This window comes from Glycine soja, chromosome 18 (genome assembly GCF_004193775.1).
Source record: "Glycine soja cultivar W05 chromosome 18, ASM419377v2, whole genome shotgun sequence".
NCBI classification, from domain to species: domain Eukaryota; kingdom Viridiplantae; phylum Streptophyta; class Magnoliopsida; order Fabales; family Fabaceae; genus Glycine; species Glycine soja.
In genome coordinates, this window is record NC_041019.1 from 24,755,946 (window position 1) to 24,828,034 (window position 72,089).

Below are 72,089 nucleotides of genomic sequence, written 5' to 3' on the forward strand. Positions count from 1 at the left end.
GCTCGAGCTGAGGAACTAGCATAAGGCCTTGACCAAGCAGCCTGATGGTCACATTGATGTGGCCCTGGTGAAGGAATTCTATGCAAATTTATATGATCCAGAAGATAAGTCCCCGAGATAGGTCAGAGTGCAAGGCAAGCTGATGAAATTTGATGTTGAGATGCTAAAGTCATTTTTAGAGACCCCGATGGTCTTGGAGCTTGGGGAGCACTACACCACTCACTCCAGATTTTGTCATTCACATCCAGATCCCTAGGAGCTGGCTTCCAGACTTTGCATTCCAGGGCGAGGATTTATGCTTAACGCCAAGGGCACGCCTTGGAAGCTTCTTAGGAAGGACATGACCACCCTAGCCCAGACCTAGAGTGTGTTATCATACTCCAACCTCGCCCCCACCTCTCACACGTCTGATCTTAATATGGACAGGGCGAGGTTTGTCTACGGGCTAGTCATGAAGATGGATATGGACTTGGGCTCGCTCATTTCAGACCTGATATCACAGATGGCCCAGAGAAGTAGTATCCGACTCCCTTACCTTCGAGTCCCTGAGCCCTGCCATTAAATTAGCATACATCAGGAAGAACTGCTGGAACCTAGATGATCCCACGATCACCTTTCTGGGGACCCACAAAGCTAGGGCTCGGTGACCATCAAATGCTTCCACTTCAGCTCCCTCTTCTTCCACTCCTCCAACACCACCAGCTCCCACTCCTGCCACTCCAGTACCCTCCGGCACCTTTGCTCAAAGCGCATAGATTTTAGTGTCAATGCTGTAGAGCCTCCACCATGGCTTATGCTTGGTGATGCACAGTATCCATGATCTGGCTCAACATCGGCCCATTATGAGCATGGAGGCATGTATGGCCCAGGTGGCTTGGCTAGGAGTCCAGCCTTCTCCTTTGGGGGGAGGTGAGGTGATGCAATCCTACCCCCCAAGGGCATTGGATAGAAGACTTCAAGAAGATTGGGCCAAAGATGCAAGAGAAGGCCCTAGGGTTCTCACGAGCCTTAGGGTAGATTTCGGACCCATGGGCTAAGTATGAGCCCACTTATCTTTGTACATATTAGATTAAGGTTTCATTAATTTTGGGCCTTGTATTTAGGGCTCCATAATGTAGGTAGGGTATCCTAGAAATGTAGGATTTTCCAGCCCTTGTATTTTAGGGCACCTAAACAAGTTTTTGTATTAGGGGTAGTTTTGTAATTTCACATGCATTAAGTGAATATTTGATGTGTGTGTTGAGAAATAAATTTAATTGAATTGGGAGAAGCCAAATCCAATTAAATTTTAGAGGGGGAAGTGAGCATTTGCTTGCTACACCCCATTGCCACATCATATAGTCACACTTTGTGGATGTCCTTTATGCCTCATGACACCTAAGCACACTTAGTGGAGAATCTTGGACTTGATCTTGGATTAGTGGGCTGAACCATATCTGAAATTCACTAATCATAATTAGTGAAATTTTGGCTCCAAAATTTGGCTCCACAAATTCAATTTCAAATTCAAGGGAAATTTGAATAGAAATTCAAATTTCCCTCCAATTTTGTGTGACACTTAGGCTATAAATAGAGGCTATGTGTGTGCATTTTTCCAACTTTGATCATTTGAAAATTAAACTTCAGATTTCAGAGCTCTTTTAGAGCATAAAATTTCGTGCTCTTCTCTTCCTCTCCCTTCATTCATCTCCTTCTTCCTCCAAGCTCTTATCCATGGCCTCCTATGCTGGTGAGCTTCTTCTAGACTCATCTTCTCCTTGAAGTGGCATCTCCTCTCTCTCTTCCTTCTCCATTCCGCTGCCATTCATCTTCCAAGAAGCAAAGGATTCCATTGATGAAGAAGATCCTAGGCCTACAAGCTCCAATGAAGCTTACATCATGAGGCTCCTACAGCCCAGGAGCCGCAGCCTGAGCCGGAGGTGATGCCCGTGGCCACTCCAGAGACTACCCCTGCTGCCACACCACTTGTGGAGGTTACAGAGGATGAGGACAGCGCTGCAAACGCAGATTATGCAGTTGGCATGGCAGCGACGCAGAGCACATGGGATCCCAAGCCACTCCAACACCAGAGACATCTCAGCCAGCCCAGGATGCTCCTTCCACACCTCATGATGAGCCTACACCAACACAGGATTGATGACAGGACTCTATTTATATTTAAGTTTTTTTAGATACATTTTTTTTAATTTTCAGTTTTAGTCATAGATTATTTACAACTTTAGAAAATTTTACAGCTCTTTGAACAATTTACATTTATATATGCAATGGGTTGGTTTGGTTTTAAATTTCTGGTGTTTGTGATTGATTTTGAAATTGATCGATTGCATGATTTAAGTGAATTGCGATGTTAGATCACGTGCTTTGAATAAATATGCGGTAATTAGAAGAGAAAGAACATGAATTAGGAGCATTAGTGAAATTGTTAGTTTGTTTGACAGGTAAATTGTGAAGGTAACCATTAGCCATAACCCAGTGAGTGTGTGAACCTTAATTGTGAGAGAGCGACTAGCATTGAGTACCGATTTTTGCATGAATCTCTGAATACTGAATGAATGCATGATTTTGGAAATGATGAAGGTCGTGATTGATTGAATTAGCCACTTAGCCAAATAGCTTACCTTGTTCATGAATGATGAATCCATTGCACCCATGTTGAGTTTATTTATGATTGATTGAATTGAACCTTGAGCCTATTGAATTATAATCTCCATCTACCTTTCCTTAGGTTGTAGGAGAGCATCATGGTTCAAAGCAAATTTGTCCCAAAATTGGGGGAAGGTGTTGGGTGATGATAATTGTGGTAAGACAAATGATAGCCACACAAAAATTGTGTCAAGAAGCAGTAAGTAAAAACTGTTAAAAAAAAAGAAGAGAAATTTCAAGAATAAAAGTATGTGTGTGTTGTTACATAAGCTAAGTGCCTTAAATGTATGTGTCATTTCAATAGAAGTCGGGAATGAAAGGAAAAGAGATGATCTAAGGATGAATGCTCTCCTAGAACCTAAGTTTTTGCATCCTAGAAAAACCATGAATTGTTTGCACCCCAGCCTCATTACAAGCCAAGAAAGTCCTTCAGATTCAATTTGTGTGTTTGTGATTGTATGGAAAGAGATGAAATGCAAAAGCTGAGACTTGTGTTGGTTGTTAAATTGAAGAATTGCCTTAAACACTTGTGCTTATGAGAGAAACAGTGACTGTGAGGAATTGACTTGATGAACCTTCCTTGATATTTGTCTTGCTTGCTAGCTTATTTCACTTGTGCTACTTAATAATCATGTTCATATTGAGTAAGGGAACAACATTACCTATGTCCATCTTGAGTAATCGTCCACTACTATTAGACCATACCTTTTTCCACTAGCAGAGGTTGTTCTGGTTGGGTCAAACAAATCAAGATGTAATAGTTTAAGAGGTCTTGAGGTGGAGACAATGTTCTTGCTAGAAAAATAGTTACTAACTTGTTTCCCTTTCTGACATACTTCAAAAAATAAATCATCTTTGTATGATAGCCTTGGTAATCCTTTTATGAGGTCATGCTTCTGTAGCTTTGAGATTAGTCTCAAGGTAGCATGTCCAAGCTTGTTGTGTCTTATCCAATGATTTTCTTTGATAGATAGTAGGCAAATTACAATTTGATTTGATAGCTCACTAAGATTGATCTTATAGAGATTGCCTTTCCTCTTAGTAGAAAAGAGCTTAGTCCCATTTTTATTTTGGACAATACACCCTTCTTTGTTAAAGGAAACATCATTTCCATTGCCACATAATTGGCTTATGCTAAGAAAATTATGTTTGAGCCCTTCAACAACAAAAAAAAAAAATCTATAAGAGGATGGGGATGAATACTTATCTTATGTACTCCTGTTATCTTCACTTTATGATTCTTGTCAAAAAAGACTATTCCACCATGCATAGGGGTTAGGCATTGGAAGATACACCTTTCTCCTATCTTGTGTCATGAGCATTCGTTGTCCAAATACCATGAATGATGTATCTTTCTTTTGGTTAAAGATATATGCAACAAGAATTATTTTCTTTTTAGAAACCCAAACCTCTTTGGGTCCTTTCTTGTTAGTTTTGAAAACTTTGGATGACCTAATTTTTGGCATATGTCTACATTTGGATTCCATGTGTCCAGTCTTTCCATAAAAATAGCTAACAACAGTTTTATCATTATGATTATAAATTTCTCCTTCATATCCATGTCTAGATCTACTAGATGGGCATTTGTTAAATCTTAACAACTTGTCTAGTTTTTCAATGCCTCCGACAAATTTGGATAGAGTGTCTCTTAAAGTTAATCTCTTAATGAAGTTTAACAACATCTTGAGGATGCCCTTTGAGAGCCTCATTCTGTTCAAGCTTATCATTCAAGAATTTCATAGTTTTCTTGTAATTCTCCCATTCAATCCATAGATCATGTTTACTTGCATCCATGTTTTCATAATCATGATAAGTTTGTAACACTCTCTCCATAGATCATATCTTTCTTCATGTACGTGATCATGAAGTTCTTTGAGTTGTTTCAACTCAACTTGTAAGTCTTCTAGTTGGTTTTCCGACTTCTGAAGATCTTCCAAAAAGTCAGACTTTTCTTTACAAATTTTCTTATTTTCAAGATGGAGCTTTGTAGTCTTTAGTTTAGGATCTTCAAAGACAACATGCTCCTAAGTGAAAAATTCTAAAAAACTATTTTTCCTTTGAAGTTGTTTATGATCTTTTGAGAGGATTTTGAAATATTTTCTTAAACTTTGATAAGCTTTGGACAACATGAATGAATTTGACAGCGGTTCATGATATGCTAATTGAAAAGTTTCAAGGTCATTTAGATTTATCTCTTCATCTTATTTTGATTTTGATGATGTTGTGTCTGCCATCAGACAGAGGTTGGCTTCTTCTTCTATTTCCTCATCAGACGATAATTCATCCAGATCTTCCCATGTACTTCTTAATACTTTCTTGCCCTATGGCCTGACGTGTTTTTTCTTGTCGTTGAACCTGTGTAGGTCTGAATATTCTAACTTGAAGCACCTTGGCTTCTTGCACTCACAACATACGTTGAAAATCTTTTCCTTGTCCTTCCATTCTCTGTATCACTTTTTAGTTGAGCCTCTCAAGTTTGATCCATTTTTCTTCTTCCACATATTTCTTATCTTTCTTAATATGAAAGGCAACTGATCATCCTCATTTGATCCTTCATCATTGGACGACAAATTTGTACTGATGGCTTTGGATGAGTTCTTAGATGTAGGTCTGGAGGTGGGTTCTTTGGATACTAAGGATGTTTTGTTCTTTTGTGTTGTTAGAGCCAAAGACTTCCCTTTTTTGATTCCTTTGTCTTGTTGAAGTTCTTGTTCATGAACTTTTAAAGTCCTAATTAGTTCTTCAATGGGCATAGAGTCTAGACCGTTCGTAAAGCAGTCATCTGTGGTCTCCTCTTTTTGGATACACTTTTCAATATTTTGTCAATATTGTCATTATTATCAAAAGTTTTATTGAGACAATGTAATTCATTTAATATAGTTTGTAAGCGTCCAAACATGGTTTGTATATCTTTCCCTTCTTTCATGGTGAAGAGTTCATACTTATGTGTTAACAAGCTGAGCTTGCTAGGTTTTACCTGTGATGATCCTTCATATTCAAGGCAAGCGTGTCCCACATCTACTTTACACTTTGGTAGTTGTGGATTTTGTATGTTCATACTCTGAGAGAACAATTAGCAGAGCATTTCGAGCTTTGGAGTTCAACAAGAACCTTTGTTTTTGAGCGTCTACCATGAGGTTCTAGGAACTTCATTTAGTTGTTTGTCTAGTGGAATATAGTTGTTGTTCTCTACAACATCCCTAAGGTCAATATTATTAGACTCAAAGTGAGCTATCATATATTCCTTCTAGTAGTCATACTTAGCACCTTTGAATAACAAAGGCTTATTGGGGGAGTATCCTTCTTCCATTTCTTTTGTTTATTAAGATCTTCCCCTATATTTGTTAATATACCCAACTTGAGAGGTTGAGCTCTAATACGAAATGAAATACAATAATTAACACTAGAAAAGGGGGGCTTGAATAGTGTTATGGATAAACTTAGTAATCTTTTTCAATGGAAGTGATTTATAAACAAACTAGTCCGCAAGGACTATCATCCATTGACAGGTAAATGTTTCGCATATAAAAAAGGACTATTGTCCAGTGATTTATAGACAACAATTTTAATGAAAAACTTGTGTGCAAAGATGTGTCAATAATATGCCTTAAAAATACTATGACAAGTTAAAAGAAATTAGAAGAATTACTCAATTTTATACCGGTTTACTCAACTTGAGCTATGTCTAGTTCTTCTTTACTAACCAATAAAGCGTTCAATAATCAAAATGATTACAACAAGTATTTTATCCTACCAATCCTAGCTTACAAGTATTCTCTAGGCCATTATTGATGCAACCCTTAGACTCCCCCTGAATCTAAGACACCCAAGAATTATTTTATATTAATCCACTCTTGGCTTTCTCAAACAATTCTTTGAAATAGAATCAAAGATTCCAACACTCCCGGAGTGTGTTTACAATGAAAATTGTAATCTTAGAGTTGAACTTTGCTAGGAAAAAAAGGAAACTGTCCAAGCTCAGTGTTTCTTTTGAATTGATATCCTTTTATCTCTATGTTCTTGACTTCATCACTTTTCACTTGTTTTTCATCATCTTTGAATGTTGAAAAGAGTTACCTTTTATAGTTGTTGGAGGAGCAGATCTTCTCTGGAATTAACGCATTTAATGATTGATCGTTGTCAGTCTTTATGGCATTTTGACAACAAAAGGTGCAAATCTTTTTATATAAGGTAAGCTCTTCACGATTCAAGTAGTGGATTAATCTTGAATAAATCCTTTCTAAATTTGTCTTAATCATGCTAGATTCAAAATGTTAGTTTAAATCAAGTAATAAAGAATAATCTAAAGTAGACAAATTATAGTATGAACAAATCCATTCGTTATTCAACTACGCTTATAAAGGATAGAAATATTTATGCAAGTGTTTAAGAGTCTTTTTGGACACGTGATAAAATCATATATTCATAGTTGGTGATTCACTAGTTTTCAATGTTTGTTCCATTAACAACGCATTGGACATTGGATAAAACATTAGTACTTAATTATAGAGTGAACGACAATCATAAACGAAGCTTGAAGTATAGAAAGTTATTACCATAAAGCTTACATATGATGTGTCCTATACTCTTACATGTAAACAATTAGTAATCATAAATTTATATTATTTGTATTCATCAAAACCAAAGGAAATGAATGGATCGGTCAATTCTAACAAAACTTTTAGCACCAAGAGCACGAACTAGCAAAATCACTTTATTGTAACCATTATAACAAATTTTAACCAAAATGCCAACTAAGATAACATTCTAGAACCTATATATAGTTGTATATGCCACACTAGTAGCTCATTTCCCACAATAAATAGTTTTTCAACTAAAATATTATACATAAAGTAATTAACTATCATTGAAATCCCAAACAAAAACACCACAGTTCAAAATAAAAATTAAGCAATAAAGAACCAAAATAGTGAAAATACCAACTCAACTAGTGGAAACAGATACTTCCGCAAAAGTCTCATCTATCACAAAAGAAAAATATAGCGACAATTATTATGGCAAGGAGCCTCAGATTCGCGTTCACGTTGAGCACAAGGATGAGAACACGTACCTCATATTATAGTTCAAATTTTAAATAAGGATTCAAATTTTCTTACCTCAGCAAACTACGACAACAACAACTCACGACTAATGGAAACAAAGGGAGTTTGACTACTGATGGCAGTACTATTCCATTTTAAGGTGGCATTGCAAGCAATGAAGAAAGTCAATGGTAGTTGGTAGCTTCTCACAACGAAGGTGACAATTACAATGAAGGTGAGGCGTTCGACAATACAAGCTTTTGAATGACAGTAACGACAATGATTTTGGTAACGACGATGTAGGCAAAAGCTAACTCGAGGTGTGTAACGCCCTTCATTACAATAACACCCCGTGAAAAATATACAAGAAATATAAAATTTCATACTTCATAATAGTCTAAAAATACCTTAGATATAATAAATAAAGTCAAATAAATGAGTTCTTATATAAATAAAACAATATCCTCAAATTTGGGTATCTAAACTAAACAAATGCTAAAAATGTAAAGAAAGTAACCACATCCAACATCTTATTCTGAAGTATTAACCAAATAAAGTAAATGTAACTAAAGAAAGCTAAGTCTTCAAGTATCCTCAGCATCTTCTTCCTTATGCTCTGAAAACAATACTTTTAATGAGATGATAATCCTAGCGAATAAAACAAGTTTTAAAAGGAGTTCGCAAACTATGTTGTTCTCAACCAGCTAGGTAATCTAAAAAACATCTACCATGGTATTCACAAGAATTTAATAATAATATTAATAATAATAATAATAATAATAATATATACTTTTAAAGGTAAAATTAGGACAAACACAAATTATTCACATGACACACAATAAAATAAATATTTCAACAAATAAATATCAACAACTCAAAAACTCTCAAACACACCAATCACACATTTGATTCTTCATAGAATCAATTTCACATACACCACTTAGTGATTCCAAGAATAACTTGGCTTGACTTTTTGGTTCCCAAAATCAGTGTGGATCTTATATTTGTCAAAGGTCTATGAGCTTATATTCACCACCTAATCTTTTTACTCATAAAATATTTTTGTAATTAAATTATTTCAATTAAATTTAATATATCATGATACATGAATTCCATATATATATATATATATATATATATATATATTATCATATTCATTTTAATTCAAATAAACTCTTATACTAATAATTTTGATACTAAAGCTAATAACATTAATTGTAATAAAATTTTAGGGTGTTACAAGGTGCGATAAGGAAGACTGGTCCAAGGAAAGCAACGATTTTGGTTTAGGAAATCAAAACTCTAAGCTGAAACTAAAGAAACTAGGAGTGCATTTTGTTTTGGGGGGATGACTTTCTAGAACAGTTTTAATTTAAAGTGATTTCATAATAAAAATTAAATCAATTGAAAATTGAATTGATCTAGAAAGATAATCTTGTAGATCAATTTAACTTTTAACCGATCTAAAAATAATTTTTTAAATCAGTTTTCTTACAGTCGTTCTAAAAATTCATCTTTTAATTACAAAATTGTTACCATGTTTTCCTCAAATGGATTTTGTATAACTTCTGTAAAAATTCTAAATTGTATTTTTTGCACTAGTGTACTTAGAACTAATGAAAGAACATATTTATTGATTTGATCAGTAGTTTCAATTGTTGATGCCAAAATAGTTCTAGATTGCAAAAGTTCCTCGTTATTGTAATGCTCAATTAGAGTAGGATATGTGCTTTGATGACATTTATGGAATCAACAAAATCTCAAATAAAAAACTCATCTAGATTATCAATTGAAGCATAACCATCATTTGGTTAAGATGATTTCCCATCTCCAATACCCAATATTCATTGTGAGAATTAACTGAGTTTTGTTGCACTTATATAGTCCAAATTGCATTCCAAACATTTTTTTTTTCAAGTTAAGCATGGACAATGCTAGAACATTTCCTCTAAGAACAATAAATAAATTTTGTCTGAAGTCTCCACTAAAATAATGAATTTTCCTTCAAAGATTGAAGAACTACTATTGTCAACTCTCATAATGTCTCTTAAAATTTTATCCAAATCTTCAAAACATAATTTATACATCATTGGAGCTTCATCCTATATTATTAACTTTGCAAATTCCAATAGTTCAGCGAGTACACTTCTTTGGTGAATATTACAAATTGAGTTAAGTGTAGGAACAATAATATTGAATTTTGAGTGCGTTGTTCCCTCTAAAAATAGAGATGCTATGTTACTTGAAGCCACAATTAATACAATACAATATTCATTCAACTCAAAGAGTGACATTAATTGTTTTATTTTTAACAGGTATAATGGTCCAGCAAAAAAGAATAGATACAATTTTGACAAGGAAAACACTTGATTACAATGGAGATAGTATAACTTCAACAACTTCACCTTCTCAAAGACATAATTTTGATGATTCAAATATTCAAGTGGAGGAGCTCCCTTCTAAGGTTCAAAGGGTTGTACCTAATGGTTTGATGTTAATTCTTTGGAACATTATATGGGAAAATGCCTTCAAATATGGGAATACCCATTAAATCAAAGAGATAAAATTCAAAGAGCTTATCTAAAATGGGGTTCATAGCAAATGCAATATGAAAATTATCCTCTTTTTGGAGAGAAGCATCCTAGAAGATTCCAATCTACTTGGTTTAAAATGTTTCCTTCTTGGCTAGAGTATTCTCCTACTGACACAACTTATTGTTTGCCATGTTATGTCTTTTGTAAAAAGCCAAGTGGTCGTCTTAGGTCAAATGTATTTACTAGAGAAGGATTTAGAGCATGGAAAAAGGTTAATTCCAGAAAGAATTGTGCTTTTCTCAACCACATTGGAGACAACCCTTGCTCGCCACATAATAATGCAATGAAATATTGTCAAGTTTTGTTGAATCAATCTTAGCACATCAAGAACATTATTAATGTGCAAAGTTCAAAGCAAATTAGCAAGAATCATTTATGTCTCAACACTTCTATTGATACAATTCGTTGGTTAACATTTCAAGCTTGTGTTTTTTAGAGTCCATGATGAAGGACCCGAGTAAAAAAATAGAGGTAACTTTCTTGAGATGATTAAACTTTTAGCATCATACAATGACAAAAAGGCTCAAGTTGTTTTAGAAAATGCTCCATATAATTGAAAATATACTTCTCATCAAATTCAAAAAGAAATCTTGCATATTTGTTTCTACCAAAGTTAGAAGTTATATTCATGAAGAAATTGGAAATTCTAAATTTTGCATCATTGTTGATAAATCAAAGAGAGAGCAAATAGCTATTATTTTGCGACTGTAAAATTATGTGTTTTTCTTTCTAAGCATGGTCTTGGTGTTTCCAATATTCATGGTCAAGGGTATGATGGTGTTTGTAATGAGAGGGGAATAGAATGGATTACAAGCCTTATTGCTCAATGACAATCCTTATGCTTATTGTGTGCATTGTTGTGCTCATAGACTACAACTTGCTTTGGTTCCTGCTTCAAGAGAAGTTATTCCAATTCATCAATTTTTTTCAAACTTGATTTTCATTGTGAATATTGTGTGTTCCTCTAGTAAATGTCATGATGAGTTTCAAGCTCTTAAATTAGATGAAATTGCTCAATTGATGAAATATGGAGACCTTGAAACTCGTAAAGGAAAAAATCAAATGGGCACTTTAAAACGAGTTGGAGATACTCGTTGGTGCTCACACCTCAATTCTCTAATATGTAGTTTGATGAAATTGTATAATGCAACTTGTTTGGTTCTTCAAAAAATTATAGTTGATGGATTAAATTATTCTCAGGGGAGATGTTGATGCTGCTTACAATATTTTGTCTTCATCTGAGTTCATATTGCTTTCAAATATAATGAAAGAAATTATGGGAATCACTTATTGTCTTTGTCAAGCATTGCAACTACTATCTGAGGATATACTTTATGTTATGTAGCTGATCCATCCCACTAAAATGTTGATTCCGAAGTTAAGGGATAATGGTTGGCAAGATTTATGAAGAATGTGAAATCATTTTGTGAGCAACATGACATTGATATTCTTGATTTTAGTGCTACCTATATAGCACGCCATGGACACTCTCGTCATCAAAAAGATCACATCACAATTGAACATCATTTTGGAGTGAAAATATTCTTAATTATAATGGATAAGCAGTTGCAAGAGCTAAATGACATGCTTAGATAGCAAACAATGAAATTTTTAATTTTAAGTTCTGCTTTAGTTTCTAAAGATGCTTATAGAGCCTTTAACATTGATGATATATGTACTCTTGTGAATCAATTCTATCCTTTAGATTTTAGTGAGCAAGAGATATTAGTTTGACATTTCAACTTGGGCATTTTATTGTTGATGCTTCTAGCTATCTAGATTTGAACTTATCCACCATGCTTGAATTATGTCAATCTTTGGCAAAAACAAGAAAGTCAAGTACATACTATTTGATCGATAAATTATTTTTTTTTATCTTAACTCTTCCCGTTTCTATAACTATGATAGAAAGATTATTTTCAACAATGAAGATCATCAAAACAAGATTGCGTAATAAGATGGAAGATGAATTTCTTGCTGACAATATGATCATTTACATTGAAAAAAAATAACTGAAAATTTTAGTTTTTATTCAATTATTGTTGATCAATTCAAAACTTTGAAGGAACCAAGGGTGGTACTTATGCTAGTACACTTGCCCTATATGCCTCGTCTCCAGAAAGCCTTAGCTAGTGCTTCTTTCCGCTCCTCTTGATTCTTGCGTTTTGGGGTTGGCTACTCAATCAATAGTGTCCATGAAGTGATTGATGTTCGATTGGGCTTTATTAAAGCGGATGTGGTTGTTTCTTTTGATATTGATAGTTTATTACATTTTGGATGTGAATTTTTTTTATATTAATAATTGTATTGCATTTTTTGTTCACTTTTGTTTAACGACAATGATAGTATATATGAGTGCATATTAATATAATTATATGTAAATTTAAATTTTGAATATATGAATATCATTTAATACTTTGGCCCCCCAAATTATTGGTCAAGCTCCATCACTACCACTACCATCGAAGGATGTCCCGTTAAGAGTCTAGCTTATTTTTAGAGTTTAGGACCTTTAGTTGTGTGATGTTGCTTATGTCAATCTTTGGCAAAAACAAGAAACTCAAGTACATACTATTTGATCGATAAATTAATTTTTCTTTTATCTTAACTCTTCTCGTTTCTATAACTACGATAGAAAGATTATTTTTAACAATGAAGATCATCAAAACAAGATTGCGTAATAAGATGAAAGATGAATTTCTTGCTGACAATATGATCATTTACATTGAAAAAAAATAACTGAAAATTTTAGTTTTTATTCAATTATTGTTGATCAATTCATAACTTTGAAGGAACCAAGGGTGGTACTTATGCTAGTACACTTGCCATATATGCCTCATCTCCAAAAAGCCTTAGCTAGTGCCTCCGCTCCCCTTGATTCTTTCGTTTTGGGGTTGGCTACTCAATCAATAGTGTCCATGAAGTGATTGATATTCGATTGGGCTTTATTAAAGCGGATGTGGTTGTTTCTTTTGATATTGATAGTTTATTACATTTTGGATGTGAATTTTTTTTTATATTAATAATTGTATTGCATTTTGTGTTTACTTTTGTTTAACGACAATGATAATACATATGAGTGCATATTAATATAATTATATGTAAATTTAAATTTTGAATATATGAATATCATTTAATACTTTGGCCCCCAAATTATTGGTCAAACTCCGTCACTATCACTACCACCGAAGGATGTCCTATTAAGAGTCTAACTTATTTTTAGAGTTTAGGACCTTTAGTTTTGTGACGTTGCTTGTCTCCTTGTACATACTCAAACTCGCAGGATTGGAGTAGGGGATGAGTGGGGGAACATGGAATTTACATATTACATATATATATATATATATATATATATATATATATATATATATATATATATATATATATGGTAGTGGGGAGCGCATATCACCCATATTTTCAGATAAGGCTCCTCTAAAGTAAGAACGCCTAAAAAATGCACAAATGTATTCACTCTTGAATTAAAGTAGGTTAAGACATGCTTTAGTTTAAATCAACTCTAGATACACTCTTACTCGAGACTTTCATATTTAGAGTTTTTTTCCTAGCTTTTCACATTTTCCAAAGTTTAATAATAGGGCTCCCCTAATTCCCCTTAATTTGCACACTTATAACAGATTCCAAATCAATCATTACATATCATCATCTCATGAAATGCGGAGCTCTTTATGGTTATAAATCTCTATGCTCCTATCACCCAAAGTTGTATCTACGTAGTTGCAGGTAAATTCACCTACTTTGTTTATCGCCTTTACACTTTTTCATGCATCTTAATAGTTAATGTCCAACCAATTCTCTAACATATTGTTTGAACTATGATTTATGTTTCACGTTGAATAAGAACCAACAATAAACTATAAGCTGTTTCGCACCACGTTACAGAAGAACAAAATAATTAGTTTATTAATCTCCGGCATCTTGCCTTTTAATGATTAACAAGTAAAGCAAGAGTTTTCCTGATACCTTTTTTTTTTTTATCAGCGTTTCCCTGATACCTATATGTGAATCCAAACCAAGATATGACATGTGTATATATCCTACGTTTGACCCAAAATCAATGAAAACTACTGATGTTGCATTACTCTCTCTTCGATTTGGAGAGAGCTTTCTTCCTCTGAGCAAGCATGTATGTGTACAAGTGAGGGCTACCTGCATAGAATGCGCCACATTCAACCAGTTAAAATACAAGGTCAGTGAAACAAATATTAGCCTAAGGACATCATTGTCAGCAGTGAGAAGGATGTTTTGCTCATGCCTGGAACGTAGATTCCCATTGCAACAATCGCAGCATAGAAGTAATCAAATGATGAGTTCCATTTGTTTGGCATCCTTATGCAATACTTCCCAGACGCCTGAAAAATACTTCCATTAGCTTGAAATTCCAAATTATTGAGAAACCAGATTATCGAATATTTCCACCAGAGTAAATCATAAGTAATAGACTATTCTCCATTTCTCTTCCATCATTTTAGGAATGCTATGAAATTGCCGATGGTCAAGGTTTCCAAATAGGAAATCCTCTTAGAGGATTTGTCCTTTTTAAATAATTAATAAATAAGGGCAGAAGAGCTAGATATATATTAGTGATTAACAAAAACAACATACAGCCAGCAGCTTTAGATCTAACTACTCTAAACGCTTAGTGAACATTGCTATGCAAATAATTTACCTTAATGAATGGTAAGGCAATGTATATTAAACCAACTTCACTGCTTATGCCTGTTGGATACAAAACTAAGAAGCTGCTATATCTGCAAAAGAAGAATTGTAGTTGATACAAGAGCAAAAATTGATTTCCCTCGTACTATACTCCATGAACAAGGCTAAACAATCAAATTCCATACCTAAGCCACAAAAGCCATGATGGAGTAAATCCAAAAGTCTCTTTAAAGCCAAAGAAAGAATAGCGAATGATCTAAGCAACAACAAAGAAGATGAATATTAATCTTCATTAGTCCTTCTCTTTCCTAATGACTTCACCATGGAAACAAAGGATATTATACCAGAAGCAGAGGAGAAATTACAGGGGAAAATCACCAAGCCAAAAAGTTTGCTGTCACTCCAGCCAATACTTAAAATTTCAGATTATCAATATTTTTATGCAAGACAGACATACTCAAGTAACTAATTATTGACATGGCCAATCTTCAGGTGCACCATTTCCATTTGTTCTGCTTTGGGAGAAGGCTTTTTATGACATCTTAAAATTTCCTTTGCAATTTTGGCAGTAGAAACAGGAATTTGTGAATTGTAATGAGAGACCACCAGGCACCACCAACTCCATTTCAGTCAGAAAATGAAAACATATATGCATTTACAAATGTAAAAATAGTATATGCCACGATACTCGGTTCAATATCTCTAATCACTTAATGCAATTATATCTCTATCCATAGCTATCAATCTCAGACACATAATCACCATCAATCTAGGAGCAATAAGAACATACCAAAAATGAAAGATGATGGTGAAATTAATAGAAAAAGAACATAACAAATCAGATAAAATGTAGCAGAATGTGAAGTGGGAAGTCTAAAGGAAGAAGAAAGAATGGAACACACGGAAAAAAAAGTCTTATAAAGTGTGAAGGAACAGAAGTCAAAACAGAGGTAACTTTGTGTAATGGTCAATGAAGAAAGGTTTCAAGCTGAAGATAATTTGCAGTGACAATAATTCAGTGTTTTCTTTTCTTGCTGGACTAGTGTCTCAGACTTAAGAAAAATGTTATCCCACACACTCTACAACCTTTAGTTTCCTTCGCTTTAATAGCCAGCTCTTAAAAGAGAATTTTTCCCCAGAATGTGTTGTCTTCTTCTATACCATGGGTTCCGAAATGGAAACTCCACTCAATCGTGAATGTCAGGTAAGAAATATACAGTGGCTTTTTGCCGTGCTTTTTCCATCAAGTATTGTAGTTGAAATTGCGAATTTCAGATAGGACATGCAAAAACAAGTGAATAAGTACAAATCCTTGGTTTGTTAACACTCATTAAGATTTCCTAATCATTTTTTTTGGGGAAAAATATTGTAATATCATCATGCAGGAAGTGCTATATAATTTATAACCATCCTATAGCAGCCAGTGCCAACGTATTTGCTGTGGCTAGCTAACATCAAACAGAATAACATGGAGTCATAAGGTGGTTTGGTTGTTGGGGGGAGGGACATAAGGGTTGGAGTAGTAAGGAGGTCATGGCTTCGAATGCCCCCACTAACATAATATACTAATTGCTAACATTTGACAATAAAAACACAATCAAACAGAATAACAAAAAGCCAGATAGATAATTTTAATGTCACATGAAAGAGCAATCATGAAAGACTTGCCTCTGTGATGGACCAGCTGATTAGTAGGGAGGTAACAAGCACATGGGACCGAGTCTGGCATTATAAAAATGTTGCAACCTTTCAATAAAAGAATATGACTGAATGCTGAATAAACAAATTAAAATGCATCAACCTAAAAGAAAAAAGTTCAATTTTTTCTTCACCTCAGGAAAACTCCATAAGATGCCCCAAACCAGAAACAGCCTTGAACTTATCTGTGGCAATGTTGCTGTTACTGGAGACCTCACCAGCCCTTTACCATTGAAAAAAGAAAAAACGAAGAGAATTCCATAAACAAACCAACTCCAACATCAATTTTCATCTTCGTTAAGCATATAACCCAACATATTGAGCAAAAGATTACTCACCTACCAAACCATGAAGAATCTAGCACACCATTCAATACAACGCCGCACCAAAAACTCAAAAAAGTTAGAAAAAGCTTGAGATAATTCCCACTAGAAACATATTCCTTGAAACAAACAAAAGGGTGTGTGTCCATAGCTCAGAAAAATCAAAACTTGTTGGATCAGGTACCTCTAACACAGCAGCGCTTTGAGCATAATGCAAAGGTTTTTCTGCTGCACTGTAAACATGTTGATGACCCGATTCGTTCAATGTCTTGAGAACAAAATACAGAACTTGACACCTATGCAGATTAAGAAAGAGAGAGAGTTTTGAGATATATATCTCATAGTAAAGACTAATAGAAGGGATGAGTGAGAGTACCATCCAAACAAAACGGTCCAATTGTAAAGGGAGAGATAGAGGCGCCTTAGAAGAGAGAAGAAACCAGCCATTGGGGAGACAGATCTAGGACTAGGCGGAGAAACACACACAAGACAACACAAGAGTGGAAGATTGAGCAGATTGAAGAGGAATATTTTAAGGATGTGTTAGTTAACTATTGAGGAGGAGATTTCATGAGTCTGGTTGTAGAATTTAAAACGGTTCAGTTGGGCAGCTCAACTCCTCAACCACTTTTGTATGGTAATTACATGATGCCAATGTGGGTGGGACTGGGAACCGTTGTCTTTGGCAAGATCCAAGAATAATAAAATATTATTTTAAGTTTTTTTAACAGAAAAAATATGAGTTTAATTGCTATTGCGATGTACAGTAAATTTATGGAATTTTATCATAATTTAGTTAAAAATTATAGGAGTCTCATAATTAGAATGATTTCCGTTGATTATTTATACTGTCGCTGTCACTGTCTACAATTAAATTTTATGGAATATATAAATAAATAACTTGTTTTTGAAATTGAATTATATTGTCTTTTTATTCAAGTTAATCAAAATGACTTTTATTTATCATTTTTAAGTTGAGAGTAGGAACGAAAATAAAGTAACTTAGGCTTGGGAACTAAAGACGTGACCGGTCTACAAACTTCAATACGCAACAAATCCTGCCTTGGAACTATCGAATTTTCTTTGTTAATGCTCAGTTCGTCTAATTTTCTTTGTTACGTTTAAAATATTTTTGTCCCAATTTATTTGTTATTTCAGAATATAATAAAGTCTTAATTACTTTTTTCTCTCCAATATTTCAACCTGTTAATCCTTTTCTAGATTCCTTATTCATTAATGTAAAAAAATACACATCATAAGAAAACAATCAATTATATCAATTATCATGATAAAATAATTTTATTTGACAAAAATACCTTCATTCTTCTACTTTCTTTTCTCTAGTATTGGGGGAAGGAGTTTCTCCCCCAGTTTCTTGTAATTTTATTTGACTTGATTTTAATTTCTAGTTGCTTAAGTAACAAAGAAATATTTGTGGAACAGCTGCATTGACAAAAAAATATAGGCGAATACAAATAATAAATAAATGCCATATACAATCCAAAGAATGGTCATGTTTCACAATGCATCATGACCTTTTTGCTGAAAATACAAGACTGCACACATCCTATTCTTCTAGCAAATTTAGCTCCTTGAATGGTGATCTAGTATCAGAATTGGCTTCAAGTTTCTTTATCCTCGTGGGAGACTGAATCAACATATTATTCTCTTTTACAAGGAAACCATCATCCTTTTTCAACTTCATTACGGGACAACCATTCTCAAAAGACTGCACCATGCTTCTCAACTTGTCCATTAGTATAGTGTCTGCAGTAGAGAACTCGCAGATTTTATCACTGAATCCCTGAACATTTGCCAACAAGCTTTCCCTTTCCGATGACAGTCTCGTGGCACTTTCAAGTAAATTTCTATTCTCCATCTTGAGTTTATGAAGCAAAGCATCTGATTTTCTTAGCTTAGACTCCATTTGATCATTCAACTCCATTGCCTTTAACTGTTTTGCACCCAATTCTACTTCAGTATCCAATGCAAGTTGCTCTGATGGGCTCCACTTTTCCTCCTGCAATTTCAGTTTCTGCTGTATAGCATGAATATCATCCTCAAGTTCCACTACCATCAACTTCTTCTCTTCAATTTCAAGTGCAGCTAGAATCTGAGATGTTGTGATCTTGTAACAAGCTTCCTGGATGAGGTTAATTTCAGCCTGTTTCTCAGCAAGCTGTGAAGAAAAGGTGGTCAATGAGTTAGTGAACTGTTGCTCCAGTGAAGTCACCTGCTGCATGAGTTCATCTATTCTCCTGTCTTTTCCTTTCACAATCTGGATAAGATTATCTTTCTCATGCTCAAAGGTTCTTTCCATTGTGCCTTTCTCAATCACAGCACTTTCAAATTCTTTTCTAAATGATTCTTGTTCCAGCCATACAACCTCTTTCTGAAGCTCTTCTAGAATCTTGTCCTTCTCCGCTATGATCTGGAGATATCTGACATTATCTGACTCAGAGGACACCGCTGATTCTCCCCTTTCTATTAGCTCATGTTCCAATAGCACAACATGTCGCTGCAGATAATCTAGGCTCCTCTCTTTCTCTTCCAACTTATAAACCAAGCTATCTTTCTCATGCTTGAGGCTTTCACCAAAATCTACTTGTGCAAGAAGTGAAGATTCCAGTTCTCTACGCACCACATGATTTTCTTCAAGATCATTCTTCAAGTGCTCAACAATTGACTTCCATATTTGCAATTCAAATTCCATTTCATTTCTTTCACATATTGTTTCATCCAATTCAATGATTACACTGTCGAAAGCATCATGAATTTCTTTAAGCTGTTCTTTAAAGTTACATTCCAACTGCAAAACCTTCTCTTTGAGGATCGGCTGACTCGTTGATTCCTCTTGCATTTCCTTGTGCCTATCGACTTCATTTTGCAGTGACTGCTGCAGTTCATCATTGTTGGATGCATAAGACTCAACCTGCCTCCTCAAACATGCTTCTACCTCACGTTCTTCATTTATGCTTTTCTGTGCACTGATCACAACAGCATCTTTCATCTCCAACTGTTCTTTAAAGTTACATTCCATCTGCAAAACGTTCTCTTTGAGGATCAGCTGACTTCTTATTGATTCCTCCAGCATTTCCTTGTGTCTATCAAGTTCATTTTGCAGTGAATGCAGTTCATTGTTGGATACAGAAGACTCAACCTGCTTCATCAAACATGCTGCTATCTCACGTTCTTCATTTATGCTTTTCTGGGCACTGATCAAAGCAGCATCCTTCATCTCCAACTGCCTCATTAGTTGAAAAATCTTCTCTTCACTAGCTTTGCTGATAAGATCCATTTCATCTTTATGGCCAGCAAGCTTCAATTGAGCCTCAGAAGTTCCCTGTTTCAACACAAGCAGCATCACAGAAATCTCCTCATTCAATAACATCATCTCAATGGCTAAAGAATGAGACCTTTCTAACTCCATCTGGAGGTCTTCCACTGCTTCAATTTTAGTTTCCAAATCAGACTGACATCTATTCAGGTTTTCTGTCAACTGTTTTATCTTAAAGTTCCATTCAGCTTCTTTAGTCTTTAAAGTAGAGGCACACTCTTTATGAGTTTGTTCCAAATTTCTGAGCTTGGACCGCAACTTTGACTGCGAATATGAAGTTCCTGCTTCTTGAATTTGAGCTTCCTGGAGTTCTTTGAGGGACATCCGCAGCTCTTGATTTTCTTGCTCTAGCTTCTCAATCCTGTACTTTGATTCTTTATTATATGCCTCTTTTGTCTTTAGCAAATATCTCAAATCTGCAATATCTTTGTCGCAGTGAGTGTTTAAGCAATCTAGCTGTAACCTAGCATCCTGGTACTCATTGCTAGCATTATCAAGCTGCACTTTAAGATTTGAAACTTCAACTTCCAGACACTTTTTTTGGCTTTCCACATGAGCAAGAGCTTGGTGGCAAGTGTGTAATTGATGTTGTAAATCCTCTGATACTCTGATCTGAGAGTCTAACCTAGTCTGAAGTGAAGAAATCCCATCAAGCAATGTAGATTTTTCCACCTCTGCCTCCTTCTTGCTAGCCTTAAACTGGTCTCGGAGTTTTTCATGCGCTTCTTCTAGATGCTTAAACTGTTCCTTCTTCCATTTTAATTGATCTTCCGCCTTCCTGCATTCCTCCTCTAACTTCTGGAACATGTCATCTCTTTCTCTTATTTCTTTGGATGCTTTAAATTTTTTTTGTGTCTCCACACACTTCTCCTTTGAAACTGAAAGACAACCTTTCAGTCTTTCAATTTCTTGTTTGTATTGATGAATCTGTTGTTCATGGTCCTGTGTCTTCTCATTTCCCTCCTCTAAGGCTAACACCAACCCTCTTTTTTCTTCTTCCCACTTTTTGAACTTGGCATCACAATCCACTCGAAGTTTATCATTTGCAGCACTGAGATGTTTGATGATGGACTCCTTTTTAGTCAACTTCCCTTTGAGATCTTCACAAACCAGCTTTGCCTCGGAGATTTCATCTGCTTGTTGAAGCAGTGTTTGATCCAGCTTCTCAGCTTTGAACTTTGCTTCCTGTATCTGATTGATCTGTGCATTGTGGGATTTTTTCCAGTTCTCAAGTGAATCTGTCTTGGCTCTTAGTTCTTCCTTGAGTTCCTCAATTTTTGCTTTTGCTTCATCGAGCTCTTCATAAACCTTGTCCATTTCTTTTCACATTTATGACATTAAAGAAAAACCTGTTTTGCAAGCAGTATACAAATTTAAACAAGTGTTACATTACACATGTTCCCCGACAAATACCAAGAAAAAAAATAAAAGAAAAATGGACCAAAAGTGAAAACACTAACTTGGTATTTCCCATGAGGATCAATTTGATAATAAGTTATATTTTATAAGAACCAACTTGACATTAAATTATTAAATTTAGGATCAATTTGTTATTAAATTATCTGTACGACTACTTTGTCATACTTTTTTGTACATTTAAGGACTGGATTTGAATTTTTTATTAGAGACTAATTTGTCAAATTTCTCACGCTTTCAGGGACCAATTTGGTTATAATCCTATTTTTTTTATTAACTTTGTGTTTAAATTGCAATTTAAGTTTGAAATATATACTAAAATGTTACATATTAGATTAAATCTTTTTGTGGCTCCCCCTCATTTTCAGTTGAAGCTCCGCCACTGGCTACTTGATTTGCAGTTCGCTTTAACATATAAAGGAAAGCAACTCCATTAATATATCAAAAGACTAAAATACCTGAAAATTATAAATAAACAGACTACAAGAAATCACATAAAACTAACTTTCGTTCCTTACTAACCTTAATAAATCATCTAATTTCGTTTTTTTTTTCAATTCATCAAATTACATGTGAGCATTGGTTTTGGGTAAAGAGGAAAGATCAAAATCATAGAAAAACTTGTCGATAATTCCAAGATTTTAAGGGAAACTAATTTCAAAATAAAAGATAAGAAACCCAGAAACTAACCTGGTTTGAAGTGCAGAGAAAAGTGTTGTGTTGGAGTGATTTGGTGAGTGAAGATGGTGATATGCAATCGGGAAGGGAGAGAAATGAATCGCAAGTTACCGTTATGGTGCCCCAACCGCTTTTCAAGTGAGATAAAGAAACAAAAAGGAAGTTAGTCAAGTCTTATTTTCGAAATGAAAACTAGCCGTTGAACCTGAAAGTTTGTTATTATCGAAAAAAAAAAAGTAAAAAGAAACTCAAAGTTTGTGTCGGGTTAAGCTCCATCAGGTGAAGGCAATCCCTTCATGCATCCAGCAGAAATATTTGTGCACCAAGTAATTCATGTTAAGTTATAAAAATGTCATTTACTTAAAATTTTAAAAATCGTTCCTTTTTTCCTCACCCTACACTACTAGTGTGTCCCATCACTTTTATTTTCAGGATTGGAATGTCAAATATTGCATACGAATTAACAATTCGTATGAAATATACGAATTAACAATCCGTATAATTCATACCAATTGTTAATTCATATGAATTATACGGATTACTAATTTATATAATTCATACGGCATCAATCTGTATAATTTTTTATAATTAAAAATAAATTAATATTTTTGTTGTAAAAATATTTTTTCAATAAATAAATATTGTTGTATATTTTTTATGTGCTTATATTTAATCAATTATATTTATTTTTTGAAGATGGTTTTTAATAAATAATTTAAGAATTTTATTTATTTAAAAATGAATGTATAAATATTATTGTTATTTATTTATTTTTAAAATATAAGTAATTTATTTATATTTTCTAATTAATTAATTTATTTATTTTTATTGATATAGTCGTATATTATTATTACACTCATAGTATTAAATATTTATATAAATAGTGTTTGGATGTATAAAATTAAAAAAAAGATCATTCATTTAAAGGTATTGAGATACTAAATTGTTAAAAAAATGAAATAGTCATTTATTAGAAATAAAAAAACAAAATTGTACTTAGATTTTGGTCATTAATTTAAGTTTACTAGAATTAGTGATGTGAAGTCTATAAATTTGAAAAAAGAATTTCTATATTCATTTATGAATATATAAAAGTAATAAAAAAGTTATTTAAAAAATAATAAATTTTTTATTTATGAATTATTAAATAGTAATTGATTGAAGTATTATTTGAACAATGATATTAATTGTTATTACTGCTTAAATGTGCAGATTATGGTTAGAACCAAAGGATAATGTCGAGCTTTAGGCAATGTTAATAGGTTATAGGAAGAGCCTTAGGGACAGAAGTTAGTGGTGGTGCAGAAGAAGTCCCTCAATAGTGAAGGCCTACAACATCTCCACGTAGGCAACGAGTAGTTGCACTTATTGCTGAGGATGTTGAGCATGTGGTTTATGCAGCTGACAAGATCCATCATGAGCCTCAGGAGGTTGATGATATAGTTGTTGATGCCTAAAGTTTTCCAGGCAGGCCCCATGACACATCAGTTTCGATGGACTATGTTCATCATGTGGCAATCCCAGTTTGAAATGGAGAGTTATTTATTTTTCTAAAATATATAATATTGTCATAACTATTTTTAATTCAAGTTGAAATGATTTAAATTTTTATTTTCAGGAACGTCCTGAGTTGAAATTGTCCTCCCATGGAAGGAAGGTAGAGAAATTTGGAAGGCCTGCTCCAGAGATTGAAGGCATAATGGCTGCCACAGGATTAAGTCCCCTGATTGCATGTTCCTTGGACACTGGTGACAGGAGACTTATATCTGCTTTTGCGGAGAGGTGGCATAAGGAAACTAGTAGTTTTCATCTTTCGATCACTATCACCCTCGATGATGTGACATTGTTGCTTCATCTGCTCGTTATAGGCACCTTTCATAGCTTTGAGGCTCTTCATGTAGACCAAGTTGTGGACTTGTTAGTTGACTTGCTTGAAGTCAATTCACAAGAAGCAAGAGAAGAGACATTTCAATGTCATGAGACATATGTTCGACTATCCTGGCTACGATACATTTATCATAGCAAATGTGATGTAGGACAATGGACTGTAGCAGCTCGAGCATATCTTTTGCATCTAGTAGGTTGCACACTCTTTGCTAACAAGAGTGTCACACACATGCATGTGGTATTCTTGGATGCATTTCGTGACCTCAGCCAAACTGGAAGCTACGCATGGGGAGTTGTTGCACTTGTTCATATGAGAACTTGAATGATGCGTCAAAGAGAAGAACTAGATAACTTACAGGATATATCACACTTTTACAGGTATTTATAATTTATTATAAATTTAATTTTTAGTTTTGTAGTTTATATTGAGTATTGTTTTGAATTTTTGTTGTTTTTTAAATATGTGCAGTGTTGGATCTATGAATATTTTCCTACTATTACTTCTTCTATTGTTGCTGAAGATTATCATGAGAGGAAACCACGTGCTTGCCGTTGGAAGTCTGGGAAGGCATTACCAGTGTCGACATATCGGAAGCGGTTGGATAGATTGACGTCTGATGTTGTGTGCTGGATTCCTTATGGTGATCACCATGAATTCAGAGAGTTTGAGTTGATCTCATTATTTTCCAGACATATCAGATGGGGTCCATCTATTGTCATACACAGAGAGAGTTGTGCACCAGTTTGGTTATGTGCAGACCATTCCTCCACACCACCCTGCTCCATCTTTACCTATAGAGGATATTGATGATAGATGGATTCAATTTTTTGAATACCTTGCACTAGTGGGTCAGATTTGTGTTGTTCCTTGACAGTGTGCATTGGACTACATGAACTGGTTCTACTTCATATCTCACCCCTTCATGAGTCCGACACAGCTTGAGGATCCTCCTAGACATCCACCCATGGTGCATGATGATACATTTATTGAACCAGATCCTCCTCAGTATCCGGTCTCCACAGTGGCTATGCCAGAACCACCTGCAGCTGCACCTGCTGATGTAGACATGCCTCGACATGCACATGTATAATATATTTTGATTTCTCACTGTTAGTCATTTTATGTGTCATGCATTAAATGTTTACTTTTTACCTTATTGTCAATGTCGTAGGAGGTTTGCCAAGCAATAATAGAAAGGTTGAAACTCTTGATTAACCTGAGGGTAGTCACTGAAGGAACATACGCATACACTGTGACCGAGGAGTGCCCAAGGATCACTAGGAGTGTGACTATGCAAGGGAATGTATATGTTCGATCGAGACGAAAATGGTGTATGCCGGATGCATGAAGATTGTTAGGATTTTTTAGGTTTTATATGAATTATGTATGCAATATGACTGAACTAAGTTTATTATTTACTGTTATTTGATAAGTTTTTATTTATTTATTTTCGTTTATGCAATATGTGAATATTAAATTATTGACCTGAGTAGATTATTATGTTAAACCTTAAACCTAATTATTTAATCCCTCAACCCTAAATACATAATTCATCAACACTGAAACCCTAAACCATAATTCAATTTAATTAGTTAAATAACCCTAAATAAAAACCCTAAAACATAAATAATTATATATTGTTTGATGTTTTGTTTTTTTTTCTAATATGATTATTTGCACAATCGATAATTATGTAAAATAAATACTTATATGAACGTCTAATGAAACACATTAATTATCATATTACAGGACAACCCCATAAGTATGTCACAACTATGTATGTTACAAATATTGGCTTAACTGTAACTAAATGTTCAATCTTTCCTTAAATCAACAAAGTCTATTTTCCACCTCATCAAATTTGTATACTGTTGCATTCTACTAATATTTGGTGTAAGCCACTACTTTGTTTGATAATGACAATTTGTATATTATAACAAAGATACTGGCGGTAAGGGACAATGGCCTCTTAGAAATACCTGTTACATAGGGACATACACATTCAAATTATTAGAACATATTTTATTACATAAAGTACACAAACAAGATGATTGTCATACACATGACCGATACATATAACGCGATGTACAAAACAATCTCTTGATGGTTGACTTTTAAGAGGAAAAAACGTTATGCTTTGTTGGAGAGAAAGAGAAACAAGGATTACATTATAACTTGATGCAATCACATATCTCATATTGGTTATATTCATCCACTTATCCATGGTAATTTGCCTGTAATAGTTTTAATTACATTTATTTAATGCAAAATTAAACCATCAAAATGTAACAAAAAACTTATATACCATGGATAATCCATCTACAAGTAGGGACTGCTTTAATTTCTCAAATTTGTCTATACCACCAAGCAGGTTGATATACTCATCAAATCATTTTGTTAGTTCTCTAAGCAAATGGTTACGAATTAAAGACCATAATTCTTCACTCATACCTAATAAGGCAGCAATTGCATGAGACCATGAATTTTGGCCCATCATTTCTCCTACACCCATCAGTTAGTTGATCTCAAACTTTGTACACAAAGCAAAAGCATCCCATTTTTTTGCTTGGTGCACCATCTCTTTGCAACCACCACGGTCCACCACTCACCCCCTCTTCCCTCCTTATCACATCGCCACCTCCTTTCTCAAGATCGGAACGTGCACCACCCAACCACGACACCATAAGTTGCACACCGCAATCACCTCTGCACCTCTTAGATCTGCGCATGTGACCTGCACACCAGATCCACGTTGCGTGTGCATGATTTCACCTCGTCACCTCTGCACAACCGCACCACCATAATATAGTTACATGTTGTTCAATCTGTAATGCAAAAAAATATATTATGGATTTAGTAATTCGTAATAGACACCACTCCATGCTTTAATAGCACCATCACTAGCTGGAAATCATCACCTCACTAGATTGGAGCCGCCACCATCCCAATCAAGAGGATCCGCACAAGTGCTTCCCTCGATGAAGAGGAAGATGGAGAGAAGAAGAGTGTGAGTGAGATGAAAAGGGTAAGGTGGAAACTTTACATATTTTGGGACTGCGGCAATCAAAAAATGGGATGTTAAATAATTGTTCAATCACGATATGCAATGCGTAAGCGTAGTGGTACGTTCTTTTTTTCTTCTTAGCCAGGTTGTTCTTAAATTAAAGCAGTGTAATTTTATTTTAAAACTATTAATCTAGCGATTAGCATGCCATTTTTTCAAACCTTTTTTCATACATGGAGTGTTCGACTTGTATAAAGGTAAGCCGTATTTTCAAAATACAAGTTATCGAAGTAATTCTTTTAATAGAACTTGCATATCTAATATACGACTTGCATAATGATTTCTTTAATAAAAAAAACAAAAAGTTTGTGTCATCGTATATAGTATGACTTATGGAAAATATGTAAGTTGTATACTAAAAAATATATAAGTTGTATGTTAGAGATATAAAGTGAATATTGTCTTTTTTTCATTAATAAATCCTTTTTTAATATTAGCATCTTACCCATATATATGAGTGGTATTGCAAAGTCTTGAGATATACTTATATGATAAAAAAAAAAGCAAACATAAAAAAATGTAAAATATGTTGGGAAAATTCGAGGGGAGTAAACGCCATGGAGATTTCCACCAATGGACCATGAGGCATCACATAAGGAAACTTGACACCACACTTTAACCAAAAACCTTAAAGCTCAAATTTATGGGTTTTCTCCTCACTTATATGGTGCTCAACTTTTTCACTTATACCCGATGTGGGACTTCACCTCACACTTATACTCCAACAATACTCTGATGGGAGAAATAGGCCAACACAATAACAAACTCTATCAAAGAGTAATAAGCAACGGAAATAAATTCTCCAAAACTTGCAAGAACCTGTGAGGAGTACCAATAAGATATAGAGCACAAAATAAATGAAAATAGAGACAAAATTTGTTTAATGTGAAAAACCCCTCAATGTAAGGGTAAAAATCACGGGTCGTTAAGACCAAAGAAATACTATGATCAATGAAGATACAAGAGAACCTCCAACAAGTGCAATAAAACATGTTATAAATAGTCAAATCAAAATAAACCCCTAATTGGTATAATAGAGACAAGAAGATAAAATCTCAAAATATAGAGCAGATAATGTGAAACACTTATCTTTCTCTACAAATATCTTTTTCCCGATCCAGCCAGAGACAATTTGAAGTATCACGCGTGTAGAACCTGCTGTTCAAAAATCAGCCTGATCCAATGGTGAACAAATCCGCAGTTGCATTCTAAAAAATGGTCTCTAGCGGGTATGCGAGAATCACAATGATTTTCCCTCTCTTTCTTTCTCTCTCAATGATTTGTAACTGCTTTTTTTTCTCTCAAATGAGTCTGTCTGTATATATCTCTCTCTAATTTGACCCCTCTCTACTTGACAAAATGGATCTTCTTATTTGGATCTTTACTACACATAGGAAGAGAGCCTAAAAAACCCAACAAAATGAATATACAAAGGCATGAGTTTTAATTAAGTGTATGAAATTGCTCATATAAGATTTACATAATAAAGAAATACAATATATTAGTCATATAGAGATACAAAGTGTCTTTAGGTCTTTTAAGTACCTTTTCGAATTTTATAAACTTGCTAGTATGCATAAGTTTTAATTAAGTGTGTGAAATTGCTCATATAAGATTTACGTGAAAAAAAATATATTAGTCGTATACTGGAGATACAAAGTGTCTTCAGGTGCTTATAAAAAAAAGGTGTGTTCAGGTCTTTCTAACCCTTATCGAATTTTATAACCTTGCTAGTATGGACGATAGCATCTTGCAAATTTTTTTATGAAGTAACGTGCTCCTTGCTTAAGAACTTAGATGAAAATTTACACGTTAGCTCTTTGAAATTGCATGGAATTTGCCATGTACGTAGTGTAGCATGCCGTTTAATTGATTTTTTCTATTAGTTGTGGCTTTGGATATCCTAGCATAAGCTTAAGTTGCTTAACCTTATTTTTAGGACATCCATCTTTGGTTCTGGAGTCAAGGCATAAGCATTAAGCAATCATCATAATTTGGGGAATCACAAAAATACGAGACTCGCGAGTCTTGAAAAATGAAAGGAGCACTAGTTGAGGTGGGATATGTATTTTATTTAATATGAAATAAATGGTTGATGTAATAATTTACATCAATGAAACCCAAATATATAATCATTTTTTTTTATTTCTGATGTAAAAATATCAATCCATTTACCAAGAGCGACCGTGGTTACACCTTTCAGCTCGTTTCTTTTACTTCCAAGAGAATGTGGACAAGAATGAGTCATGAGAATATACCAAGCAAAAGTAAGGTTTTGCCAACACTAGGAACTAGCAAGAGATCCAAAGTACTGAATCAAGAGGTTTTATCTACTGAAATTCATTGGTAGCTGCTCTATTAACTTCGAAGGAGTATTATGAATACATTTTATTTTGTACTGGAAAAAGTTTTAACAAATGTTGAGTTGACCGTTGCATTTTTTGTTAAATCACTTCAGTTCAATTGGATGCATATCAATGGAATGAGAAGTGAGGACTTAGACATGACCGAGGAAAGAAAAATGTCTGACAGGCACACAATGTTTGATAAAAGGAAAAAGAAAAGAGGAAATAGTGATGCCATTTTTTGTACTCTCCCTTTTCCCGTGTGTTTACTGTATGGACGATGATAGAATAATTAGTGATGTGTAAATAAGAAAAGGTCTTGGTGTTGCGAAATCCTGAAGCTTAGGATGTGTTTGTGAATAAGAACCAAGATCGAAGTGTAGGTGATCGAGTGAAAACCTGCATGGCTGTAAAGATTGAATGAAGATCGGTTATTGATGATGGTGACTGGTGAGTCATATAAGTTTGGCGTGGAAAAGTGTGCTTGGGAACAAGCAAGGTGACCAACTTTACTGGATAATTGGATCACTCTACTGCAAGATATGACAAAGCTTTCAATACCATAAACTACAAACAAAATGTCTCAAGAGACAAAAAAAAGTAATGTAGGAATTCCCAGAATATATGCTCATCCACTTTTTTTCCTAAAGACCTCAAATGGAGGAGACCTAAAATGAGTAAAACAAAAAATTCGTATACATAGTTACACCCCTCAAGAAGGTTTGTAGTACATCAAGAAGCACAAGAAAACAGAGAAAGACAACAGCACATCATAAAACAAAAATTTAAATATATTTATCTAATTTTTTCTACCCTTATTTCTTCTGTTTGAAACTACAACCCATCCATCATCTGCTTCACCTGAAACCTTTGGCAGAGGTCCATTAACTGACCTGTTCACTGAATTCGTGTTTGCAACAGATGTTGAAGTCTCCGGATTCATGTTTGAAGAATTATCATCCACAATCATGTTTTCATCATTACCAACATCTTCATCTGTATCGTCTTCATCATCATTTACAATCTATAACATCATAAATGTGTAACATCATTACTACATTCAAATTCAAGGGAAGTAGAAGATCATCCAATTGTTACTTTAGCCATATGTAAACAAGGAGAAATGTACATCAACCAAACAAGCTCAGTAAACATATGTAACCAATTGACAATTGCCATCATCTAGTTCCAGTCCATGTTAGCATCATCAGAAAGGCAGTTCACATTTTGGGGGCTAGCAAAGGAGGTTTAAGAACTGGTGTATAGAGTAGGAAGGAAATTGTAGGCAAAAAGGAAGTGGGCTTAAGTCCAGGGATGAAGCAGTCCCTGTTTATATTATTTCATAACATAATGATCATGTTTAAAAAAAAATCAAAACTTTCATCGTACTTATTAACATCAATAGTCACAAACAAGAAGCATGGTAATATTTGCCTTATTTCAAGTATAGAGAAATATAATGATTCTGGACTTATTTGTGTTTTGGGAGCATATTCCATTATTCCAACTTCTATGCCATAGAACAAGGAATGAAACAGAAATACTAGAAGTACCCAAATAAATGCAAAAATCATAGGTTGTGTTAAGTAACCATAGCAAAGTTTTCAAGACTTAAAATTGATATGTAGTTTGAGAGGAAAGAAGAGAGGCAGTAGATGATATTCTGCATTCAGGAGCGCAACATATAAGATTAAAGTATCATAGAGTTGTAAAGACCATATTCCCTTTCAATCCAATGACTACATTACTTCATAAGATCTTGTTGCACATATTATAAATAGGAGATACCAAAATCAGGTCATGCCAAATAACTTACCGTTCATCCCCCCAAAATATCACATCATGTAGAAAATGAAAAACCTAAATTAATACTATAATATATATATATATATATATATATATATATATATATATATATATATATATATATATAACAAAGAGGGCGAGCCCTGGTGCAGCGGTAAAGTTGTGCCTTGGTGACTTGTTGGTCATGGGTTCGAATCCGGAAACAGCTTCTTTGCATATGCAAAGGTAAGGCTGCGTACAACATCCCTCCCCCATACCTTCGCATAGCGAAGAGCCTCCGGGCAATGGGGTACGAAGTTTTTTTATATATATATATAACCTTGTAAATTTGATATTATGAATCTAATCTAATTATAAAAACAGTAAGGTTTGTTTCTGAGCATATTGTGCCTGTAATTTACCTGTGGTACAGGAGGACGAGCAGCATGCTCAAGATTGGCTTTCCTGAGATTTTCGAAAGAACTAAAATTGTCTTCTAAGAATTCTTCGTGCATAACCATTAGTTTTTCAGCTACCTACATAATCATGAACATGGATATGAAGAATAAGAACAAGTGGACATAGCAAAACACACACACACACACATATAAAACAAGTGACTAGCAAAGGAATATACAAAGCTCAAAATATTTTACTTGAGTCCCAAGAAAATTAATTTGATTCATCACTTGGGACATAATTTTAGTCTATGTAGCATCATATGGATACCATGAAAAAGTATTTAAAGCTGCTTCTTTTTCAATAAATGCATCCAAAGCAGTAGTAGAGTTTAGGGATACAAAAATCCTTCAAAAGAAAAATATAGAATAATAGAATACAGGTATGGAGGGCAGACTTTTAACAATAAAATAGTAATAAATGATAATGATATGCATACAAAAATTAGCATACAATGGTATCTTCTTTTCCAAGGCAGAAAAAAAATAGCGCCATGAATTATGCTTAAGATGGGGAGGGGTGAGTGTAATGTCAACATAAACAATATTATCTCCTTCAGCCTGATCGGAATATAGTAAAGAATGATTTCTCAAACCTTTTAACCATATACTTATTAGAAAAATTATTAGCATAGTTTAACAACAAATAATCACTAATGCAACAATTTGAGGCCAACAAATACAAAAAGAAAATTCATACCTCTTCAATGCTGCCATCCTCCACCTCTACATTGAGAGAAAGCATACCTTGATCCAGTATGTCTTCTAAGTCATCAATATAAAGTGGCTCTGGGTAGCAACAATCAAAAGAATAAATTAAATAAATAAATCAAAAAAGAGTTTCCAATCCACACAATTACCTTTTGTATCACATGGTGTTCTAAGCAAGAGTGGAGAAGATTAACCGGTGTTAATTTAAATACCTTTGGATTGAGTGAACCAGGAAAGAATGTCACTGGCAAGTTGATCGGCTTTGACACGGGACTCGTGGCCACCCCATTCATTCTCAACAGCCGTTAGAAGAGTCGACCAGCGAAATAAAACTAAACCAATCCCTTCACTGAAAACTCCTATAGAATGTCCCCGTAGCCGTCGCGAACCCTCCATCCCTCTTTCTATCTCAGCTTCAATGTGTCACCAAAACACAATAAACCCTTTTTACAGAGGGACCTGCATCAAGCATGCCCTATTGATGAAGTCATGTACTTATATAGTGAATATGAAAACCCACATATATGTGAAACTATTGTGTATATCAGCACACTGCCTGGTACTGTTTTTCTACAGATAAGATTAAAGTTTACAATACAAAACTATTGTATCACCAAAACACAATAAACCCTTTTTACAGAGGGACCTGCATCAAGCATGCCCTATAGATAAAGTCATGTACTTATATAGTGAATATGAAAACCCACGTATATGTGAAACTATTGTGTATATCAGCACACTGCCTGGTACTGTTTTTCTACAGATAAGATTAAAGTATACAGTACAAAATTATTTAAAGAGAAAATAGAATATATATCTTCTTCCACAAGTTGTTCAATATAAAAATTAAAAGCAAATTAGAGTATCACTGTAACTGCAGATGTGAGCAGACAGTCATCTACTCCAGCAGAGAGCAACATAAATGAGTGGTAGGTTAATCAAACACTCTTGGCTTTGTTTTGTGATAACAACAATTTGATCCATGATTAAAAGGTAGCATCTTTTATACCAATACATTATTTATTGCATAATTGATCAAATTCAAAACAAGAGGTATTGAGCTTCACATCAGGTGACAGTATTGCCTTCAGAACAGAGAAAGTCCTTGAATTGGGAAGGTATAGAAAGTGGCAATTAACATTATTGAGGAATAATGAATGAACCAAGTTGAAGATTTCTGATAACAAAATCATATCAAATATGAAATAAGAGAAAAAAAGAAAAGTTGAAAAAGGAAGCCAAGAAACAAACTACATGCAGTGTACCCAAAATGGCTGCGCAAACTTAAGGAAAATAATATTTGAAAACTCCATATGTTAAGCGACATGACAGTTAGTTTCTTTTTTTTTTTTTTCCAGACGAACTAAGTTTTTTGCCCTTTGAATTATCAAGTGGTGGTAAAAAAGTAAGGTACACATTTTTGATGATAGTAAGTCTATATAACAAAATTGTTGTATAAATTAGGGGCAAATCTTGAGGTAGATATACCAATCAAATACCTTACCATGTTAATTTCCTAGAAGATGATGATGAACTTGAACACATAAAAGAAGGAATGTGGAGAAGAGGGAATGCTAACTGGTGAGGTAAAGCAGTGCCTAATAAAATGCATCCACGAATCCATCTCTTCAGTCACAGAAGCCCGACTGACCGAGCCCTACGATGCCTCTCCACTAGTTCAGTCAAAACTTCAATTAGGCGCTGCTTTACCTCACCAGTTAGCATTCCCCCTTCTCCATATTCCTTCTTTTATGTGTTCAAGTTCATCATCATCTTCTAGGAAATTAACAAAGTAAGGTATTTGATTGGTATATCTACCTCAAGATTTGCCCCTAATTGCCTATATATCTATATAGAATCAGTCACATATATTGCAGAATTGGGATCACTGGCAGACATGATATGATAAAAGAAATGAAAGGAATACGTGCTATGTGACACTTGATTTTGAATCAAACAAGTGAATTGAACTCAAACGCACCAAATAGCCACTTATTGTTTCCAATCGTTTTTTTTTTGGAAGGCCGTTGATTCCAAAATTGCACCTACATACAGACAGAAAGCGGGAGGGAGAAGAAGATGAGGAACGTACCTCTGGTTCATTGACTACAGCGAAGCCGCAGAGGTGGCGGCGTGCAATGCAAGTGAATGACGAACCTAGCGGAGAACAAAGGGTGTAAGCGAGTGTGTAATTGAGGGTTTTTTTTTTTTTTTTTTATCTTTATTGGGTGTGTAAACTAGGGATTTTTATCATTTGATCATTAAAATTTAAAATACCAAAAAAGCAATAAATGGACGAAAGATAAACATAATATAGAGTTGCTCCTTCTATTCCTAATCATACAACTTTTTTTAAAAAAATTGTTTCAACTAGAAGATTTTATTTTGAGATCTTTAGACTATCTTTAATAGAAGATCTCGTTATGCAAATTAATTTTATGGAGAGAAAGTAAGAAATCAAATTTTTTTTTAAATGGATGCAGCATTAGGGAGTTCTTATACAAGAACTAGATCTTCACATAGGAAGAGATTTAACGTCCTATTCCAATAATGGATCTTAGCAAGATGAGATCTTGAGATAAATCTTGTTTTGAGATCTTAAACCATTTTAATGTAGATCTTATCTAATTTCTAAATGTATTAATTATTTTTTTCTATATATCTTTACTTAATTATTCTCTTTCCAAAAATTGATGAGAAACAAATAAGTGAATAAACAGATAAGAAAATGATAATTTTGGAATGATAGTATAATTAATTGATAGAGCTAATGTGATTAACTAAATTAATTATTTTTTTAAGGGGCATGAATTAGTTAAAAGATTCTTATTAGGGACAAAGCCAATATTAATCTATAACTATTAATAATGAGAATTATCTCATTTAGTACACACAATTCAAATTCCTTATTTATCCTTCATTTATACCATTATATAAATGGAATATGTTCAGGTAACTATTTTTTTGTGTACACATTTTTTAATACCATTTTATCCTTGAGTAACAACATACTTTTTCACTTGATTTGTAAAATTATTCCTTATATAACACAAGTAAAATTGTCACACCTCCCTATAACCTCCACATTCATCTATTGCTCTCAAATCTTTATGGATAGGGAAAGTAAAAGTATACAATGACCCCCTTTTCTCTCCCTCTTCGTTTCAAATACAAATTCATCAAATCAAATCACATTTACGATGTGGACGCAACCAAGCTCAAAGCCTTGCTCCTCTTCTTCTGCCATAGAACAAACCTTTCTCTCATTCAATTAGTTGTAGTCGTTGAGGAGAAAGTTATGTATTTAAAAAGTAATATCTAAAGTTTATAATTGTATGATTTGGGTGAGGTGGAATCACCGTCAAAAGTGCTCTGAAAATCAATGAAGAAATAATATGAACCTCTTCAACATGGTAAGTCTAGGGAACCCTTTATTCATTCTATCACATTCAAGTGAATTCTCTCCTTTTCTTTTTTTCTTTTGTGTTTCATGTCATGTGTGTGTTTTATGTAATATCATTTAACATTAGGATTAATTTAATCTCATAAAATATTCTATAATATATAACAATATACAAACATCACTATCCTTTATGGCTTTAACTTTGGCTCTCAGTTCACGATCATTGCTTTCTTTCTTTCTCACGCTATCAAAGGTTATGATTATCTGATTCCATCTAATTTGTGTTTCTGAAGTTTCTATAATCTCTTCCTTTTTCCTTCTTCTCCTTCAATTTATCTTTCTTTATTTTTCAGTTTCATTGTCTCTAAATCCATTTTGATTTCCTTCATTGGTTCTAAGTTCTAACCCAGGCAAGTTTTTGTTTTCTCTCCGACGGTAGCCATAAGTTTTATTACGTATTGTTTATTTATCAAATTTTATATTTTTGCATTTTATTTCTCAATTTTTTTTCTTTCTACAAAAGTTGCAGGGTGGAGATTGATCCATTCTACACGGTTACACCGAATGTTGTCTGCATTAAAGTTTTAAGGGCTCTAGGTCCAATTGAGGTTTGATTCTTCATGAAAACATAATTGTGTGTTGTTTTTGTTGAAAGATCTCACAAGTGTCTATGTTTGTGTGCTTGTTTTTTTTTAGAGATACGTGTGTGTTCTTTAACCATTTATGTTTGTTTTGTGTATATAATATGTTTAAGGGGGTTACTTTACTTTTTAAATAGAATGAATTTGTTCCAAAAACAAATAATATCATGTGAGTGGTAAATACTTTTTTTTGAGAAATGAATAAATACACTCTTGGAGATGGACACACTGTTTAGAACCTAATTACCAACACTTCTACTTCTAAGCTTTCTAATCTCAACCTATTATTATCACATTGAACAAGGGTTGAAATGAATTTTTAGTTTTCAGGTTTTCTTTTCTTTTTCTTAATCTATTTGATTAAATCCTTGTGATTTATTTTCCCCCATTCTAATTATCTTCATCCTTTCAATGTGTTAGTGGCAAATCACAATATGTCATATGGAGTGGTTGTGGCTTATCAAAGTTTGATGCCAACTTCTAATAGTAACGAACCAACATGCGAAACTAAATTTTTGCGGTCTCTTCAAATATAAATAGTCTTTAGACAAGCTTATGGTGTTCAAGGTTAGCGGAGCCTTGGGAACAATTATTGATTCCCTAGATTTAAACTCTAAAACCCTTTGTTTTTTCTTTTCTTTTATGTAGGCATTAGTAATGAACTTTTATAATTTCTTTATTTTCTATGTTACCTTTATTTTTGTCTGAAATATATTTTTTTCTTAATGTTATTTTTATCCGTTGTTTCTGAAATGCAAAACTTTTGATTCTTTCTTTGAACTAGACAATTAGAATTGCAAAGAAGTTGATTTTTTCATTGTGATACCACAAGTCTAAATTTTATTTTATTTTTACTTTTTAATCCCAATCTAATAATTTACTCCATTGTTTGCCTTCAGGCATTGGTTGCACATTTACTAAATTTAGACAAAGAAAGCCTGGACCTTTACCTAGTACCATAAACAACAACTTTCAGGGACTAGAATACATATCTATTGTGGCCGAAAATGGAATATAAGTAATTCGATTGTGTCATGAGTCATGACAATAATTTTTTGTACATGTACAGAGATACAATAGAGAAACAAGTTTATATACAAAGTGTAGAAGGAAAAAGTTCATTTCCAATACACCTTCTTTACAATCCCTTCACCACGGCAACAATCATGATTAGTTTTTCATTTGAATCCCTTTGTTTTCCTTCTCTGCAACAATAACTTGCCATATAAAATAGAATCTAATATAAACAAAAGTTGGGTTGACTTGCTGATGAGGACATGGCAAGGACTAAGGATAAGGAACTTTTAGAAGGATTTGGAGGATCTATATCAAGGACTAGAACAAAGAAGACCAAAGAAGTTCTTCAACAAGTGTTAACCATGCTATTTGAATTTAGGCCCATGTTATAAGTGGAGAAGCTTCAAATTGTCAATTGCACCATGTTCCAAGAAGAGTAGAGGGCGCCACCTTTGATGAGTGGTTTTATTAGCATTTTGTTAGTTGAAATAAAGGCCCAAACTTGTGTTAAAGTGGCTGTCAATTCTCTTTGGATTTGCACCACCTGTATGCTTGTTTTAATTTGAAGAAATTAAGATTTAATAAGGTGGAAACTCTAGGCTTGTGGCTGCCTTTTGGCTGACCAAAAGTTGTGCATTTTTTCACATGTTTTGTGTCTTAATTCTAGTTTTAATTAGGTATAATGACACCATCAATTGTTGTTATTGGTTATCATTTTTCTTAATTCTAGTTTTAATTAGGTATAATGACACCATCAATTGTTGTTAATTGTGATCATTTCATCTTCTCACTTTTGTAACCAACTTAATGTCATTCCTATTTATGGGCTGCACATTTTCTAATAAAAGGACAAACCTTGAATTTGAGTTTTAATCACCTTCTAGAGTGTGAGAGTGAATCTCTTTAGTTACTTGAGTTATTCAAGAAATTGGTTTATCAAGGAACACCATCTTGTGTGTGACACCAATTCCGGAGGAGTGATTCTTCCAACCACCTTCTTCATTCTCATTCTTCATCATTTTCCATCCAAACACATTTAGACTTTGAACCAAATCCCTTCCATTTAGCCCTCCATAAACTCGGCACTTTCTTTCTCCTTGTCCATTCCATTTTCTGAATTTTCATACAAGTAATAAAAAAAAAACCCTTTGAAGATCCATCCTCAACCCTTGTGCAAATGGGTTTACATCATTTTGGTTATCAGAGCTCCGGTTCAAGGGTTTTTCAAGATTGTTTGGGCTGAAATTTCTTGGTAACATCCTTCTAATTTCTTCTTTGCCATTTTATATTACCTTGTTCATGCTATTTTTTTTATTGAGGCCGAACCATTGCAAAAATTAGGCCTTTAATTTCTTGTTAAAAAAAGGGGGGCAAAAACTTATTTTAAAAAAAATTATTTGGGCTAAATGGTTCATGCTATAATAGCTTTCAAAAATTTTTGAAGGTAATATAAATGATTGTTAGAAGGTTTGAATTACCAAATTTTGAAGTTTAATTCCTTCAAAAAAATCTCATTGTGTAGTTGCTGGAATTTTGTCCTTGTTCTAAGCCTTTGTTAGCCTAACCCTAAGCCTTTTCCTTGTCACAAATTGGTGGTTGAACTTTGTGTAAACTTTCTCTTGAATTGCTTTAGAACTCAAGGAGAATTCTAGAGTCGAAAAGGCAAGTGTGCACAAAATTTTTAAAAAAAAAGTCATATTTGAGAGATACACTTGAGTGTGGTGAGGTTTTATTTTCTTTATAACCATTATTATTTTTATTTTGAATATGTCAGGTGGTGGTGAACATTAATTGGATGGGGCACAAAGATTTTTGTCATGAGAAAGAAAGGAAAGGAGGAAATAGTGGTGGTCCAAGGCTAAACCGAATTGAAGGAGTTAAGCTCAACATTCCTCCCTTTAAAGGGAAAAGTGATCCAGAGGCATATTTGGAGTGGGAACTCAAGATAGAGCATATCTTCTCATGTAACACCTATGAAGGGGCCCAAAAATTGAAGCTAGCAGTTACAAAATTCTCGAATTATGCTCTTATGTGGTGGAACAAATTGCAAAGGGAGAGAGCTAGAAATGAGGAGCCTTTGGTGGAAACTTGGGTTGAGATGAAAAGGATCATAAGGAAGCGGTATGTGCCGGCAAGCTATACTAGGAACTTAAAATTCAAACTTCAAAAGTTGTCCCAAGGTAGCAAAGGCATTGAGGAATACTATAAAGAAATGGAGGTGCTCATGATTCAAGCCAAGATAGAAGAGGATGAAGAGGTAACTATGGTTAGATTTCTTAGTGGTTTAAATAGTGATATTTGTGATGTTGTTGAGCTACAATAATTTGTTGAAATGGAGGATTTGCTTCACAAAACAATCCGAGTAGAGCAACAATTGGAGAGGAAAGGTGTGGCCAAAAGGAGTTCCACTAATTATGGTTCTACTAGTTGGAAGGACAAGAGTAAAGGGGCTGCCACCTCTAATGCAGTACCTATACCATCAAAAACTCCTCCAAAATTCCAAGAACAATCCTCAAAAAAGAGCCGGGATGTGAAGTGTTTTCGGTGCCAAGGCTTGGGACATTATGTATATGAGTGCCCTAACAAGAAATCCATGATTCTTAGAGATGGAGATTACATTAGTGAGTCCGAAGTTGAAAAGGGAGAAGAGAGTGAGTATGATGAGGAGGAAGTAGAGAAAACACCGGAGGGAGAATTGTTGATGATTAGGTGGTTACTTGGCCATCAATTGAAATCTATGGAGGAAAGTCAAAGAGAAAACATTTTCCACACTAGATGTTTGATCAATGGCTAAGTTTGCATGGTGATCATTGATGGAGGGAGTTATACCAATGTGGCAAGTGCAAGACTTGTGTCTAAATTGAATTTAGTCACAAGACCACATCCTAGGCCGTATAAGCTTTAATGGCTTAGTAAGGATGGAGAGGTGCAAGTAAGGAAGCAAGTGGAGTTGGATATTTCCATTGGAAAGTACAATGATAAGGTGTTTTGTGATGTTGTTCCTATGGAGGCCAGCCACTTACTCTTGGGGAGACCATGGCAATTTGATAAGAGGGCTAATCATGATGGTTTCACCAACAAGATCTCTTTCACGTATCAAGGCAAAAAGATAGTGCTCAAACCATTGAGTCCACAAGAAGTGTGTGAGGATCAAAGAAAAATGAGAGAGAAAATTCTTCAAGAAAAGAGAGAAAAAGAAAAAGAGAGCCAAACACTTGAGAGTTCAAAAAGTGAGGACAAAAAAAAGAAAACACAAGAGAGGAAAAAGATGAGTGAAACACTTGAAGTGAGGGAGAATTTTCTAGCTACAAAAGGAGAAGTCAAAGGGTTGTTTCATTCAAAACAACCCCTATACTTGTTGATTTGTAAAAATTATGTTTTGACCACTAACACTTTTGACAACTTTGAATTGCCTTCTAGTGTGAAAACTCTTTTACAGGAATTTGAGGATATGTTTCCATCAAGTGTTCCAAGTAGGTTGCCACCATTAAGGGGAATTGAGCATCAAATTGATCTCATGCTGGGAACTTCTTTGCCTAATAGGCCAGCTTATAGGAGTAACCCTCAAGAGACCAAGGAGATCCAAAGACAAGTGGAAGAACTCATTGGTAAAGGATGGATAAGAGATAGCATGAGTCCATGTGCTGTCTCGGTAATTTTGGTTCCAAAAAAAGATGGTTCTTGGAGGATGTGATCCGATTGTAGAGCTTTAAACAATATTACCATTAAATATAGGTATCCAATACCTAGACTTAATGATTTGTTTGATGAATTTCATGGTGCTTGTTTCTTTTCCAAAATTGATTTGAAAAGTGGTTACAATTAAATAAGGATTAAAGAAGGAGATGAATGGAAAACCGCTTTCAAAACTAAATATAGATTATATGAATGGTTAGTTATGCCTTTCAGTTTGACTAATGCACCAAGCACTTTTATGAGATTAATGAACCATGTTTTGAGAGAATTCATTGGTAAATTTGTAGTGGTGTACTTTGATGATATCCTTGTTTATAGCACAACCCTTGATTTGCATGTTCCACACTTAAAATTGGTGTTGTGTGTGCTTAGGAAGGAACAATTGTATGCTAACCTTGAAAAATGCATTTTTTGCAAAGACCATGTTGTGTTTCTTGGTTTTGTAGTGAGTTCCAAAGGGGTTCAAGTTGATGAAGAAAAGGTCAAGGCTATCCAAGAGTGGTCTACACCAAAAAGTGACCGAGGTAAGAAGTTTTCATGGCCTAGCAAGTTTTTATAGGCAATTTGTGAAGGGTTTTAGTTCATTGGCAGAACCTTTGAATGAGGTAATTAAAAAAATGTTGTTTTCAAATGGGGGGAGAAACAAGAAGAAGCTTTCAATACTCTTAAGCAAAAGTTAACCAATGCCTCCATACTTGCTTTGCCAAATTTTTCAAAATCTTTTGAAATTGAATGTGATGCTTCAAATATTGGGATGTGGACTGTATTGTTACAAGAAGGCCATCCAATTGCTTATTTTAGTGAAAAATTAAGTGGTTCGGCCCTTAACTATTCTACTTATGATAAGGAGTTATATGCCTTAGTGAGAGCGTTGAAAACATGGCAACACTATCTTTATCCCAAGGAGTTTGCAATCCATAGTGACCATGAGTCCCTAAAATACTTAAAGGGACAAGGCAAGCTACACAAAAGGCATGCCAAATGGGTGGAATTTCTTGAGCAATTCCCTTATGTTATAAAACATAAAAAGGGAAAAGGAAATATTGTTGCGGATGCCTTGTCAAGGAGGCACTTTTTTCTTTCTATGCTTGAAACAAAAATGATTGGATTTGATTGCTTGAAAGAAATGTGATGTAAGCTCCATTGGAGCTTGAAGGCCTAGGATCTTCTTCATCAATGGATTCCTTTGCTTCTTGGAAGATGAATGGCAGCGGAATGGAGAAGGAAGAGAGAGAGGAGACACCACTTCAAGGAGAAGATGAGTCTAGAAGAAGCTCACCACCATTGGAGGCCATGGATAAGAGCTTGGAGGAAGAAGGAGATGAATGAAGGGAGATGGAGAGAAGAGCACGAAATTTTGTGCTCTAAGAGAGCTCTGAAATCTGAAGTTTAATTTTCAAATGATCAAAGTTGAAAAAAATACACACACATGACCTTTATTTATAGCCTAAGTGTCACACAAAATTGGAGGAAATTTTGAATTTCAATTCAAATTTCACTTGAATTTGAAATTGAATTTGTGGAGCCAAACTTTGGAGCCAAAATTTCACTAATTATGATTAATGAATTTTAGTTATGATTTAGCCGACTAATCCAAGATCAATTCCAAGATTCTCCACTAAGTGTGGTTAGGTGTCATGAGACATGTAAAGCATGAAGGACATGCACAAAGTGTGACTATATGATGTGACAATGGGGTGTAGTAAGCAAATGTTCACCTCCCCCTCTAAAATTTAATTGGATTGGGCTTCAACCAATTCAATTAAATTTATTTCCAGCTACACAATCAAATATTCACTTAGTGCATGTTAAATTACAAAACTACCCTTAATACAAAAACTAGTCTAGGTGCCCTAAAATGCAAGGGCTGAAAAATCCTATATTTCTAGGGTACCTTACCTATATTATGGAGTCCTAAATACAAGGCCCAAAAATAATGAAACCTTAATCTAATAACTACAAAGATAAGCAGGCTCATACTTAGCCCATGGGCCCGAAATCTACCCTAAGGCTCATGAGAACCCTAAGGCCTTCTCTTGCATCTCTGGCCCAATCTTCTTGGAGTCTTCTATCCAATGCCCTTGTGGGGTAGGATTGCATCATTCCCTCTCCCTTGAAAAGGATTTGACCTGAAATCCTGAGGTTTTTCAAACTCTGGGCTTTTTTCCTCAACACCTGTAAAAAGAATAAAAACATATGTATTAGTGGTGTTTGGTATGTTGAAGTAAGGTAAGGTCTGAGAACCCATTTCCTGGGCATCTTCCCATGAAGGAACATGGTTCCTCACCAACTCAATGAGTGGTGCTACAAGTATAGAAAAATATGGGACAAACCTTTTGTAAAACTTTTGTTAACTCATGGAAGCCCCAAATTTTTCTTATACTTGGTGGAGTGAGCCACTCAGGAATGACCTTTATTCTCTTAGAATTCATGGGAACCCCTTGATTACTATTTAAAAAATTAAGAAAAGTAATGCAATAAAACATACATTTTTCTGTATTTTCATGTTGATTATTCCTACCAAAAAGTATGACAAACCTAAGGTGTCCCATATAAGTACCTAAGTTTGTATTGAAACAAAAAATAAGAACAAACCTACCTAATGAGTCCCAATGTACACAAATCATGAAGATGTTGGGTGCATGAGTTATTTTACAAAAGAGGGTTGCACCACTCAACACATTCATCGTACCACCTATCATAAGGATTTAGTGCCTAATAATACCTATTTTGGGCGCCAACAAAGCACAAGAATTTAAGCTCTTGCGAACCAAACCCTCATCCAACAACTCCTTTGCTTGAGGAATAAACTCAAGCCTAAGAGGTGTGGCAATGCTAACAAGTGTCTTTTTACAAAGGAAAAAATGTGGAGGTTGTCTAAGAGGGGAATTTTTTTTAATATTTGTCTTTATTTCAAAATGTCTTTCCTTCTTAGCTAACCTCTTGGAGGAGACACTTACCTCCTTACTCTCCTCCTTAACCATTAAAGGTTGTTCTTCTTCTTGGGGGTAGATTTCTTCACTAGATTCTTCCCCTTTTGCTTCTTCACTTTCACTAGAGGAAGGTGAAGTAGTAGCCTCATCTTGCCTACTATAAATGTCTTGGCCCCTCATAATCATGGTTTTCTTAGTGGGGCATTGAAAAGTAATGTGTCATCTTCCAAGACATTTAAAGCACTTCATAGAGTTAGTCTTCTCTTGCATACTAGCCTTAAGGGGTTGATTTTCTATTGTCTTCCCCTTATCATCTTTGGGCTTAGAAGGAGTCACCCCGAAGATGCCTTGACCTTGGTCTTTCTTTGGATAAGAGTGCGAGCCATAAGATTTTGAAGTAGACTTCCTTTTAAGTTGTTGCTCTACCCTTATTTCCCAATCTAAGTCAGCCTCTACATTGTCCTTCCCATGAAAGTATGGGAGGTTAATGTTAGCCTCTTGAGGCTTTCTTTCCTTTTCTCTCATATGGGAGTGAGATCTAAGATGTTACCTATGCCTTCCTTCATAATAGTCACGAAGTTCTTCACTTAGGCTCTTGCAAGAGTTATGACTACTATAAGAGGCATGCTTTTCTTTTCTTAACTCTTTTAGTATTTTCCTTCTTTCTTCTTCCCTTATTTTCTCTTTTTCATCTTGACTTATTTCTTCCACTCTTTTTTTTCCTTTTTCTTTTCTTTCTTGTTTTTCTTTCCACAACTTAAGGGATCTCAACTCATCTAATATCTTATACAAGGGGTCCTTAGTAGTAGAACCCTCACCATTAATACTAGATGAAGAATGAAGACTCATTGGGGATTTGAAAACAAAAGGTAAAAGAAATTATGGTTGAAACTAGCCAAAATAAACACTAAAAGAGGTGTGAAAGATAAGGTAAAAACTAATTGGTAAAAGGCAAGCTATCTAGGCGGTTTAACAATGGAAGGTAAAGGAAATAAGTTATGAAAGTAAGCAAGAAATGTAAACTAGGCAAATCCTAAGAGTATTTGGATGACCACATTTAAGGTTCCCAACAAAACATTCACAATCCTAAGGGAAAATTGCCTTAAATTATTACACACAAATGGAAGTAGGGTGACCTACTAGAGGCTCCCAACTTACTTCCAATGAAAGGCCTTTTTGTTACAAAATTTGAAAGCAATGAAAGTAAGTAAATTGTCAATTACAAAATTACAAAAAGGTCCTCAATTTTGGTGGTTGTTCTCTCTTTGGTGATTCACTCAATTTGGAGTGCTTCTTAGTCCAATAGCTCTTAAGGTGATTTTCCCTTGCTTCTTGACTCAAATTCTTCAAGGGATGACACCAATCCTCCTTTCCAATTCCCTATATGGCAACTCACAAACAAGGAAACAAAGAGACAAGCAATAACCAAAGACCAAAAAAATGAAATGAAAGCTAAACCAATAGAGTTTTAACAAGACAAATTTTCAAGGACTATTCAACAATTAAAGCAATGAAAAGCACATAAAAGCAAGCTAGGACTCAAAGAGAAACTTAGAATGGCTCTAGAGTAGAGTAAAACAAACTAAAAAAAAAAACCTCAAGAAACCTCTAGTTTTGGAACTTGTTTTCACAATAATTTTCAATTGAAATTTCAAACCTATGATTGGTATAAAATAGGCACCAATTATAGAACAAATTTTGAGCCAAAACAACACGCACACTTTCCTTTCACTTTTTTTTTCCTGGACACTGATTTTTCTGCCAACTTGTGTGATTTTTATTATTTTTTCCTTTAATCCAAATCGCTTGGTTCTTTTTTTTATATTTTTTCCAGATGTCTAGAAAATTCAGTATCAAAACACGTAGTGACCAATTCCCAGTAATTTATACAAGTTCATATGTTCAAGCTGCCAGCACCAGCGATTTCAACCTAGAAATCAAAAGTAGTGTTTATGTTGCTTAAGGCTTGGATAGTTACAATTTGTGTTTGCTTATTCTCAATTATCTTGAATAACACAATTAAAGAGAGCTTAAGACTTATTTGATTCACAAATCCAGCCACAACTCAGCACCACAACTCAACTTCATCATAGGCATCATGTAGGAAACTTAGAAAACAAAAAAAAAGAGTTCAACAACAAGACTACTTCTAGGAATTGATTTAGAACATGTTATGAACTAAATAACATGCATGAATTAGACTCAAAATTCAAAAGATAGGCTAAGAATGACAAGAATACATGAACAAATGTATCTAGAATTCAATCAACAAAATAAAAATTCAACTCAAACTTAGAACATAATGTGACAATTACTATGACTAAACATGACTCTAAGACAACATAGATTAAGTGATTTACACTTAGATTTTTGTGTTTTTTTTTTCTAATCAATATTTTGGAATAAAATTTAGATCTAAAGGTTCAGCACAGGAATATTATGAATGAAAATTGATAGAACCTAAAATCAACACAAAAACAAGATTCAAGAGTAGATCTACAAAATTTGAACCATAGAAATGCAAGAACAAGTGTAGATCTAAGATTTAATCGGTTCATTTTTTTTAATCTACTCTAAACAACACCAAACCACAAGACAATGGAGGATATACATGGAGAATAAGATGAAGAACAAGGAATTAAAGAGAATTCGCCGAACAAAAAGATAGAGGAAGCAAAAGAACATCACCTAGATGAAGATGCTCTTGATACCACATGATGTAAGCTCCATTTGAGCTTGTAGGCCTAGGATCTTCTTCATCAATGGATTCCTTTGCTTCTTGGAAGATGAATGGCAGCGGAATGGAGAAGGAAGAGAGAGAGGAGACACCACTTCAAGGAGAAGATGAGTCTAGAAGAAGCTCACCACCATAGGAGGCCATGGATAAGAGCTTGGAGGAAGAAGAAGATGACTGAAGGGAGAGGAAAAGAAGAGCACGAAATGTATGAAGGAGATGACACCTTTGGTGAAATCTTAAAAAATTGTGAAAAATTTTCTAAAGATGGTTTTTATAGATATGAGGGCTACCTTTTCAAAGAAAATAAATTATGTGTGCCCAAGTGTTCTACTAGAAACTTGCTTGTGTGTGAAGCCCATGAAGGTGGGTTGATGGGGCATTTTGGGGTCCAAAAGACCTTAGATACATTGAAAGAGCATTTTTATTGGCCTAACATGAAGAAAGACGTGCAGAAATTTTGTGAGTGTTGTATTGTTTGCAAAAAGGCCAAGTCAAAGGTAATGCCTCATGGTTTGTATACCTCTTTACCAATTCCAGATTCTCCATGGATTGATTTATCAATGGACTTTGTTTTAGGGCTGCCTAGAACAAGTAGTGGTAAGGATTCCATATTTTTTGTTGTTGATAGGTTTTCTAAAATGACTCAGTTTATTCGTTGTAGGAAATTTGATGATGCTAATCATGTGGTGGATTTGTTCTTCAAAGAAGTGGTGAAACTCCATGGATTACCAAGAAGCATTGTTAGTGATAGGGACTCCAAGTTCTTAAGCCATTGTTGGAGGACCTTATGGGGAAAGTTGGGTACTAAGTTACTATTTTCTACTACTTGTCACCCTCAAACGGATGAACAAACAGAGGTCATGAATAGGACTTTGGGTACCTTGCTAAGGGTCGTTTTGAAAAAGGATCTTAAAAATTGGGAAGTTTGCTTACCTCACATTGAATTTGCTTATAATAGGGTTGTGTATAACACCACTAGTTGTTCTCCTATTGAGGTTGTTTGTGGTTTCAATCCACTAACTCCTCTTGATTTGTTGTCAATGCCTAATATTTTAGTTTTTAAGCATAAGGAAGGATAAGCCAAAGTGGACTATGTGAAAAAGCTCCATGAAAGAGTCAAGGCCCAAATTGAAAAGAAGAATGAGAGCTATACTAGACAAGCAAACAAGGGGCACAAAAAGGTTGTTTTCCAACCCGGAGATTGGGTTTGGGTTCACATGAGAAAGGAGAGGTTTCCGGAGCAAAGGAAATCCAAGCTTCAACCAAGAGGGGATGGTCCATTTCAAGTACTTGAAAGGATAAATGACAATGCATACAAGATTGAATTGCCCGGTGAGTATAATGTGAGTACTACATTTAATGTGTCTAACTTAACTCTTTTTGATGCAGATGGAGAAGCCGATTTGAAGACAAATCCTTTTGAAGAGGGAGAGAGTGATGAGGACATGGCAATGCATAAGGTCAAGGAACCTTTAGAAGGGGACCTATGTCAAGGGCTAGAACAAAGAAGGCCAAGGAAGCTCTTCAACAAGTGTTAACCATGCTATTTGAATTTAAGCCCATGTTACAAGTGGAGAAGCTTCGGATTGTCAATTGCACCATGTTCCAAGAAGAGTAGAGGGTGCCACCTTTGTTGAGTGGTTTTATTAGCATTTTGTTAGTTGTAATAAAGGCCCAAACTTGTGTTAAAGTGGCTGTCAATTCTCTTTGGATTTGCACCACCTTTTGGATTTGCACCACCTATGTGCTTGTTTTAATTTGAAGAAATTAAGATTTAATAAGGTGGAAAATCTAGGCTTGTGGCTGCCTCTTGGCTGACCAGGAGTTGTGCATTTTTTCACCTGTTTTGTGTCTTAATTCTAGTTTTAATTAGGTATAATGACACCATCAATTGTTGTTATTGGTTATCATTTGTCTTAATTCTAGTTTTAATTAGGTATAATGACATCATCAATTGTTGTTAATTGTGATAATTTCATCTTCTCACTTTTGTAACCAACTTAATGTCATTCCTATTTATGGGCTGCACATTTTCTAATAAAAAGACAAACCTTGAATTTGAGTTTTAATCACCTTCTAAAGTGTGAGAGTGAATCTCCTTAGTTACTTGAGTGATTCAAGAAATTGGTTTATCAAGGAACACCATCTTGTGTGTGACACCAATTCTGGAGGAGTGATTCTTCCAACCACCTTCTTCATTCTCATTCTTCATCATTCTCCATCCAAACACATTTAGGCTTTGAACCAAATCCCTTACATTTAGCCCTTTATAAACTCACCACTTTCTCTCTCTTTGTCCATTCCATTTTCTGAATTTTAATACAAGTAATTAAAAAAACCCTTTGAATACCCATCCTCAACCCTTGTGAAAATGGGTTTACATCACTTGCTATATGAGAAAAAGTGGGAGAAGATGGAACAATGGATAAAACAGATTGTTGTGTACAATTTATAATGGAACAAGAAAAAAGTGCAATTGTATACCACAAAGGCATAAACTGAGATATAGATCTTACATACCTCAAACCAATTAAAAAAAAATTCTAAGTATAATTTTTGGTTACACTATACATTGTTGGACAAGTGGCCTCAATAACTTAAGACAAGGGGGTGAATTAAGTCTTACAATTTCCACTAACAAACTTTTAACCCCTTTTTTAAAAGATAGGCTTAGAATGAAGAAGAAGAATAAGAAGCAATCAATTTAACAATGTTCTTTTAAATGTGCAAGTAAAAATTGATTGCAATAAAATAAATGAGATAAGGGAAGAGAGAAATGCAAACTTGGTTTATACTGGTTTGGCCACGCCCTGTGCCTACATCCAGTCCTCAAGCAACCCACTTGAGATTTTCCACTATCTTTATAAAAATCCTTTTTACAACTTCTGAACACCCAAGGAATCCCTTTCCCTTGTGTTCAGGAAACTCACAATTTAAGAAACAACCAATCTCTTTATTATAATTGACTTTCTGAGAAGAACAGAAAGATTTCTCTCTTTTAGAGTGGATAATACAATTTGAAGTTCATGGATGAACTCTCAATAGATTTGCAAGTGTTTGCCCAAGAGTTGTTGAGAGAACATTTGACAATGAAGTTCTCTTAATAGGATATTCTGATTCTGATTTTGTCGATTCTAAAACTGATAGAAAGAGCACAAGTGGAACTTGTAATTTCATTGGATTTGCTCTAGTTTCTTGGCATAGTAAGAAACAAAATAGTGTTGCTTTATCCACTGTTGAGGCAGAATATATTTCTGCTGGCAGTTGTTGTGCTCAAATACTTTGGATGAAACAAAAACTTTCTGATTATGAAATATTTCTTGATCATATTCCTATAAGATGTGATAACACGAGTACTATAAATCTATCTAAGAATCTTGTTCAGCACTCAAGAACCAATCATATAGAGATAAGACATCATTTCTTGGGAGATCATGTTCAAAAGGGAGATTGTGTACTAGAATTTGTTGATACAAAGAATCAATTAGCTGATATCTTTACAAAACCTCTCCCTAAAGAAACATTTTTTGCAATTAGGAGAGAATTAGGTCTTTTAGATATCAATGATTTAGACAAATAGGTAACTCAAATTGAGTTTTATCTTCCTTATGTTCAAATGATTGTCTTTGATTATAGTTGTTTGTGTTATTAATAGTCATATTAACTGTTGTTTGTCTTTTAATATTTGTCCTTGATTATCTTTGTTTGAATTTTTAATAGTAATATAATTTATTGTGTGTAGTTAATTGACTGTTAGATTATTTTGATTTGTTTGTGTTTGATGATTGTTGATTGAATATGTTTGATTGTGCTTGTTGATTGACTATATTTGCTTGTGCTTGATTATTATAGTTAGGTATGTATATGACCTAAGAATAGTTAGTTTTTAGTTGAAAAAGCCTTATTTAAGGGTCTGGTAATCGATTACCTTAGAACAACAAGGTTGTAATCGATTACAGAAGTCTGTAATCGATTATCAATAGGCTCCAATAGTTAGAGGTTACTCCTGTAATTGATTACAATGGTTTGTAATCAATTACAAGACGTCTCTATCTATAAATATCTACGTTTTCACAGAACTCTCACTCTCCCCTTTCATGTGACGGCGCAAACCCTCCCTAAATCTTCAAATCGTCATATCTTTCTCATTTCTTAACCAAATCGCTTCAAAAAAAGCCCAATCTTCATCTTTTTCAATTCTCTTCAAACTCCACCAATTAAAATCAGCTGAAACAACTTCAAATGGTTGAATCATCAAAGAAACAAAAGAGATCTTCCTCCACCACCACCATTGTTGGCCACCATCGCCATGGAACCTCTGGAGACCCACCAGCACCAGTTCTTCCCTCTCTTTCATCTCCTCGACCATCCATATTATTTTCCTCTGATGATTAGTGTCATAGGTACTACTCTCAATTCTATAATAGAGTCATTCTAGACCCTAAGTGATGGAAGCTTGCTTGTGGGGCTTCTATAGAGGCTGGATCTTTGAGCTTCAATGGGGTCCTTTAATGGTGATTTTCCACCATGGAGATGCAGCGGAAGAAAAGAGGTGAGAGAAGGCGCCATCCATTAAGGAATAAGCCATGGAAGAAGGAGCTTCACCACCAAGATAAGCCTTGAATAAGAAGCTTGGAGAGGATGCTTCAATGGAGGAAAAGAAAGAGGGAGAGAAAGAGAGAGGGGGGAGCACGAAATTGAAGGAAGAAAAAGGGAGAGAAGTTGAACTTTGAGTTGTGTCTCACAAGACCCTCATTCATCAAAGTTACAACAAGTGTTACACATGCTTCTATTTATAGACTAGGTAGCTTCCTTGAGAAGCTTTCTTGAGAAAACTTCCTTGAGAAGCTTCTTTGAGAAAACTTCCTTTAGAAGCTAGAGCTTAGCTACACACACCCCTCTTATAACTAAGCTCACCTCCTTGAGAAGCTTCCTTAAGAAGATTCCTAAAGAAGCTAGAGCTTAGCTACACATACCTCTCTAATAGCTAAGCTCACCTCCTTGAGATGAGAAGCTAGAACTTAGCTACACACCCCCTATAATAGCTAAGCTCACCCCCATGACAAAAAACATGAACATACAAAAAAAAGTCCTTACTACAAAGACTACTCAAAATACCCCGAAATACAAGGCTAAAACCCTATACTACTAGAATGACCAAAATACAAGGTCCAAACGAAGGAAAAACCTATTCTAGTATTTACAAAGATAAGCGGGCTCATACTTAGCCCATGGGCTCAAAATCTACCCTAAGGCTCATGAGAACCCTAGGGCCTACCCTTGGATCTCTAGCCCAATCTACTTGGAGTCTTCTACCCAATGCCCTTGCGGGATAGGATTGCATCACTAAGTACCTTGACCTTGAATTTTTTTATGGAGAAACATTTGATTGTTACCAAGTGTTTCAAAACTCTGCTTTGGTTGATTTCATGTCTCTCAAACTTTCCTACTTTCTTGAATTAGTTAAAGTTTTTTATAATAATTTGAAAATTCAGGATGGTGTTCTTCATTCTAAGGTTCATAATATTCCCATCATTGTTGATCAATCCTTGTTTTATTTGTTGACTAAACTGCCCAGTCAAGGTGTTCCTTTTGAGGGCACTCTTGTGGATGACTAGAAATTTGATTATTCAAGTCATGATGCTCGTAGAATGGTCTGCAATGACCAGGCTGACATGACCGACAGATTACTCGCTAGGTCGTTTACTTTCGATTGTCGCATCATGCACTATATCATTGTTTGTATTTTGCTTCCTCGGTCTTCAAATCTTGCCCAAGCCTCTGAGGAGGATTTGATTCTATTGTAGGCCCTTCAAACTGGTCATTAGATCGACTGGGCCCATCTAGTTCAGTACCGGATGCATATGACATTACGGGCCAATGCACCTCTCCCGTATCCCCACCTTGTTACTCTTTTTCTTCATCATTTCAATGTTCCTTTGGATGATGAACCATATGTCAATGTTAAAAGGTCTTTCTCCATTGGTGTCGATGCTGTTACCTCCTTTGGCTATCGGAAGGATGTTGATGGTTAGTGGGTTCGCAAATAAGACTTGCCACCGCCTATTTCTGACGAATGTACCCCATCTCCTCCACCACAAAGGGATGCTTCTTCTTCTCTGCTGACTGAAGTCCTCACAGAGCTCCACGATCTTCGAGCATTTGTGGGTGAGCGTTTTGATGCGATGGATACTCGCTTTGATGGGATGGATACTCGAATCACTAGGCTTGAAGATGATATGAGCTTCATCCGGCGTTGCTTCGATCCCCCGGCCGACTCTTAGTTATCCTTCTTATGTTTTATTTCCTTAAGCTTTATGGTTATTTCTTTCGCCTTGTATTTTGGCTTTTATTGCTTAGTACTTTTGTTATGGTTGTCTTGGATGTTTACCATTATGTTTTGGTTTGTGTTTGGTTATTTTAGACTTTGATTTGGATGATTAAGACTTTTTTGGTTTATTCTATGGATTGAATCAGTTTATGGATAAATTGTGCTATGATTTTACTGTTGTCTTAGTTCCTTTCTCCAGACGTTTTTGGCTTTTTTTTTTGGGAAAAATGTAAATTATATTAAACCCAAAATGATACAACAATAAACGAGGCATACCCCGCAGCTAGAGAAAATCAAAAGTCTCTCTAATACAAGAAGACCTATATCAAGATGTTAAAACAAATGCAACAGGTGCGATTGTCTATACATAAGAAACTTAATCTTGCTAATAACCTCTATTATAGAAAATTGATAATCTTCAAAAATCAGTTTGTTTCTAGACAGCCAGATGCAGTAGACTGTAATTGCTATAGCCAGACAATGAAATTTCCCTTGATGTTGCCCCCTTTGGCTTTTTTATGTTGCCAAAGGGGGAGAGAACTTAAGGGTAGAATTTATCATGAACTTAGGCATAAATTCCAATCTTAAGGGGGATTAAGGGTTGTGCATGCATTATCACTAGTATATCGTTTATCTTGATTTCAGATTATTGTCATCATCAAAAAAGGGGAGATTGTAGAAGCATATGTGATATGAAGTTTTGATGATGCCAAAGATGAGGGCGATTCAAGTCAAGAATTCAGAAATGCAAGAAGAACGATGTACTTAGTTAGGATCTTTGAAAGAATTCCTTAATTCATGCTGCACAGGTTTGGCTAAAGGAAATATTTTACAAAAGTTTTTTAAGAACAATTATCTTTTCAAAAATATGATATTTCCTCTCTGGTAATCGATTACCAGAGGATGTAATCGATTACCAATGGCTAAATTGATTTCTGAAACAATTTGAAATTTTCGAATTTGAATTTAAAAGCCTGTAAGGTATGTAATCGATTACCAAGAGTTTAAAATTTGTAACAACTTTTAGAAATTTGAATTTAAATTTTAAAAGCTTGTAATCGATTACATCATTTGTGTAATTGATTACCATACACAAAAAAGTTCAAATTTCAAGTCTGAAGAGTCATAACTCTTCAGAAATTAACTGTGTAATCGATTACCACATTTATGTAATCGATTACCAATAAGGAATTTTTTAAAATAACTCCTAAGTGTCACAACTGTTCAAGAAGTTTTTGAATGGCCATCAAAGGCCTATAAATAGGTGACTTGGGATACGAAATTCCTTAGAGTATTTCTGAACAACATTGTCTTATCCTCTCAAAATCAAATTGTCTTATCACTCTCAAAATATTCCTTGGCCAAAACACTTACAAATTCATTAAGGAATCTTGATCGATCTTCAATTGTAATATCTTTTTCTTAAAGAGAGAAAATTTTTCTTTTTCTTCTACATTCTTAGCTTATCATTTAAAAGCGGGGGGGGGGGGGGGGTTGGGAAAATTGTGAAACTTAATTCACCCCCATCTTAAGTTATTGAGGCCACTTGTTCAACATACATGAGTTTTTTATTTTATTTTGTTACACACGGGTCTTTGATTTGATGACAAATATATATTTAAATTAAATTCTTTCATGCTTCATTATTCAAAAAATGTAATTAAACTTTGAATATCAAACACTTTGTATGTCTAAGAAATATTTATTTATTTAACTTTCCAATATACACAAATGATTTCTTTGGGTCATAGAAAAAAAAAACACGGACAACAATGCCTTTTTATTTAATTGAAGAAAAGTTAAGCTAAAAAAAATATATACATCAATTAAAATAAGTGGTATATCAATTTTAATGCATATAGATAGACAAGTATTCAAAATAATATATTAAAATAATTAATATATACATCAATTAGAATAAATAGTATATTAATTTTAACGTAATAAAAATTGTAATAACATATCATGTTTAACACAATGAAAATGCAACAATAATAGTAGAAAAGTGGACATTTCGACACATAATTTATACCATTATATAAAAAGGAATACATGTTTACTTAAACTATTTTTTTTTAATTTGTACCAATATAATAATTAACTCTTTTTGTACACATTTTTTTGACATCCTTCTACAAATTCCACCCATGTAAGTTGGTTTCTAGTTTATGAAACTTAAGTAACTAAGTTATGGAAGTTACTTAGTTTGTTTGTAATCATATTTAACTATATGCTTTCTTTCTTTTTCTAACCAAAATATTAATTATAAAGTACTTTACACATTTTTCTTTCTTTTTCTAAACATATTTAACCACTACATGTGTGAAGAGGTTCATATTATTTCTTCACTAATTTACACAGTACTTTGGACAGTGATTCCACCTCACCCAATTCATGCAATCATTGTTAATGATTAAAAAAGAGTCAAATGATTGATCAATGAAAGTGCAAGAACTCAAATAATAAGGATTATAAACTTTAGATATTGCTTTTTAAACACAGCTTTCTCCGCAATGACTACAACTAATTGAATGAGAGAAAGGTTTGTTCTATGGCAGAAGAAGAGGAGTAAGGCTTTGAGTTTGGTTGCATCCACATCATAAATATGATTTAATTTGATGGATGAATTTGTAACTGAAACATGGGGGGAAAGAAAAGGGGGACATTGTATAGTTTTACTTTTCCTATGCATAAAGGTTTGAGAGCAATGGATGAATGTGGAGGTTATAGGAATTGATGGATGGAGGTGTTCCAATTTTACTTGTGTTATATGAGGGATAACTGTACAAATCAAGTGAAAAACTACGTTGTTACTCAAGGATAAAATGGTATTAAAAATGTGTACACCATAAAATAGTTACCTAAACATATTCCCTTTATACAATGGTATAGATAAAAATTGAATCATGACTTAGATAATGTTAGAAGTATTAAGTATATGCAGGTTGATTCAATTTGGTTTTATAAGAAAAACATTACTCTGGTCCTTATTATAAGACATTTCTAACCGAATTAGGTAAACAACAAAAATTAGGTAAGTTAGTTAATTTCTATTGATTTTTTTTTTAAAAAAAATGGTACCAATCTACCCATTTTGCCTTTATTAACCAACCTTTAATTTTTGTGTGTGAGATAAAAGCATTAATTAGCATAATCATTGTACACGTGTTGCTATGAGGCATGCATTTGGTAGTGTTAGTGGAGCACACCACTATCAACAAACATATATACTTTTTTATTAAAAAAATTGTTCCAATATTTTAAGTGGAGACATTGTTGTTAATTCATGGGAAGCTTAACCGATTTTGGTAGGAGTATCATGCCATATATTCACTCCAAATTTATAGGATTTTTTACTAATACATTTACACCTTGAGACTGTGAAACACAAATGAACTAGTACTCCCACCAGATTGAAAATTTTAAATTTGCAATCAAAATTTAATTTCCCGCCAGATTAAAATATAAAAGTAAAATATTGGCGATTTAGTATTTTAAAAAACACACAAGGTAACCATAAATAAAAATCTGCAAATCAATATTGTTAATTGAAACTGAAACCCACCTATTGTATGAACCAAATCTAAAATATTTTGCTTAGAGTAAGCTATGCCAATTGATATTGATTTAAACATCAATCCCATCATTCATACAATGAGGATGAGGACAACCAATTGGATGAACTAGTTTTGCATCTTGATCATGTGGATTCGGAAAATGACAACAATGTCGATATTGCAGGTATTTCATTTATAAACCTCATTAATTCTCTTTCACTATATTTATGTTCTGAGTTTTTTTTAACTTTTTTTTCTCTATCAATTGTATAAGAATAGAACAAACCAGTGAAGGGGGTTTGGAAAACATTCAAGTAGAATAAGAAACAAGTGATGAAGGGGGCTTAGAAATAACATCGAAGTAGAATTTGAAACAAGTGAAGGGAATTCAAAATATAGCATAGAAGAATATGAAACAATTACAAATATAGCAGATACTCCATTTATACATCTTGTTCATTCTTCTTTACTATACTTGTTTTGTTCTAGATTTATATGTATTTACGTTTAACAGAGCAAATAAACGATGCATCAACTCATGAAAATCACAAGTGCCGTAAGTTCCTCAACAATTGCAATATGTTGTATTTTGTTGCAATCCACACATCATGGAAGATTGAAAAAAGTCACAACAAAAATGGTGGCTTCATTATACTCACTGTCAACTAGGGTAGTTTAGTGAATCTAGCAACAAGTAAGGCAAGAAGGAAATGTGCTTCATAAAAAGACCAAGAATTGTGGACGCAAGAGAATTCAGTTTGACCCTGATCGCTTTTGTTAGATTCCATTATCAAAGCAGACTTGCCTTCAATCATTAGCATTTGCAATGAACATAAACAAGACATCACTTATTAGACTTAAAAAGGATGGAGCCATATGTCGTCACTCAAGTGCCATTAAGCCATTTTTGAAAGAAGAAAACAAATTGGCTCGATTGAAGTTATGCTTGTCAATGCTTGAAATAGCTAGCATTCCTCAAGATCCAACTTTTAAAACTATGCATAACATAGTTTATATTGATGAAAAGTGATTCTACATATCTAAGAAATCTATCTGGTATTACATTTTGCCTGATGAGAAAGAGTCATATCACACTTGTAAGAACAACAATTATATTACAAAGGTAATGTTTTCAACTGCTCAAGCACACCCAAGATTTGGTGTGCAAGGGAATGAAATCTTTTATGGAAAAATGGGCATATTTCCATTTGTGATTAAAGAACCAACAAAAATTGAGTTGCAAGTACATTACAAACAAAACCTGTCACTTTAATTAACAAGAAGTTGGTTAGTGAATTTATGATTGAAAAAGTTTTACTAGCCATCAAAGCAAAATGGCAAAGAGAGAAGTTACAAGATGTAATTTACATTTAACAAGATAACGCAAAAGCTCCCATTGATCCTAATGATGTTGAGTTTTGTTGAGCGGCTAAAGAAGATGGATTTGACATTTGTTTGATGTGTCAACTTGCTAATTCTCTAGATTTAAATGGGTTGGACCTTGGGTTTTTCAATGCCATTCAAGCATTGTAACACAAAGAAGCACCTAAGACTATTGATGACCTTCTTGGTGTAGTGGTTAAAACATTCGAAGAATTTCCAACTTCTAAATGTAACAAGGTTTTCTTGACACTACAATCATGCTTGATGAAAATCATGAAGGCAAAAGGCTGCAACAATTATAAAATTCCACATATTAAAAAGGAAGTGATGCAAAGGAAAGGTATATGTCAGCTCAACTAAAATGCGATCCTTCATTAGTGGAAGAAGTCATTCACTACTTGAGAGATGTTCATGGCTCAAGTTGATTTTGAGTTTCGTGTTATTCTCTGTTTCTAGTTTATCATGGGTAGAACTTTTGTATTGGCATGTCTGTTCATCTTGATTTTCCATTCTTGTGCTTTTATAAGAGTAAATTTTTAAAATTGTTTGTGGTACTATTGTAGTATGGAGGACTAATTTTTATGTTATGCTCACTATAGGGACTATCTAGGTGCCTTAGGGAACTTTTCCCTTGAAACTTGGTATAAATGATTTTCTGTTAAACTTAATCTGGTTGAATGATTCCAAATATTTTAGTATAGAGTTTAAGATAGGAAAAAATTACAACAAAACCAAATTGTTTAATTTTAGAAACTTCAGAGCATGTCAACATATGTAGTCTCTATGGATATATAGGAAAATAACTTGGGTAACCTATTATCCAAACCTGGGGAATTTTCAACACTTCAGAGTATTTATGTGCATTGTGACTCAAATTTTCAACTAATTCTAGAATTAAGAATGATTATGGATGACTTATGCAATATAAATTTTATTGAATTGGAAACAACATACATATCATGAATTTTAGAAAAATCTATGTATATCGTTTGATTGGAATAGGAGGTTACCACCAAGTCAATAACACTAGCATATAAGAGGTTTCTTGCAAAAACAATATTTTTTACTCATATCTTTACTTGTAAAAATAATCTTTTTACTCATCAAGTATAGGAATTGAAATGTAAGAAGGGGTCTATAAATTGAATCTAATAAAAAAAAGAAAAAAAACTCATTTTCTAGATTGGAGTTAGGATCACGAGTCCCATTTTGGAATAAAATTCAATACACAAGCATTGTCTTGAACAAATTTATGGTTAGACATGATAAATTTTCTTTTGTAAGTGGAGATCATATAGAGCATGTAAAAGATGGAAAAATTGTAAAAAGTGTGTAACAATGCATGAACTAACTTTGGAAAATGGCCATTATCTCATTACAAGTTTGCAACTTTTTCTTTTGGTGAGAGTTTGACTACTGTGAGTGTGAATCGTTACTTGATATGAAAATAAATCCGTCTCTTAATGTCCAAATAGAGCCATTTAAAGAAGTCACAGGAAAATATCCTTGGTCAATCTAAGTAACGTAAGAATAGGGAAAATACTTTTTATAAGAAAAAATTGCATTAAAATTACTCCTTTCATGTTTTGTCAAATTCTCACTAGGCTTCATAGAAAAACATCAAAACACCCTACAATAAACCAATCACCTATCAAACAAAGCATAGTCCCAAACAAACCATGCTCCTAAAAATGTTATCAAAATAAGTTTGTTACATACTCCTAACAAATTATTTCTTTCCCTTATCATCATCATTTTCATCTTCAAAAGGAAATGGAAACTTGTTGAGATCAAAATTTGCAATCTTATTGTTTTCTAATATAGCTGCAGGAGCCCGAGCATTCAGATCTTTATGTTCTGCATATTGTATTTCCTTATCTTTAATTTGTAGATTTGTTTCAACACCTTAATATTAGTCTTCAACAACATCTCTTTCATCATTCTCATAATTTTCGTTTTCTATAGGAAACTTGTTGAGATCAAATTTTGCAATCCCTTTGTTCTTAAATAAAATTGTAGGAACTTGGGCATTTGAGTCTTCATGTTTTGTAGATTCTACTTCTCCATCTTCAAGATCTTCATTTGAATCAATTTGTATAATTGATTCATCCCCTTCATATGAATCTTCAATAACTTGATTTTTTTCAACACCTTCATATGAATCTTTAACAACTTCAAATGAATCTTCAACAATTGTTTCCATCGATAGTGAACTAGGCAGTGTTGCAAAGCAAGAGTCAAGTATGGCTTTGTCAATGAGATGAACGACCTATAAAGGATTGTTAGTTTAATGAATTGGTGGAATATGGCTTTGTTAGTGAGTGGAATGTTTGGGAGTTGAAAAGGTGCAAAAAAGAGTGTGCATTTCATTGGAAATTTGTAAATTATGGCTCAACATTTTATCTCTCCTCGTTAAAGAACAGCCTCAACCAGATAGACTAAAAGCATTTAGTAAGGGCAAATAAGTAAAAATAATAAATGTGTCATGGAAAGTATAAAATGTCTTATAAAAAGGACTGGCAAGGTCTTCTAGAAGGTGCCTTATAATAAGGACCCGAAGGAGTACAATTTTTTCAATTATAGACTTTAAGTTTAACCTATCTTCATTTTTTGTTGTTGGTATTATCCCCTTAAACTAAACATAAGTGACAAATAGATAACATATTAACCACTGAACGTGCTGATAGAGAATTGTGCTCCACATAAATATTTTTCTTAAACTGCTTTAGGAAAAATTGTTCATGGTCATGGGCTACTGCTCTATAACTTTCACCCCATGCTTCTTCTCATAATATTGATAATCACTTCTTTCTTCACTTTTATCTACCACTGCACCTTCTACATCTCTGCAACAGTCCAATTCACAGTTTACATTGTTTACTACACATAAATTTTTCACTTCATACACTTTGTGGGAACTACTATTTCAGTTAACACACTTTTGCATTCTGAATTCTGATTTTTTTCTTTCTTTCAGAACCTGCATGCTCCCACCTACTCTCTTTTGATCTCTTATGGAATAAAGTGCTTCAAAAGAAGGGTTCTTAAGCCCCCATTCAAAGAAGAATTCAACGCTAAAGTGAACAATAAAAGAAAAGCATTGTGTAACAATAAACTTCTAATATGGCATTTTGGGTACCTTGATTAATTTTTCTTAGTTATTTTTTCATTTATCCATTTAATCCTTGAACCACTCCTCATGTAGTTGTTTCATATTTTGGAGACTCCCACAGGATCCCATTCTCAACCCCTCTAATTGGTTATGTTGTTGCTGTTGGGGATAAATATGTATACCCAAAATCCAATCTATCATGTTATCAATTTTAGTAAATAATTATTTTTTATTTTATTATCATATTTATTATTTTATTAAATTGTTAATTTGACAAGTCCTTGATTAAAATCAAATACTTGTTATCATGATAGAGATTATGATAATAAGAAACAAGTCCTTTTATAATTTTAATATAAATTATTCTTAATCATAGGATTATTGTGAATAAGACATCAATAATTCGAATAGATCAATAATGGTATTTACTAGATAAAGACTAATAGATCTCATTTATTAAATTGCATATATAGATGATGTATATGTGGATGTCATCATTGAACTCACTCAGTTGAAAATTCCTAATAGTTAATATTACCTTGATATGTCAATAGAAAGTTCTCAAGAAGAAATCTAATAGTTTCCTTTGACATGAGATTATCATAGTAATTAATAAATTATTTGTTATATTTTAATTTCAGACACCTAATGTCTTATGACACTAGTTGAATGAATATTGGATATGATTAAATACTTGTGGAATTAATGATTAATCAAGAAATAATCCATCAACTTTAGGTAATGAGTTTGAGTTCTATGATAGAATTAAGACCTTGGCCATGACAATTGAATGAAAAAAGAAAAGAGTTTCTTAAGTCATTCATTGATTGATTAAATCTAATGTGTTAACTTATTAGAGTTTGGCAATAATATTATACTTTAGAGTTAACCTTGAGTTGTAAATGATGGAATGAAATATTGCATTATTCTTCTATGGGTTCTTACAAGGTAAAAAATTATATGTCATGCTATCGAGACATTAAGGAGTGTTACTAGACGCCTATCTTGATTATTGAATTAATTATAATTAATTTACCATGAATTTAGTATTGAACCTACGATATCACACAAATGAGTATTCCAATTTTTGAAAAAAAATTATTTGATAATTAAATTAGAGAATTTAATTTAATCAAATGAATATTTTAGTGAAATATTTTTTTTCTTGCAGCAATAATACAATTAATATAAACAAATAATATAATTTTATAAACGTGAAAGTTGTCCATAAAATAAGATTCTATTACTACATATCAGATTAGATCATGTGATTAGTTGGAAATTACCTCTTTGTCTTATATCAGGAAACTTCTTAAGATCATTCTTATTTTTAAATATAAAGATAAAGAGATATGAAATTATTTTCCATAAAACCTCTCCTTTTTTAAAAAAGCCCAAATCTATATCTCTTTAATTTTCAACGGTGATTGACTTTGATGTGGATAGTCTTCACGGTAGAAGAATTTATTGTTTCAAGAATGCGTATCCAAGTACACAACTCTATTTTTCTCTATTTATTATTGTTATATATCTTGCATGTAAAATAGATATAATTTTTTCAGTACAATTATTGGAAACATTTGTAGGTTTTTTTTTTCTTGAATACACTCTCTTTCCTGTTTTTTTCCAATGTACACCACTTTACAATTTAATTCCCAATCTACACACGTCCGCAAGACTTGAAACCACTAAACGAACCACACCCCACAATATCAAAGGCATGCAGACAAATGGAAATATCGAGTGACACCTCATCCACATCGCTAGGCACGAAATTGAGTTTTGTTGGGTGAAAACCCATATCCAGTCGAGTGAATCGTGGCTCATCCAACAACACCTCAGCAAGGACAACACCGCCTAGGATCCATTAAATATGGAAACGGAAGCTATTGGGCATGCAATGCATCTTTGTTGGAGGAATGAGCCATCACACCACACTAGAAATGAGAATCCCATCCATTTAAAAAAAAAAATTGTTGGGGGTGTGGTGTCCCCTTATAATAGGCTAATATGCCATTTTCAAATTGACAGGAATAGATTAACATTTTTGCAAGGAGACATAAGGCCAAAATTGGGACCTAAACATCGAATTTTGATGAGATTTTTTGCAGGCACCCTTAGAAAAATGATATCTCGGAGTTCCCCAAGGCTTGTAATTTATTTCCATGGGAATATTTTTTAATTAATTTTTAAAGTGGCAAAATGCGTAAAATCCGAAAAAAATAAAAAGGGCACTTAGAAAATGAATTTTGACGTGATTTTTTTGCAGACAATCCACTAATAATTTATGCATCCACTAATAATATATGCAATGTCTCCACCAAATTTCGTGACAAACAACCAACGACAAGACATACTTTGAAAAATTCATGAACATGAATCATGAAGGAAGGATGTGGTGAAGGGGTTTGCGTTGCAAACCTTCCCAGTGATGCTTTTAGTCTAAGGGGAAACTTCTTTGAGATAAAGAAACAAATGATGGCTGATGCTAAGTTTGTGAGACTGCTTGATTTAGCTATTGCTTAAGTTTTTCCATGTGTCCGATGGTTGGTTTTGGCCCGTGGCTAGGTCTTGGCAAGCCGTTGGTTGAAATTTTGCCCCCGGTCAATTTCGACTTTGTGCTTTGATTCACACCACCTTACAAATGAACATGAATACATTCTCTCCTTTTTGTTTTTTTTTTAATTTAAAATATTATAAAATTATATTATATAATTTTTTTAATTGGTTTTAAAATTACTTATTTATTAAATTAAATTTTATAATTTTGTTTTTTTTTTAATTTTTTTAGAGAAAAATATACAGATAAAGAAAAATAAAAAATGGATAAAATTAGAGTACAATTTTTTAGTTATGTTGTATGTAATTTTGTGGTTTTTTTCCCCATAAATACACATTCTCTCTCCTATTTTTTCCCAATCTACACTACTTTACAATTTAATTCACAATATACACTACTTGGGACTTTCTCTCTCCTTTTTATTTTTTTAATTTAAAATATTATAAAATTTAAATATTATATTATATAATTTTCTAATTGGTTTTAAAATTACTTATTTATTAAATTAAATTTTATAATTTTGTTTTTTTTAATTTTTAAAGAAAAGGATATTATTAAATATAATTATTTTTGTTTTATTATTTAATTTACTTAAAATATTTTTTAGGTGAATATTTTTATTTAAAATCTGAATTTTCTAATATAATTATATTACTAAATATAATTAGTTTGTTTATGTCATTAGATTTAATTAAAAATGAGAAGATTTTTTGTTTAACAACTTATTTATAGTAGAACATTATATTGCATTATCAATAAAATACTTAAACAATTACATTTGCATAAGGAAAAAAAAAATGGAGATATATTAGGACAATTGTTTCTGTTATGATCATGCTGTCGACAAATTCCATATTTTCTCTACCCGTCCATTTTCTTCCATTTTAGTAGGAATGCGCGAGTTGAAACAGGACGACCATTTGCCGTCCTCTTTCTCCTTGGATCAAGATCCCACTAATCTCGTTCATATTCTTGCCACATTTGGGTTACAAAAAAAAAACTGCTTATTAAATATTTTTAAAGATATTTTCAATATATTTTTATTATAAAAAAATAGTTCATATTTAGCTGTTATCATTATCTTTTGGATATTTTAATCTTTTCTTTTTATATCTACAGGTCATGAATAATAAAATATCAATTCTTATCACTTAATCCAAAAATAACTACTAAATAAATATTTTTAAAGATATTTTCAATAAATATTTTTAAATATATTTTCAATATAGCATTTACTATTCTTTGAAATTTTATGTCGATTGTATAAGATAGATATATCAATTATTTTTTTTACTATGTTTTTTAGTTTATTTTAATGCTACTAACTAATTTTCTTATTTTTTTACTATATTTTTTTTACTTTGTTTTTAGTTTATTTTTTAATACTAAAATAAGAAAATTAGTTAGTAGTATTAAAACAAATTAAAAAAACACAGTAAAAAAATAATTGATACATCTATCTTATACAATAGACATAAAATTTCAAACTGAACCAAGACGATAGTCGAAAATAATAAAACATATTAAAAAATACAATTATAAAATTTAATTTAACAAATAAGTAATTTTAAAATCAATTAAAAAAATTATATAATATAATATTTATATTTTATAATATTTTAAATTAAAAAAAAATAAAAAAGAGAAAGTGTATTCACGTCCATTTTAGCTCGCAGTGTCAACAAAGTGGTATGAATTGGAAAAAAAAATAAGAGAGTGTATTCATGAAAAAAACTAACATTTGTGTGTAACTATTAGTTAGTTGCATCCATGTGAATGGGAACGGCCTAGAACCTCCAATGAAACTGATCTCTTTTACCATTTTTTTCTGTTACTAATCTCTCATTTTCTATGTTTCTCATCATTCTGGACTCAAACACACCTCTTTTTCTTTCAATTATAGTTATTTGCAATTTTAAACCACACCAGTGACACGTAAGGAACTACTTCATTATCATCTATTGTTATATCTCTTATCATTTTGTTCATCTAGTTCTCTTTATCTGTCAATTTCCTGGTTCCTTTTCTTCATATTAATGTTTTTTTAATATATTATCATAACAATAAGAAATGCTTTTTTTTTTCAATTTGAAATCCCTTACTTTAGTCTCACTTTTTTTTTTAATTTTTATTTCTATTTTAAAATAACTTCTTTTTTGTTACAAAAAATTCTAATGTCTTTTTCCTTCTTTGTTTAGCTTCATTTTTTTTATTTTCTATAAACTATTTTACTTTTATGTGTTTTTTCTTCTTCATTTGTGTTGTTATCTACTGATAAATATGAAAGTTATTTCTATTTTTTACCCATATGGTGACAGGGCATTTCTGTGTGGTGGAGATGATACTATTCGGCATGTTCTGTGGCTTGGTCTTTGTATTGATTTTTGTTGGGATGTAACAAGTATAAGAGTTAAATGAGACAGTAAAATGTAGAGATGGCTTTGTAGGAGTTGCCGCAAGTGTAGTGGCTGGTTTTGCAATGTTATTATTATTTTTGCTCTTTCGGTATGTAGTGGCGGGTTTTGCGGTGCTATTAATTATTTTTGCTCTTTCTGCAAAGGGCTTCAATTTTCACAAGCATTAGAAATATAGAATACATGCTTATGGATAACTATATATATAGAATACATGCTTTCAAATGAATGCACATATTTTAAAATTGAAAGGCTTATTATTATTTTTTTTTAAAATTTTGTTTTATTGAACTCCATTACTTTAGAAATAATTATTTTCAACTTACTGAATTTTTTTCAGCATTTTCAACATTTGTTAATTATTTGTCTCTCGTTAAAATAAATAAAGAGAGTTAACTTTTAATTATTTGTATCCATTTAAAAAATAAATAAACAAGAGTAACAAAGATAACAAAAATTTAAAACTGTCTATCTTTTTTGTTTTAATAAACTAACAATTTGTTACCTAAAATTGTTCATTTTTTTATTTTTGAAAACCTGACAATTTGTTAACTAAAATTTCCATTTTTTTTAAGAATCTACTAATTTTTTTAATTAAAATTACTTATTTTTTTAATTTTAATCATCTTCCAATTTGTCAATTAAAACTGCTATTTTTTTTTATAACAACCTACCAATTTATTAATTAAAACTGGCCATTCTTTCAATTTTAAAAACCTACTAATTTGTTACTTAAAAGTTAAAATTACCCATTTTTTAAATTTAAATTTTGTTACTACCTTTCTCCCTAAATATAAGATCTTTATGAAAAAACTAGAATATGTATTATCTCTTATACTATCATGTCATTTTTATTCCCTATTTATTTTCAACTTAATATTTTTCACTTTTCTGATCAACTTCTTCAATTATTTGTTTCCACTGAAAATAAATAAATAAAGGAAGTTCAATTTTATTTATTTGTCTCTGTTTAAAGGAAGAAAAGAGAGAGTAACAGACATAACTAATTTCAATTTTACAGCATTTTACTAATTGTTTTCATTGACTGAAATTTATTAAAACTATCCATTTTTTTGAAATTTTAAAAATATACCAATATTTTAATTAAAATTATCCATTATTTATTATAAAAATCTACCTATTTGTTAATTAATGCTTCTCAATTTTAATTTTAAAAATATACCAATTTATTAATTAAAATTATACATTTTTAATTAATTTTGAAAACCAGCCAATAATACTGATTATTTTTAAAATTTTAAAATTTTAAAAGTCACTAATTTCTTAATTTTAAAAAAACATCTTATTTTTAATTAATAATTTTTAAAAAATTAAATCATCTAACAATTTGTTAATTAAAACTCTCCCTTGTGAAAATTTAAATTAATTTAAGTAATTTCTTAACTAGGTTTTCAAGCCTTTTTCTTCTTCTTTTACTATTTTTTTTCTCAAATGGAAAAGTCAAACTCCATTACTAGAAAATATACACCTATATTTTTTTTTTAATTTTTTACACGGTGCGTTTGTTTGCCATATTATATTAACTAATATGTGGTGTTTTATATTTAATGCTATTAATATTAAGATGATGTCACATTATTTAGCAAAGATTTAATATAATAATTTTAATATATCAGGTATATATGGTAATAAAAAATTTGTTAGAGATCTAAAATAAAATAAATAATTTATTAGAAACCTAAAACATCTTTTAAGTCTTACTTTTATTAATAGAAAATAAAAATATAAAGATTATTTCTATTGCTAACTTATTTTTTAAATTTATATATTGTGAGGGATTTTAAAATTCTCAAATTTCAAGGCTGACTAGTTCTCAAGTGTGGGCAAGTTGGACCGCACATGCAGCACATGATTGGGCCGTAGTTGACCACGTCAGAAGATTCGTAAAATGATTGAGAGCTCACAGTAAGACACCCTCCTCTCTCCGCACAGGATCACAACCAACGGTACATCCTCAACCGTTAGATGTAACATGATGAAGAGTGCAAAAAAGGAAAGTAGAACAGGTCTTTAAATTCAGAAGACATTGAACCTGAGTTTTGACTCAGTTTCCTTCAGCGCAACTGAGGAAGACGATCACGGAGTGATAGTTAGTGAGTTACCGAGTTAGGGTTTCAAATTCAACTCACTGAGTCAATCTTACATTTTAAATTTTTTATTTTCTCTTTTTCACCGGAGAAAACTCTGCTCCGATCCCTTCTTTCATTGTTTTTCGATTTTCCGGCGAGTTTTTACGTATTCCGGTGACACTAGGGGAACATAAATCGATTCTTTGATTACGTGACTCGGTTTTGACTTCAAAAGTCTTTACTGAAATTTTCAACTTGCTAGATTGGCTTTGAATTGATTCAGTACTTCTTTACGGTTTTATTTCTGGCATTTTCTTTGATTCGCAGCAGAATAAAGATAATTTTTTTGGAATTCCAATAATAAAATTTCTTGTACTTTTTTTAGGGTCTTGTGAAAATGTCATATGCCTGAACCCTTAAGAGACAATTTTTTTGCTGTATTGTGAAATTGGTTTAGTGAATTCTGCAAAAATATAAGTTTCTTTTTACTATATATTTCAATTTTGGGAAGTAGACCAGTGATTTTAATCCAGTCTAAGCACAAATGATTAACTTGTACCTTTTGGAATCGAATCGATTTTGATATTTGAGGAAAGAAATTGAACCTTTTTTTTTTTACTGCATTTGTTGAATCATGTTTTTCCTTTTTCAAAGACTTGATTTTAGTTAATTCTTTTTTATTTTCTGTAGTAATCGAGTTTGTTTTGTTTTGTTTTGTTGGGTTGAATCGATCTCTTTCCAATTTTTGTTTTTGAATCAATCATTTTCCTAATGTAGTGGTGTCACTGCAACTGGCAGGAATCACTCGCCATTTCGACTCTTGTTGGTGTTCTATATTTGGCCTTAAATTCGGTGACTTTCTACTTTACCTGGATTGTCTCCTGTGGATGATACATGTGGTGTTAACAAAAAAAAAAAAATCGGTGACTTTCCCTTCATCAATATAAAATCATTGGCTTCCAAAAAGACATTGAAACGGTGTTAGAGTTGGAAGCATGGCTATCCCTTTGATCCGTTTGGCATGGTCAATGTGGGGTGGGAGGAGAAAGGAGAAAAAGGCAGTTTCCAAAGCCTCCACTCTGAATTCCAAACAATCCTCTGAATGGGGTCTTGCTAAGGAGACAAAGATGGGCCCACCACAAAGGAAAGTTGGAAGGAGCAAGGAAGAGAGGAGAGTGCATATAGAGTACGATGATGTTGTGTTGGTTGCATCTGATGATGATTGTAGTAGTGACTGGTGCTTGTCCGGTTCTGAATCTGATGACTCAGATTGGTCCATTGGGTGGTCGGAGCCTCTAGCCTCTGATTTTCGGAGCAATGGTGATGGTTTTGCAGTGCTTGTTCCTTGCTATAAACCTAGCTGCAAGGTGGTGGAGGCCTCAAATAAGGCGCTTTTGGGTTTAATCAAGAACCTCTCCAATGAATTTTCTTCTGGTAAGTTTTATGCACACGCCAGCGTTTAGCAATATAATGTTGTTCTTTTTATGTTTCATTATAGGATGATTGGCTTCTTAAACCTGGTTCTGAGGGTAAACAACTTTGTTCAACAGGATCTGTGTGTGCTGTAGAATGTAGATAATGTTGAGCATCCCATCCTTGTGATTATGAACTGGTTTGGAATTCTTGTTTATTGGTCTTTTCTGATGAGTGGTGAAGAAAGTGTCTTCATCTTGGTTATTGGATTGTGATTTTTGTTTGATACCTTGGGCTTGTTATTTTATGTTATATTGATGCCTGGTAACACATAAGTGCAGTGGTTTTAAGGCTTCTGTTTCCCTAAATCAAAATGCTCAAGGTAGAATGTTCCCTAATTGAATGATTGATTGATTGTGGGATAGGCATGATGTGGGTTTCAGATTTTTTTTTTCTATTTTCTATTTGTTAGTTTTCCCTCTATTATTTCGAATAGCATTGCTGGCATTTTCAAGTTAATTTTCGTTTTCTTTGTTGTCCCTTTCTCTTTCTCGTACTAGCAGGATCCCTGAACCTCTGCCTCCTTATTCTGTTTTTTTCTTCTACTAAATAATTCCAATTTTATCAAAATAAAGGTCTTGGGTTGAAAATTTGCTCTTGCAATCAATTTTAGAACGTTGCATTTATGATAGAGAAAAAGTTTTTTTTTTTAATGTATGATAGAGAAAAAGTTATGCACTGAAGTAACTTCTTAATTTGGGTTAGTATGTCTGGTCCTCAATATAGCTTTAGAGACCCCATTTTTTTTTTTTTTTCTCTCTTTTAACTTTTTTCTTGGGTAGCTAACTTGAGCGCAAGATGTTCTGACCTGGGAAGGGTTGCTGATAATTAATTACTTTGGCCTACCAATTAATAGTGAAGAAATAGAATTACATTATGAGATTACACAAATGATATCTTATGTTAATCAGATATGTTTAGTAGATCAATCTTTTCTTTTTACTTGGAACTATTATTGCTTATGTAGAATGAACTCTGAACATGGATGCTACAAATTCAATCATCATCAAAATTCTTAAAGCCTAGGACTATAACATAAGGATGAGGTTGAACTTATAAACTTTACAACAATTGCATACTCCAATCTGCATGAGGCCCAGAGCCATAAAGGGGCGTTGATCCTGTTGATTTGGTAATTTGAATGAAAGTGCAAATTGGAAATTTTGCATTCAAAATAGTATAATCTCCCAATTTATAATTAGCTATTTGTAAAAATCAAAAGAACTGGGAAGTTTTGTTGTGTTAAGAATGGTGGAGATTCTTGTTTCTCCATATATGATTATGTTGACAACCATCTAATTTGCATTCATTCACAGCATAAATTTGTTATGACATGTTAATTGAATCTTTTCTGTTTAAGGGAGTATGCATGAATCATTCATACTTTTTAACGCGCTGATTCATTATAGATGCAGCTGGGAAGAATTACATGGAACAATGGTTAGCTTCTCTTCAGAATTTTGAAGCGTAGAAAGAAAACTACATCATCTTTTGGACTTTTCTGACAAAACGATGCAAGTAAATAGGAAGTCGATGAAGAGTACAATAAGAATCGCTATGGTCCTATCTCCAAGGACATGTTACTATAGTTAACTACAGTCTTGTACCTGCAATGCTTTCTTTTAATAAAAGTTTTTGCCTGTGCTAAAAAAAAAAAAAAACTATAGTTAACTGAAGCTCAAATGCCTAGTCTCTTCACTGTAGATGGCACTTGTCTATATGTAGTAATAGAAAAGGTAGCAAAACCATTTTAAATAAAAGGTTTTACGATCTATACGCTTTAAGCAGTTTAGTTTTACTTTATCTTTTGGGGCCTAATATAATTTTTTAATCATTGATATCCGATGTAAATTCCTAGGCACTTGTATTATTCATTCATCAAATAGTGTTGATAGGTGCTAATTATTTTATTTCATCTTAAACACAATTTGCTGGCTTATTTTTTTCTATTCCTGTCTTTCTTGTTCTGTGTAATTCGGCAGCAGTCCACACGAAGTAAAAGAAAATGGATTTTTTTTAAAGCAAAAGATGGTTTGGCAAGAACATCGCGAACAGTCCAACACTATATCGCAACTAATTCTAC

The 72,089-nt window shown here is 33.3% G+C and overlaps 5 protein-coding genes across 7 annotated transcripts; 2 read left to right on the plus strand and 3 right to left on the minus strand.

The window, feature by feature from the left end:
* Positions 1–14,101: 14,101 nt before the first annotated feature.
* LOC114394875 (very-long-chain (3R)-3-hydroxyacyl-CoA dehydratase PASTICCINO 2A-like) lies at positions 14,102–17,614 on the minus strand. The gene is made up of 9 exons (XM_028356550.1): positions 17,354–17,614; positions 17,162–17,273; positions 16,993–17,011; positions 16,789–16,877; positions 16,625–16,678; positions 15,142–15,212; positions 14,967–15,048; positions 14,553–14,649; positions 14,102–14,446 (listed from the first exon to the last, which is right to left on the minus strand). The coding sequence occupies exons 1-9, from the start codon at positions 17,422–17,424 to the stop codon at positions 14,376–14,378; spliced, it is 666 nt and encodes a 221-aa protein (XP_028212351.1). The 5' UTR covers positions 17,425–17,614; the 3' UTR covers positions 14,102–14,375.
* A 792-nt stretch (positions 17,615–18,406) lies between these two features.
* Positions 18,407–22,556, minus strand: LOC114395099 (uncharacterized protein At4g38062-like). Its single transcript, XM_028356801.1, has 2 exons — positions 22,421–22,556; positions 18,407–21,663 (listed from the first exon to the last, which is right to left on the minus strand). The coding sequence occupies exon 2, from the start codon at positions 21,629–21,631 to the stop codon at positions 18,545–18,547; it is 3,087 nt and encodes a 1,028-aa protein (XP_028212602.1). The 5' UTR covers positions 21,632–21,663; positions 22,421–22,556; the 3' UTR covers positions 18,407–18,544.
* A 1,345-nt stretch (positions 22,557–23,901) lies between these two features.
* LOC114397123 (protein MAIN-LIKE 2-like) lies at positions 23,902–25,644 on the plus strand. Its single transcript, XM_028359239.1, has 5 exons — positions 23,902–23,931; positions 24,027–24,599; positions 24,765–25,037; positions 25,171–25,380; positions 25,468–25,644. The coding sequence occupies exons 1-5, from the start codon at positions 23,902–23,904 to the stop codon at positions 25,642–25,644; spliced, it is 1,263 nt and encodes a 420-aa protein (XP_028215040.1).
* Positions 25,645–30,246: 4,602 nt separating this feature from the next.
* LOC114394823 (pre-rRNA-processing protein TSR2-like) lies at positions 30,247–34,883 on the minus strand. The gene is made up of 5 exons (XM_028356499.1): positions 34,752–34,883; positions 32,872–33,118; positions 32,649–32,737; positions 31,913–32,026; positions 30,247–30,729 (listed from the first exon to the last, which is right to left on the minus strand). Exons 2-5 carry the CDS (start codon positions 33,053–33,055, stop codon positions 30,505–30,507), a joined length of 612 nt encoding a protein of 203 aa, XP_028212300.1. The 5' UTR covers positions 33,056–33,118; positions 34,752–34,883; the 3' UTR covers positions 30,247–30,504.
* Positions 34,884–68,489: 33,606 nt separating this feature from the next.
* LOC114395292 lies at positions 68,490–71,916 on the plus strand. Of its 3 annotated transcripts, XM_028357032.1 has the most exons (3): positions 68,490–68,557; positions 69,332–69,967; positions 71,416–71,916. In XM_028357032.1, exons 2-3 carry the CDS (start codon positions 69,529–69,531, stop codon positions 71,475–71,477), a joined length of 501 nt encoding a protein of 166 aa, XP_028212833.1. In that variant the 5' UTR covers positions 68,490–68,557; positions 69,332–69,528; the 3' UTR covers positions 71,478–71,916. The 3 variants fall into 3 exon arrangements, with proteins under 3 accessions (XP_028212833.1, XP_028212835.1, XP_028212832.1); XM_028357034.1 differs by lacking the exon at positions 71,416–71,916 and adding an exon at positions 70,084–71,405 and having other exon boundaries at positions 68,498–69,967; XM_028357031.1 differs by having other exon boundaries at positions 68,499–69,967.
* The last annotated feature ends 173 nt before the right edge of the window (positions 71,917–72,089 follow it).

Coding starts and splice junctions, on each gene's coding strand:
- LOC114394875 (XM_028356550.1), bottom strand. CDS start 17,424: ATGGCTGGTTTCTTCTCTCTTCTAAGGCGCCTCTATCTCTCCCTTTAC. Junction 15,049..15,141: donor TCATGGCTTTTGTGGCTTAG/GTATGGAATTTG, acceptor CTTCTTTTGCAG/ATATAGCAGCTTCTTAGTTT. Junction 14,650..14,966: donor TTGCCTTACCATTCATTAAG/GTAAATTATTTG, acceptor AGTATTTTTCAG/GCGTCTGGGAAGTATTGCAT.
- LOC114395099 (XM_028356801.1), bottom strand. CDS start 21,631: ATGGACAAGGTTTATGAAGAGCTCGATGAAGCAAAAGCAAAAATTGAG.
- LOC114397123 (XM_028359239.1), top strand. CDS start 23,902: ATGGACTATGTTCATCATGTGGCAATCCCA. Junction 23,932..24,026: donor TTCATCATGTGGCAATCCCA/GTTTGAAATGGA, acceptor TTTTATTTTCAG/GAACGTCCTGAGTTGAAATT. Junction 24,600..24,764: donor CATGGGGAGTTGTTGCACTT/GTTCATATGAGA, acceptor AAATATGTGCAG/TGTTGGATCTATGAATATTT.
- LOC114394823 (XM_028356499.1), bottom strand. CDS start 33,055: ATGGAGGGTTCGCGACGGCTACGGGGACATTCTATAGGAGTTTTCAGT. Junction 32,027..32,648: donor AGGATGGCAGCATTGAAGAG/GTATGAATTTTC, acceptor ATGATTATGTAG/GTAGCTGAAAAACTAATGGT. Junction 30,730..31,912: donor CTCGTCCTCCTGTACCACAG/GTAAATTACAGG, acceptor ATGATGTTATAG/ATTGTAAATGATGATGAAGA.
- LOC114395292 (XM_028357032.1), top strand. CDS start 69,529: ATGGCTATCCCTTTGATCCGTTTGGCATGGTCAATGTGGGGTGGGAGG. Junction 69,968..71,415: donor CTCCAATGAATTTTCTTCTG/GTAAGTTTTATG, acceptor GATTCATTATAG/ATGCAGCTGGGAAGAATTAC.